The sequence below is a fragment of the Triticum urartu genome, chromosome 7A (assembly GCF_056163025.1).
Source record: "Triticum urartu cultivar PI428250 chromosome 7A, HENAU_Tu73, whole genome shotgun sequence".
NCBI classification, from domain to species: domain Eukaryota; kingdom Viridiplantae; phylum Streptophyta; class Magnoliopsida; order Poales; family Poaceae; genus Triticum; species Triticum urartu.
The window spans coordinates 292,858,129-292,930,217 of record NC_141879.1 but is presented as its reverse complement, the minus strand read 5'-3'; positions in this window follow the sequence as shown (position 1 = coordinate 292,930,217).

The following is a 72,089-nucleotide window of genomic DNA, read 5'->3' as shown; positions in this document are numbered from 1 at the left end:
CCCCAACATTAGGCCCCAGATTGGTTTGAACTTGTTGATGTAAGTCTTCAACACTTAGAAAAATTCCTCCTTTGCATCTTTGCCTTGATCTTGTAAACCGCCGTGACGTCATACTCCAGGATCATGATAAATCGCCGTGATGTCACCTTGTTATTTAAAAATAATATGTCTCATCTTCAGTTAATGAACCTCCGACAATCGAGGCGACCGCTCCTGTTAGGTATCCGATATTCCGGCCCCTCGATTCTCGCGCCTGTTACCTCCCCCTTTACCTTATAAATATGGCCAAGGGTCATTTCCTTTTTTCCCTCCATCTCTTCGCTTCTTCTTCCTCCTCACGACGCCTCTGCACCCGAGCGCCGCCGCCGTTGCCGAGTTCCGCCTCTGCATCTCCGTTGGCCGCTGCATCGACCTGGTTGCACCAGATAGCCGCGGCGTAGCTTCGCTTGCTTCAACAGCCGCTGTAAGATCTTCCCTTTCCTCCTCTATAGATCTACCTAGGGTTTTAGTGTTCATGAACGTTCATCGAAGCTCCGGCAACTGTTCTTCCCTGTTCCTCCTTAGTCCATGGAAAAACCCTCAAGACTGATGTATTCCGTGTAGTAGCTATAGAGTTCCTTATCTTTTGCTATTACAACAAACCCTTATGCGCATAAAATTGATCTGGACCTTTGCGAACTGCTTTGGGACCAACCTTTTTAGGTCTAAATCTTTTTGCTTTTCCTGTCTTACGGTAGATCCAAAAAATTCCATGTAATCTTGTGAACCTGTTTTACCTTACTTAGTCATTCTTGCCTTAGATCTGTACCTTCTATATCACATAGACGGTTTACCCTCGTATAGACTAATCTATTATATACCATTAGTCCCCTTGTAAACTGACAATCCCTTTATCTCCGTTGTCATACTTGTCACATCCCTAGTTCTAGTATGACCTAGACCAGCTAGTCAGTTGTGCATCATGTTTAAATTCCATTTAAATTTGAAATGGGGGTTTGTTAAACCCTCAGAAATCATTTCTGGAAATAATCCAAATAAAAATTTCTCCAAAAAGGTCCAGGAAAATGTTCATGTTACTCTCTAAAAATATTGGTGAGAGGTAAAAATCAAACCAATATTTTCAGGAGCTCATAAATATTTATTTTGGACATTTGGAGTTAATCCAATAATTATTTGCGTTGGATAAATATTTTTATATATAAAATATTGTCCAATAATTCTGAATTTTGGTGAGGGGCTTTGGAGTGGTCCAACTAGTCCCTACTAAAATTTACAGAATAAAATAAAATGATTTAGTATTTTTATTAAATCAAAACAAATGTCAAAAAAATAGAAAATAGAAACAAATAAAGGAAAAACCCTTACCTGGGCCTCCTACCTGGCAGCCCAGCGGCCCAGCAGGCCAGCCCAGCCAGCTGGCCGACGCCAGTCGTCGCCTACCTCCTGCCAGGAGGACGGCGCGCGTGTGCCCGACGCGCGCGAGCACGCGCCGGCCACCTCCTGCTTCCCCGCTCGCTGCTGGAGGCCCCCGACGACGCCACGCATCCCCCTCGGCCCTCTCTCACTCCCTCGAGCTCTCTCCTCTCCCCTGGTGCTCCCTCTCCCGTTTGCCCGAGCGCTGCCGTCGCCGCCGCTCGCCATAGCCGTGCCCACTGTGCTCCCCGCGCATCGGTGCTGTGTCCTAGAGCTCCGCCCTGTCGCCTTCTTCGTCTTCGTCAAGCCGCACAGCTGGGGACGCCCTACCTCGACCTCGTTGCCGCTGTTTTCCACCGCGAGCGCCCGAGATCACCGGCGCCCATACGTCGCCGTCTGGCCTTCCCCGAGCCCGCTTCGACGCCCCCTGCGACCGCTGTGAGCTCCATCGTCGTTTGCCCCTCTTCCCCTTTCCTCTTGATCACCGCAGCCGCCGTTTCGACCAAAGCCCTTGCACCTCGCCGCCGGCCATGGCGCCACCGTGGCCAGGGGCCGAGCCAGCCGCACCCGCGCGTGTCACTGTGCTCCTGGTGACGCCAGGAGGCCGTAGAGCCTCTCCGCTCGCCTCCCCATGCACCGCAGCCCTCGCCCGCACTTGGCTGTGCTCCGGCCGCCTCCTCGAGCTCGTTTCCGGCGAGCTCAGGCACCCCCGCAGCCTCCCGCTTGCTCCAAACGACGCGGACGAGCTCCAGCTCCTCGTCCGTGTTCTCCGCCGTCCTTTTGGTCACCGGAACAGTGATCCCGAGCCCCTCCGCCGCGTTTGGCCTCGCCGGCGGCTAAACGCCGGTGGGGTTGACCGGTCTAACCCCCCAGTTGACATGGGGTTTGACTACCCAGGGACAATGATAGGTGGGGCCCGGCCTGCTAATGTTTCTGTTAGGATTAGTTTAATATCTAATTAACGCTATTAACTAACAATGAGCCAATGACATGTGGGACCCGGTCGTCAGGTTTGACCTGGTCAGCTCCGTTGACCTGCTGACGCAGGCATGACGCAATGCTGACGCAGTTATTCTTTTTCTGGAATTATTTTAAACAGGAAATTCCAGAAAATGTTCAAAACTTCAAAAATTCATAGAAATTCAACCGTAGCTCAGATTGAAATAATTTATATATGAAAAATTATCAGAAAAATTCAATCTATCCATCTGTACCATTTTCATGCATGACAAACCATCTATACATGCTGTATATATGAAAACACACTTATGGCATATTTAAGAACTTAATTTGGAGTTGTATTTGAACCCTTGGTTCAAATGGACTTCAACCAAATAAATGCTAGATGCATTAACTCAAACAACATCACATACTCATGCCATGTTCATGCATCATAATGTTGCATATGCTTGTGTTTGATTTCCGACACCGTTCCTTCTCGATAGGTCCTGCTCCGAAGAGTGTTCGAGAGTACCTGTCTGAGGAGTAGTGCCCCCCTGTTGATCTACCAGGCAAGCAACCCCCCCTTGTTCATTCCGATAAAATCCTACTCTCTCACTCCTGCTCTCATTTATTGCATTAGGACAACAACGATTCAACTGCTACTTTAAGCTACGGTAGTTGAACCCATTCCTCTGCATGACCTGTCATTGCCACAGTAAATAGTTGAAACCCACTAGCATGTGTCGGAGTTGTTTGAGCCATGCTGTGCTTCTACCATGCCATGCCTGCTATTGATTAGAGTTGTGTCAGGTCTGATTCATCGGGAATGAATTGGAGTGTTATGATATGTTTTGGTGCTGAGAGTTAAGCGTGTGAACACGATTTGGTAAAGGTAGCGGTGAGAGGCCATGTAGGAGTACATGGTGGGTTGTCTCATTGGGACCGTCCTTAAGAACTGAGTTCTGTGTAAGTTGTCCAATGACTAGCTACTACCACATATTGGGCTCCGGGCGCTCCAAGCTCTCTCGACTTATTAACCGCCTTGAACTCTGTCCAGGAGTTGCAAATAGTTTCTGGTGTTTGTAGGTAGTGCTATTTTTCTACCGAGTGGCACCCGGCAGGGTGGACTTGGGACAGACTAGGCACACGTGGCCCGGTGTACCGAGTGGCACCCGGATGGTGGGCTCGGGAACCCTGTACACATCGTTTGGGGCCGTGAGCGAAACCTCGGCCGGATCTCCTTGCGGATGGAACCCGAATAGGCGATAAACCTGGACTAGAGTCTTGTGTGGTTAGTCAGGTCGTGGCCGACACCCTCGCCAGGCTTCTGCGTGAAGGTTGCCGAGATACATGACGGGTATATGGTGATAAGTGGTGAGAGCGTGTGTGATGAAGTACACCCCTGCAGGGTTATCATGATCTATTCGAATAGCCGTGTCCTTGGTTATGGTCTTCTTGGATGCTTACATGGTACATAGACAACTTAAAGTGGATACTCTAAAATGCTCAAGACAAGTGTGAGTGCTATGGATGGCCTTCTCGTAGGAGAGACGGGGATGAATCCATAGTAGTGTATTTATGTGGTGATTAGTGGACTCGTGTGCGCTGCCTCACCTCAAAGAAGTTTCTCATTATCGTAGAACAGGATAGCCACTGAGTCAAAGCTGGCTTGCTGCAACTAAACCCCACATTACCTTCTTGATACAAATGCATGTATGATAGGATCTGACGTAAGTCTTGCTGAGTACCTTTGTACTCACATTTGCTTTATTTATGTTTTGCAGATGAGACATCTGTCTCACTAGTAGTACCGCTTGGACTTCGACGAGTAGCTTGTTACCTCAGCTACAATCTTGTACCTTGGAGGGACTTGTAGATAGTCAGGCTTCTCGGCCTTTTTCTTTTGTAGTTGTCTGTACTCAGACATGTAATGCTTCCATTGCTTGTATGCTCTGAATGATGGGTCATGTGACCCCTGTTTGTATTTATGCAATGTGGCTCTTCTGAGCCTTTATCTATATGAGTTGCGTTATGTTGTGATGCCATGTTGTACCTCACATACTTGCATGTTATGCGTACATGTGACATGTATTGCTATGTGTGGGATCCGACAATCTAGTTGTTTGTCCTTGACAGCCTCTCTTATGGGGAAATGTAGTCTAGTGCTTCCTTGAGCCATAGTAGTCCGCTACAGCCCGGTTCACCGGAGTCCTGCTAGCCTAGCACTACTGCTCAGAACACTTGACTGGCCGGCATGTGTTCCACTTCGTTCCTTTGTCTGTCCCTTCGGGGAAATGTCATGCGGTGACTTCCAGAGTCCTGTTAGCCCAGTGCTACAGCCCGGATTCATACGCTGTTGACCGACATGCTCGATGTGATTCATGTATTCCTGTCCCCATAGGTTAGTGCCGCTTTGGGTTCACGACTAGCCATGTCGGCCCGGGTTCTCTGTCATATGGATGCTAGCGACACTATCATATACGTGATCCAAAAGGCGCAAACGGTCCCGGGCCATGGTAAGGCGACACCCGTGGGGATACCGTGCGTGAGGCCGCAAAGTGATATGAGGTGTTACATGCTAGATCGGTGTGACTTAGAATCGGGGTCCCGAAAGCTTTGGTATCATAGCCTGACTGCCTGTAGGATTACCAAGCCAACCTGGTCGAAGTTGAGTCTAGAAAATTCTTTAGTTATGTAAGGGAATTGATTGTGGAAGGGAACGTAAGGCTCTTTTTACTCCTTATACCTCATGCCTTCTGATCTGAGTCATCCTATCTTTCCTACGGGGTTAAGGAGCTAGGCTTCCTCTTCTGTCTATCAGGATCACGTGTTACTACTCCGTAGTCTCTAAGGTTTGGTTGATCTGAGTCATATCCCAGTTTGAGTACCTCCGGTGTAGCCTGATTAGCAATATCCCAGAACCTTAAGTGATGATGTTGAGTATGGTGCTACCCCGTCTTTGGCAGAATGTCTCATTTCGAGCATTTTACTGCCGTTATGCCGCCGGAATTGTCCTAGGAGTTCAAGAGATAGTATTTTTCCTCGTACTATAATCTATGTCCTGATGATGATGCTAAATCCATCCTTTGTTTCCTTGGTTGGTTCTTCAGGATGTCGTCAGTTAACTGAAGTTCTGTTGCTCGTAGCCGGAACCATGGAGATGGTAGGGATGAGGATCCTCCCGACCAGTCTTCATTGGCAGAGTTCATGTTAGAGGTTGAGAGGAACAAGCGTGAGTCTAACCGCTTGCTAGCACGTATCGAGGAGAACACCGCACATCGGTGCAAAGAGTTTGTGTCCATTCATGATTTCATTGGTCTGAAACCACCCACCTTCCATCATTCCATTGAGCCACTCGATGCAGATGACTGGCTTCGTAGTATCACTCACAAGCTGCGTTCTGCGAACGTAGCTGAAGGTGACAAGGTCATCTATGCTGCATATCACCTAGAAGGTCCTGCTAGTATTTGGTGGCAGAACTATGAGGCTATGCTTCCAGCTGGCCAGATAACCACCTGGAGAGATTTCATTGAGGCTTTTCGCGAGCATCACATCCCTCAGGCTCTCATTGACCGCAAGAGAGAAGAGTTTTGTAGTTTCACCCAGAGTAAGATGGCTGTTGATGCTTACAGTAGAGAATTTGAGAACCTTGCCCGCTATGCTACAGAATAAGTGTCCATAGACGCCAAGAAGCAGGCTAGATTCCGGAAGGGTCTCAACCCCAAGTTGCGTCGTGATCTCCACTTGAATCATTGCAATACATTCCAGGCTCTTGTGAACAAGGCCATTAATGCGGAGACAACTCAGCTCACTTACGAGGAGTCTCGTAAGCACACCTATGATTTGGTTTCTTTCTCCGGTTCTAGTTCGCAGAAGCGCCAGATTTGGGTTCCGAACTCCTCTCTTCCACCCGGATATTCGCCGAGGCCATCTTATGTGGCGCCTCACCCAGTTCAGTTACATGCTCCACCCAGGCCTATTGGTAGACCGCTTGTCAATGCGGGTCCACGTCCTACTTCAGGGACTTGTTTCACATGCGGAGAGCCAGGACACTATGCACGTGACTGCTCTCAAACCAACTATGCTCCACCCCAGCCTGAGAAGTCTGTTGGTCGTGGTAAGCCATCACGCAAGATGATTAGTGTCAAGTCAGCTCCCACTAAACGTGGATGTGTGCATCACATCTCAGCTAAAGACACTCATGATGATCCGGATGTCGTTCTTGGTACCCTCCTTGTCAATTGCCATCCAGCTTCAGTTCTGTTCGATATCGGAGCATCTCACTCCTTCATTTCTGAAGGCTGTGCTCATTTGCACGACATGTCATTTTGCGATATGCCAACTCCACTTGAAATCCAAACTCCAGGGTCTAGATGGCAAACTACCAGAATAAGCCATGGTAATGAAATCCTTGTTGACAGACTTGTATTCCTTGCATCACTTATAGCCCTCAATTCTACAGATATTAACATCATCTTGGGTATGGACTGGATGAAAGCTCATTATGCCAAGATTGACTGTTACACCAGGTCTGTTCAGCTCAAACAACCCTCTGGCAAGATAGTCACTGTCTCCACCAAAATTGCAAGGCGTCAACTATATTCTCTAAATGCCAGCCCTCTTCTAGACCTTGAAGAAATCCTGGTAGTCCGTGACTTTCTGGATGTCTTTCCAGAGGAACTGCCAGGTATTCCACCTGACAGAGATGTAGAATTTGTCATAGATCTTATCCCAGGAACCGCTCCAATCTCTAGGAGACCTTACAAGATGGCACCCTTAGAACTAGCTGAGCTTAAGAAACAACTCGATGAATCCTTGCAAAAGGGTTTCATCCGTCCTAGTTCTTCTCCCTGGGCTTGCCCCGTCCTCTTCGTCAAGAAGAAGGATGGTATGGACCGGATGGTTGTAGATTATCGTCCCGTTAATTTGGTCACGATAAAGAACAAGTATCCTCTCCCCAGGATCAACGACCTGTATGATCAGCTCGCTGGATCCTCAGTCTTTTCCAAGATGGATTTGAGGTTAGGCTATCACCAAATCAAGATCAGAAATGGGGATATTCCTAAGACGGCTTTTGTCACTCGTTATGGTCAGTACGAGTACACCGTCATGTCCTTTGGTCTAACCAATGCTCCAGCTACTTTCTCCCGCTTGATGAACTCGATCTTCATGGAGTACTTAGATAAGTTCGTCGTGGTTTACCACGATGATATTCTTATTTACTCGAAGAACAAGGAAGATCATGCCGAACATCTTAGACTTGTGCTAGAAAAACTCAGAGAGCACCGCCTTTATGCCAAGTTCTCCAAGTGCGAATTTTGGTTGCCAGAAGTGACCTATCTCGGCCACGTAATCTCTGGTAAGGGCATTGCTGTCAATCCTGAAAGAGTTCAGGCCGTTCTTGATTGGACTCCGCCTGAAACAGTTAAGCAAGTTAGGAGTTTCCTTGGTCTAGCCAGTTATTGTCGCCGATTCGTTGAGAACTTCTCCAAAGTGGCCAAACCTCTCACGGAACTTCTCAAGAAAGATAAAAAGTTTGAGTGGTCCCCACAGTGTGAGCACAGATTTCAGGAACTGAAAAGACGCTTGACTTCTGCTCCCATACTTGTGCCACCGGATTTCACTAAGGACTTTGTTATCTATTGTTATGCCTCACGACAGGGACTAGGTTGCATCCTTATGCAAGATCGCCATGTGATTGCCTATGCATCTCGACAGTTGCATCCACATGAGGAGAATTATCCTACACATGATCTAGAGCTTGCAGCCGTAGTCTATGCACTTAAGACCTGGCGACATTACCTTCTTGGTAAACGTTGCGAGATTTACACCGATCACCAGAGTCTTCAATATATCTTTACCCAACCAGATTTGAACCTTAGGCAAAGACGTTGGCTGGAGTTGATCTCAGATTATGACTTAGGGATTACCTACACCCCAGGCAAGGGGAATGTCATGGCTGATGCGCTAAGTCGTAAGTCCTATTGCAACAATCTCATGTTGCAGCAGGGCCAACCACTTCTCCATGAGGAATTATGTAAACTTAACCTCCACCTTGCTCCTCACGGATTCCTTTCTACCTTGGTGGCGAAACCTACTCTTGTGGATCAAATCATCTCTGCTCAGAAGCAGGATACGGGAATTTCCCGGATCAAGAGAAACATTAACAAAGGAGTTGGTGGTAGTTTCTCTATAGATGATCGTGGTGTTGTTTTCTTTGAGAGTCGCTTGGTGGTTCCCAAGAATCAACATCTTCGACAATTAATCCTTAAGGAGGCGCATGAATCTCCTCTCACGATTCATCCCGGTAGTACTAAGATGTATCAGGACCTACGCCAGAGGTTTTGGTGGACTAGAATGAATAGAGAAATTGCTCAATTTATTGCTAACTGTGACGTTTGTCGTCGCGTGAAGGAAGAGCATCAAAGACCTGCTGGCACCCTTCAACCTTTAGCTATTCCTGAGTGGAAATGGGATAAAGTTGGTATGGACTTCATCACCGGCTTTCCCAGGACCAAGAGAGGGAATAATGCTATCTTCGTAGTCATTGATCGTCTTTCCAAAGTGGCTCACTTCCTACCTGTTCGAGAGAGTATCACTGCTAGTCAACTCGCTGACTTATATATTTCTCGAATAGTGTCACTTCATGGTGTTCCACTAGAGATCAATTCAGACCGTGGTAGTCTTTTCACTTCTCATTTCTGGGAGAGTTTCCAAACTTCCATGGGCACCCGTCTTTCCTTCAGTACCGCTTTCCACCCTCAATCAAGTGGTCAGGTGGAAAGGGTCAACCAGATTCTTGAAGATATGCTTAGAGCTTGTGTTATCTTATTCGGTATGGATTGGGAGAAGTGTCTTCCCATAACCAAGTTTGCTTATAACAACAGCTACCAATCCAGCCTAAAGAAAGCTCCTTTTGAGGTTTTGTATGGACGAAAATGTCGAACACCTTTGAACTGGTCAGAAACCGGTGAAAGACAATTCTTTGGACCGGATATGATCCAGGAGGCAGAAGAGCAAGTTCGCATCATTCGTGAGAATTTGAAAACAGCCCAATCTCGTCAAAAGAGCCAGTATGACCATAGTCATAAGGAAGTGGCTTATGAAATTGGCGACAAAGCTTACCTTCGGGTTACCCCTATGAAGGGTACCCATCGATTCGGTATCAAGGGCAAGTTGGCTCCTCGTTACATTGGTCCCTTTCTCATTCTCGCTAAACGAGGAGAGGTTGCCTACCAGTTGGAACTACCACCACATCTTTCTCGAGTTCATGATGTCTTCCACGTCTCTCAACTCAGGCGTTGTTTCTCGGATCCCATCCGTGGAGTGGACCATGAAACGCTTGATCTCCAAGATAACCTCACATATCGAGAGTAACCTGTTCGCATCCTTGAACAAGCAGAGCGTGTCACTCGACGTCATAACATCAAGTTTCTCAAGGTTCAGTGGTCTCATCATTTCGAGAGAGAAGCTACTTGGGAGCGTGAAGATCGTCTTCGACTTGAGTACCCCGCTTTCTTCCCACCGACTCCTGAATCTCGGGACGAGATTTCTTCGAGTGGGGGCGAGTTGTCACATCCCTAGTTCTGGTATGACCTAGATCAGCTAGTCAGTTGTGCATCATGTTTAAATTCCATTTAAATTTGAAATGGGGATTTGTGAAACCCTCAGAAATCATTTCTGGAAATAATCCAAATAAAAATTTCTCCAAAAAGGTCCAGGAAAATGTTCATGTTACTCTCTGAAAATATTGGTGAGAGGTAAAAATCAAACCAATATTTTCAGGAGCTCATAAATATTTATTTTGGACATTTGGCGTTAATCCAGTAATTATTTGCGTTGGATAAATATTTATATGTATATAATATTGTCCAATAATTCGGAATTTTGGTGAGGGGCTTTGGAGTGGTCCAACTAGTCCCTACTAAAATTTACAGAATAAAATAAAATGATTTAGTATTTTTATTAAATCAAAACAAATGTCAGAAAATAGAAAATAGAAACAAATAAAGGAAAAACCCTTACCTGGGCCTCCTACCTGGCAGCCCAGCGGCCCAGTAGGCCAGCCCAGCCAGCTGGCCGACGCCAGTCGTTGCCTACCTCCTGCCAGGAGGACGGCGCGCGTGTGCCCGACGCGCGCGAGCATGCGCCGGCCACCTCCTGCTTCCCCGCTCGCTGCTGGAGGCCCCCGACGACGCCACGCAACCCCCTCGGCCCTCTCTCACTCCCTCGAGCTCTCTCCTCTCCCCTGGTGCTCCCTCTCCCATTTGCCCGAGCGCTGCCGTCGCTGCCGCTCGCCATAGCCGTGCCTACTGTGCTCCCCGCGCATTGCTGCTGTGTCCTAGAGCTCCGCCCTGTCGCCTTCTTCGTCTTCGTCAAGCCGCGGAGCTGGGGACGCCCTACCTCGACCTAGTTGCCGTCGTTTTCCACCGCGAGCGCCCGAGATCGCTGGCGCCCGTACATCGCCGTCTGGCCTTCCCCGAGCCCGCTTCGACGCCCCCTGCGACTGCTGTGAGCTCCATCATCGTTTGCCCCTCTTCCCCTTGCCTCTTGATCACCACAGCTGCCGTTTCGACCGAAGCCGTAGCACCTCGCCGCTGGCCATGGCGCCACCGTGGCCAGGGGCCGAGCCAGCCGCACCCGCGCGTGTCACCGTGCTCCTGGTGACGCCAGGAGGCCGTAGAGCCTCTCCGCTCGCCTCCCCATGCACCGCAGCCCTCGCCCGCACTTGGCCGTGCTCTGGCCGCCGCCTCGAGCTCGTTTTCGGCGAGGTCAGGCACCCCCGCAGCCTTCCGCTTGCTCCAAATGACGCGGACGAGCTCCAGCTCCTCGTCCGTGTTCTCCGCCGTCCTTTTGGTCACCGGAACGGTGATCCCGAGCCCCTCCGCCGCGTTTGGCCTCGCCGGCGGCTAAACGCCGGTGGGTTTGACCGGTCTAACCCCTCCAGTTGACCTGGGGTTTGACTACCCAGGGACAATGACAGGTGGGGCCCGGCCTGCTAATGTTTCTGTTAGGATTAGTTTAATATCTAATTAACGCTATTAACTAACAATGAGCCAATGACATGTGGGACCCGGTCATCAGGTTTGACCTGGTCAGCTCCGTTGACCTGCTGACGCAGGCATGACGCAATGCTGACGCAGTTATTCTTTTTCTGGAATTATTTTTAAAAAGGAAATTCCAGAAAATGTTCAAAACTTCAAAAATTCATAGAAATTCAATCGTAGCTCAGATTGAAATAATTTATATATGAAAAATTATCAGAAAAATTCAATCTATCCATCTGTACCATTTTCATGCATGACAAACCATCTATACATGCTGTATATATGAAAACACACTTATGGCATATTTAAGAACTTAATTTGGAGTTGTATTTGAACCCTTGGTTCAAATGGACTTCAACTAAATAAATGCTAGATGCATTAACTCAAACAACATCACATACTCATGCCATGTTCATGCATCATAATGTTGCATATGCTTGTGTTTGATTTCTGACACTGTTCCTTCTCGATAGGTCCTGCTCCGAAGAGTGTTCGAGAGTACCTGTCTGAGGAGTAGTGCCCCCCTGTTGATCTACCAGGCAAGCAACCCCCCCTTGTTCATTCCGATAAAATCCTACTCTCTCGCTCCTGCTCTCATTTATTGCATTAGGACAACAACGATTCAACTGCTACTTTAAGCTACGGTAGGTGAACCCATTCCTCTGCATGACCTGTCATTGCCACAGTAAATAGTTGAAACCCACTAGCATGTGTCGGAGTTGTTTGAGCCATGCTGTGCTTCTACCATGCCATGCCTGCTATTGATTAGAGTTGTGTCAGGTCTGATTCATCGGGAATGAATTGGAGTGTTATGATATGTTTTGGTGCTGAGAGTTAAGCGTGTGAACACGATTTGGTAAAGGTAGCGGTGAGAGGCCATGTAGGAGTACATGGTGGGTTGTCTCATTGGGACCGTCCTTAAGAACTGAGTTCTGTGTAAGTTGTCCAATGACTAGCTACTACCACACATTGGTCTCCGGGCGCTCCAAGCTCTCTCGACTTATTAACCGCCTTGAACTCTGTCCAGGAGTTGCAAATAGTTTCTGGTGTTTGTAGGTAGTGCTATTTTTCTACCGAGTGGCACCCGACAGGGTGGACTTGGGACAGACTAGGCACACGTGGCCCGGTGTACCGAGTGGCACCCGGATGGTGGGCTCGGGAACCCTGTACACATCGTTTGGGGCCGTGAGCGAAACCTCGGCCGGATCTCCTTGCGGATGGAACCCGAATAGGCGATAAACCTGGACTAGAGTCTTGTGTGGTTAGTCAGGTCGTGGCCGACACCCTCGCCAGGCTTCTGCTTGAAGGTTGCCGAGATACATGACGGGTATATGGTGATAAGTGGTGAGAGCGTGTGTGATGAAGTACACCCCTGCAGGGTTATCATGATCTATTCGAATAGCCGTGTCCTCGGTTATGGTCTTCTTGGATGCTTACATGGTACATAGACAACTTAAAGTGGATACTCTAAAATGCTCAAGACAAGTGTGAGTGCTATGGATGGCCTTCTCGTAGGAGAGACGGGGATGAATCCATAGTAGTGTATTTATGTGGTGATTAGTGGACTTGTGTGCGCTGCCTCACCTCAAAGAAGTTTCTCATTGTCGTAGAACAGGATAGCCACTGAGTCAAAGCTGGCTTGCTGCAACTAAACCTCACATTACCTTCTCGATACAAATGCATGTATGATAGGATCTGACCTAAGTCTTGCTGAGTACCTTTGTACTCACGTTTGATTTATTTATGTTTTGCAGATGAGACATCTGTCTCACTAGTAGTACCGCTTGGACTTCGACGAGTAGCTTGTTACCTCAGCTACGATCTTGTACCTTGGAGGGACTTGTAGATAGTCAGGCTTCTCGGCCTTTTTCTTTTGTAGTTGTCTGTACTCATACATGTAATGCTTCCGTTGCTTGTATGCTCTGAATGATGGGTCATGTGACCCCTGTTTGTATTTATGCTATGTGGCTCTTCTGAGCCTTTATCTATATGAGTTGCGTTATGTTGTGATGCCATGTTGTACCCCACATACTTGCATGTTATGCGTACGTGTGTCGTGAATTACTATGTGTGGGATCCGACAATCTAGTTGTTTGTCCTTGGCAGCCTCTCTTATGGGGAAATGTAGTCTAGTGCTTCCTTGAGCCATAGTAGTCCGCTACAGCCCAGTTCACCGGAGTCCTGCTAGCTCAGCACTACTGCTCAGAACACTTGACTGGCCGGCATGTGTTCCACTTCATTCCTTTGTTTGTCCCTTCGGGGAAATGTGACGCGGTGACTTCCAGAGTCCTGTTAGCCCAGTGCTACAGCCCGGATTCATACGCTGTTGACCGACATGCTTGATGTGATTCATGTATGCATGTCCCCATAGGTTAGTGCCGCTTTGGGTTCACGACTAGCCATGTCGGCCCAGGTTCTCTGTCATATGGATGCTAGCGACACTATCATATACGTGAGCCAAAAGGCGCAAACGGTCCCGGGCCATGGTAAGGCGACACCCGTGGGGATACCGTGCGTGAGGCCGCAAAGTGATATGAGGTGTTACATGCTAGATCGGTGTGACTTAGAATCGGGGTCCCGACAATACTCCGGTTTAATAGTATGTGTATACCTCTGTTTCTGCTTATCGCTTTGTCATTTGTAATTATATCATCCTTCGGTTTACCAATTTCACATACTTGGATTCCTTTATTCTGTTGCACCTTATGCATCACTATGAGTGAATTGTAAACCGACATTTCTTTCCAGCATTTCACTTGCAATGGCCAAGCAATTTTATTCCTGCAACTGGGCTCCCTCCCGGGTTACTGAGGAGCAATTGAATGGTATGGTTAAGATCGGCACCTTACCAAAGAAGAATGAGATCCGTTGGCAAGTTCGTGGGCCAGAAAATCCTCCCACCCCTAAGCAGGGTGAGGTAGTGGTGTTTGTTGATCACATAGGCCATGGTCCCGGGTCAAAGTTTTTCTGGGATGTGCTTACCATCTTTCAACTCCACCCTCAAGATATTGGACCCAACTCGGTATCCAATATATGCAACTTTCAAGTTTTCTGTGAAGCGTACCTCCAAGAAGGGCCAACTATGGAGCTGTTCCGGGATTTCTTCCATCTGAACAGGCGCACTGAATTTGTAGACGGACCCAATACTGAACTCGGTGGCATCTCCATTCAAAAAGGAAAGAGGTCGAATTTCCTCATGCCAAGCTGCACAGTAACCCCAAAGAGTGGAATCAAACTTGGTTCTACTGTAAAGACACCTCCCTTGAAGACGAGAATCCTCTGTCGGGTTACCATGCCCACCGGCTAGCCAATACTCATCCACTTCCACAACGCCTAAGTGCCCAGGAACAGGCCTCGTATGCACCTCAACTCGCCAAGCTGAGAGCCTTCTTGGCCAACGGTTTAACAGGCGTAGACTTTGTCCGTTGTTGGATATCTTGGAGCATCTTGTCGTTAAGTCGCCGCTCCGGCTTAATGTGCGAGTATACTGGTGAAGTTGAAGACTCCCAACGTCATATAAATATTCAGCTAACAGATGAAGAGGTCACTGAGGCCGTCAAGAAGATATTGAACGAATCGGAAATTGTCTGTTGCCAAACCGGACTAGACCCTTTTTACACGCAAAACAAACCACCTGCTGTGAGTATTGTTCCTCCGCTTTACACTTGATATCTTTAGACTGTACAATCCTTGAATACCCTTATTTTACTTTTAAACAGGGTGATGATCCGTTTTGGAAGAAGAAACCTCAAGAGAAAGCGGCAAAAATTGCCTGCCCTAAAACCAAAGCCGTCAAGAAAACTACAAAGCGGAAGGCACCTGAACGCATTAGTATGGAACTAGACGACGACCCGGATGAACCAGAAGTTGAGGTAGAACTTGATTCACTTGGTTCCCTTTTCATGCATCTCATTGACAATGATACTTATTAGGAGGACGTGGAGGGCAGCCAAGCTGACGCTGTAGAGGTAATTATCCTTTCCTCTGGTTCAGACTCTATGCCAACACAAAAAATCCGTCAAGCGGTCCGGAAAGTAATCTTTTCTCATCCTCTTGCTCACTTGGATCCAACATTTATTTTGAAGACGCAGTAGCACGAAGCTCACCACACAACCTAGCATAGCGGCCAAAAGGTCACTTCGGCCAGTTTACCAGACACCCCAGTTCGAAAGCGCCGATATGAGGTCTTAACCACTTCTGACACTTCTTATCCCAAGGCAGGCTATTTCCGACAACCTCTTAATCCGTCCGATTCAAATTATCAGGTGACACCTCCTTCATCTTCTGGCGAGTCAACAGTGACCCAACTTCCTCCTCTCAAAACTGTAGCTGGGTAAGTACTTCAACCCCTTCTTTTGATGTTTTCATACTTTATATACTATGCTTAACTTTCACATCTTATTCTGTTTTAGAGCCAAAGCCAGACCCAACAAAAAGGCTCGGGTGAACAATCCGCCCGAAGACCAGGTGGTTATTGAACCGGAGCAAACGGTTGAACCGGAGGGTCCAAATCCTGAAGCTACCTTTGATGAACCACCCCCTCAAGATCACAATACTGATGAACAACCAGAAGTTGACACTGTTGTGCCTAATGATGAACCGGCAGATCCAATCCGGGCTGATGATAGATCTTCTAATCCGGTGAGAGCTACTGACACCCCATCAACTCTAGAAAAGACTGCTAGAGACAAAGAAGGCGAAGTTATCATTACTAGTATTGGCCACACCTCCCCTGGCCATCCTGTAATTTTGGCCAAACATAGTGCCAAGGAAGAACGCGCTGCCATGGAAAAAGGCAAATGGAGCACCGACTTGTCAAGCTATGCCCATCTTAGTGCTCAAGAACTCTATTATGGTTTTCTAAACCGTGTGCACTCAAACCGTGATTATGAAGCCGGTTTGGTGAACCTGATGAAGGAGCACTATGTGGTATTTTCATCACTTCCCCTTTCGTACATCCAATTTTTAAATATCAACTCAAGTAGCCCCCAAGGGCCGGTTTATGATAACAATCATAAATCGGGACTTTGTAATATCTTAATCCTTGCATGCTGATCCTCCATATGTCAAGTGATCTTCGGAAACAAACCAGTACTTTATCATTGTATTCCTGTAGTTTTCATTGATGTAGCCCCCAAGGGTCGGTTTATCTTTCCAAGGTAAACCGGGTCTTGAATCAATGTGTCAACTTTGAACAGATGTACATTAGCCCCAAGTGTTAAGGATAATGCTTGTATTGTACTTGAGACTTGTGAAAAATATGTTGATGATAGAGAAAATAGGCATTAGCCCCCAAGTACAAAGTGCATAACTCATTATACGCTTGGTACTTCATAACCTGTTTTGATGATATACCTCACCTTTGTAGGCTGAGCTGAGCAAAAAGGATGCTCAAACCGCTGACCTTCAGGACAATGTCAAATCTCAGCAAGGAGATGCTTCCAAGGCCAAGGAGGAGTTAACAAATGCCCTAGCAGCCATGGAAAGGCTGAAAAGAGACCTTTAACAAAGAGCGTGCAGACTGGGAGACAGAAAAGGCCAGTTTGACAAAAAAGGCCGAGGACACAGAGGCAACCCTGAAGCCGGTGGTTGAAGAACTGACCGGCTTAAAGCGGCTGATTAACGCCATGACTTCTGCTGTGTTTGGTGATTACTCTCTCATGCAGTTTGTCTAATTCATAATATCTTATCAATGACGTGGTGACTGATGTTTAACCATGACAGGGACCCGGATTGCTCATCTGGGCTCTGACATGCGGATGAAGCTTAAAGCGGCCTATACCTTGATAGAACAGCTGTCCTCTGGATCCCAGCGAGCCATTTGCACGACAACTTATAACAAGCCTCCGCCATCGTTGATAAAAGAATCTATCGAAAAGCTGGCCATGCTGCCTGCCCGGATCAACAAACTGAAGAGATCAGCCACAAGGTCAGGTGCGCTGACCGCGCTAATCCGGGCCAAGGCGTGTATTCCGGATCTTGAATTGGCAGATATCATCAAAGGCTATCCTGGTGTGAAAGAAGACGGCTCAAACGTCAATAACGACGATCTCCGAAGGCTGACAAAGGAGATGCGGCCGATAGCAAGCAAACTGGCGGAGGATACATATCTATCTCATTTTCAACCGGTTTATGATGCTGAGGGAAAAAGACAGCCCGCGCAGATTCATAATGTTGAAGATCTTGTGCCGCCAATCCGTAAGCATACTTACGCTCCTGACATTGACCCCTCCAACCTTATCCATGAAGAAGTCATTTTTCAAGCTTCAACCAGAATCGATTGGTCAATGGTTGATTTCCAGCATCTGGGAGGGATGAAGAGAATGTGACCGCGCAAGATGACCCGCAATCGTCAAGCCTTCCCGATGAGGAATCCTAAACCGGTGGCCGGTTTAACAGCTACAGTCTGCCACTTCTTTGAAAACACTCATTCAATTTAGGGCATTGAAAGCGCCTTGTAATAGGATAGCATGAACGCCTTATCTGCCATGCCATCGAGCATGTTTGTTTTGCTTGATACTGAAAACTTGTCCTGCCTTTGGGATCTATTTATGCATAGTCCATTATGATTTGTGCCCCTGCATATAAGAACTTGAAAGCGTCCTAGTGGTTTATCACTCGACGGGTCATGATGCCCAAAAAATATATACATAACTTGGATGGATAACCAAGATTTGTATTAATCAGATATAAAATGAATGATACCTGTGATATATCTTCGTCGGCTGACCAACTGTTGGTATAGTAGGAGTGAAAATACCGATCTGTAGGGTTGACGACTCCTTTCCCTCTTGCTGGTTCATATAAAAACGATACTGGTTGATGATTACCACCGGATTGTATAATGCTGGTGACCTATAGCCAAAACCAGACTGGAGAAATTTACTGCTGGTTTTGAACTGATCATGTACTGACAACTGAGCGTTAAAAGCCACGCCGGGTTGTAATAAACACCGGTGTATCAGAAATATTCATAAATCCCTTATCAAAAGATATTACAAACAGCAAATCCAAAAAGAAATAGACAAGGCTTTTCATGGGCTGCCAGGCCCTAAATCGAGGATTTTCATGGGCTGCCAGTCCGCTGAGTTAAACCATTTTGCAAAGCCTTTTAAGATGGACCTCAATCTTTAACCAATCACCGTTGTAACTTTGACAAGTTCAGGGTCTATGAGATTGACTTGTCAAACGTTCGAGCGGTCATACCAGGTTTACCTAGACGGAGTGGCTTACTTAAAGAGGCAGGATAACCCGGGGTTTTAGGTGAATACACCTGGCTTCCAAGCCTGGCTTGATAGCCTATTACAAGGGTGCAAGCTCGTTGTTCTTTGAGAAGCAAGGAGCCCCCAAGTAATATTTGAGCAATGCTCAGTGGTGACCTTATGTTTGAGTTGTGCTTTATGCAACAAACTCTCTTTGGTTCCACATAATTTCCTTTTGGCTTTTAAGCCTATCAAAAGGTGTAGCTATGGTATAAATACAACCAAGACCCCTAGTGAATTCCCTTTTTGGTTTTAAACCGATCAAGAGGTGTAGCTATGGTTCGGATACGACCAAGCCCCCTAGTGATTTCCTTCATATCTGTGTGGCATGATAGGCTGGGTTAATAGAACTCCGCTTTGTAAGTAGAAGCCCCCATGGAACCACACATGATGTAAAAACAATATAGACCCCGCTTTAGCTGAGGCTCCGGTTTATTATATAATATATACATTATCATAAGTATGTACATAAGAAGATCCTGTGGCTCAAGTATAGTAAGGTCGAAGAAGAGCTATATTCCACGGCCGCTGGGTCTCCTCCTCCGATTTGCGTGAGTCTTTGTGCTCTCGAACATCGATGAGGTAGTGTGACCCGTTGTGCAGATTTTTGCTGAGCACAAAAGGTCATTCCCAAGGTGGGGATAACTTGTGCATATCAGTCTAATTCTGGATGAGCCAGAGCACCAGATCGCCTTATTGAAAAGTTCTGTTCTTAACCCGGCGGCTGTGATAACGTCGGAGATCTTGTTGATAAATCACCGAACATGCTGCTGCTAAATCACGCTCCTCATCTAACAGGTCCAGTGAGTCCTGACGTGCTTTCTCATTCTCAGCTTCAACATAAGCCGTCACACGGGGTGAGTCATGACGGATGTCACTAGGGAGAACCGCCTCCGCTCCGTAAACCATGAAGAAAGGCGTGTATCCCGTAGATCTGTTTGGTGTGGTGTTGATACTCCATAATACGGAAGGTAATCCTCCACCCAATAAACCGGCGTCCGCTTTAAAGGAACCATAAGCCAGGGTTTGATACCTCTCAAAATTTCTTGATTTGCCCTCTCTGCTTGACCATTAGACTGGGGGTGAGCCACTGATGCTACATCAAGCCGGATGTGCTCACGTTGACAAAATTCTTCCATATCACCTTTGGACAGATTAGTACCATTATCAGTGATAATGCTGTGTGGAAAACCAAACCGGAATATCATCTTTTTGATGAATTGAACCGCCGTGGCTGCATCACACTTACTGACTGGCTCTGCCTCTACCCACTTGGTAAACTTGTCAACCGCCACCAACAGGTGGGTCTTTTTGTCCTTGGATCTCTTAAAGGGTCCAACCATATCGAGCCCCAAGTTGCAAACGGCCAAGTAATTGGAATCATCCTCAACTCCTGAGCCGGAACATGAGTGCGACGTGCAAATTTCTGACAACCGTCAAACATTTTGACTAAATCCTCAGCATCAGCATGAGCCTCAACCAATAGAAGCCGTGACGAAAAGCCTTAGCCACCAAGGACTTTGAACCAGCATGGTGACCACAATCTCCTTCATGAATTTCTCGCAAAATCTCACAACCCTCTTGAGGAGACGCACAACGCTGAATTGCTCCTGTGGCGCTGTAACAATGTAACTCCCCATTGATAATGGTCGTTGACTTGGATCGCCGGATTATCTGTTGGGCCAAGATTTCATCCTCCGGTAACTCGCCCCGGTTCATGTAAGCGAAGTACGGGACCGTCCAATCCGGTATAACATGCAAAGCCGCCACCAACTGGGCCTCCGGGTCAGGAATAGCCAAGTCCTCCTCTGTGGGTATCTTGACTGACGGATTAGGCAGTACATTGAGGAAGACATTAGGTGGCACCGGTTTACGCTGAGAGCCTAGACGACTTAAAGCGTCTGCTGCTTCATTCTTTCGCCGGTCTATATGGTCAACTTGATAGCCCTTGAAATGACCAGCCACTATGTCCACCTCTCGTCGGTATGCAGCCATGAGTGGGTCCTTAGAATCCTAAGTGCCAGATACCTGTTGAGCCACCAGGTCCGAGTCACCAAAGCACTTAACCCGACTTAAGTTCATCTCCTTAGCCATCTGAAGACCGTGGAGTAAGGCCTCATACTCAGCTGCATTGTTAGTGCAAGGGAACATTAAGCGAAGAACATAACAAAACTTGTCACCACGTGGGGAAGTTAATATGACTCCAGCCCCCGATCCTTCCAATTGCCTGGACCCATCAAAGTGAATAGTCCAATACGTCTTTTCCTCTGGCGCCTGCAACTCGGTCCAATCATTGATGAAGTCCACGAGTGCTTGAGATTTGATCGTTGTGCGAGGTGTATATTTGACTCCGTGAGGTCCAAGCTCAATAGCCCACTTAGCAATCCAGCCAGTTGCTTCTCTGTTTTGAATGCTATCTCCTAGAGGGGCTGAACTAACCACCGTAATAGGATGACCCTGAAAATAATGCTTGAGCATCTGGCTTGCCATAAACACCCCATACACCAGGATCTGCTAATGCGGATACCTCTGCGTTGATTTGATAAGCACCTCACTGATATAATAAACCGGCCGTTCAACCAGATACTCCTTTCCAGCCTCCTTGCGCTCCACAACAATAGCCACACTAACAGCCCAGGCATTAGCAGCCACATATAGCAGTAAAGGCTCTTTATCGACCGGAGCCGCAAGGACAGGCGGTTTAGCTAACTGCCTCTTCAAATTCTCAAACGCTTTATCAGCCGCATCGCTCCAGACAAAGTCATCCGTTTTCTTTAGCATCTGATATAAAGGGATAACCTTTTCCCCTAGACGACTGATAAACCGGCTCAAAGCTGCAATCCGGCCCACCATACGCTGAATGTCATTAATGCATGCTGGTTTAGCCAAAGAGGTGATAGCTATGATTTTCTCCGGATTAGCCTCAATGCCCCTGTTAGACACCAGAAAACCCAAAAGCTTGCCTGCCGGAACACCAAAGACACATTTCTCCGGATTAAGCATCATCTTATAAACCCGGAGGTTCTCAAAGGTTTCTCTCAAGTCATCTATCAATGTTTCCTCCTTCCTGGATTTTATCACAATATCATCCACATATGCATGAACATTGCGCCCAATCTGCTTATGAAGACAATTCTGAACACAACGCTGATAAGTCGCCTGGGCACTCTTGAGCCCAAAGGGCATGGAGACATAGCAGAAGGCTCGAAAAGGAGTTATAAAAGTTGTCTTCTCCTGGTCCTTAACTACCATTTTGATCTGATGATAACTAGAGTAAGCATCCAAAAAACATAAACGGTCACAACCCGCCGTAGCGTCAATAATCTGATCAATACGAGGGAGGGCAAAGGGATCTGCTGGGCAAGCCTTGTTCAAATCTGTGTAGTCCACACACATACGCCAAGTGCCGTTTTTCTTAAGGACCAACACCAGATTAGCCAGCCACTCCGGGTGAAAGACCTCCACGATAAACCCTGCGGCCAACAGCCGAGCTACCTCCTCACCAATATCCTTACGCCTTTCTTCATTAAAGCGGCAGAGAAACTGCCTGACCGGTTTAAACTTAGGATCTATATTAAGTGTGTGCTCAGCGAGTTCCCTCGGTACACCTGGCATGTCAGAAGGCATCCATGCAAAGATGTCCCGTTTCTCACGGATGAACTCGATGAGCGCGCTTTCCTATTTGGGATCCAGGTTAGCGTTGATGCTGAACTGCTTGGATGAATTGCCAGGAACAAAATCAACCATCTTAGTGTCTATAGCCGATTTAAACTTCAACACCGGATCATGCTGTGTAGTTGGTTTTTTCAAAGAAGTCATGTCGGCCGGATCAACCTTGTCTTTATAAAACTTCAGCTCCTCTGTGGCACAAACCGACTCAGCATAAGCCGCATCACCCTCTTCACATTCCAAAGCAATCTTCCTGCTCCCATGTACTATGATGGTCCCTTTATGACCCGACATCTTAAGTTGTAGATAAACATAACACGGCCTTGCCATGAACTTGGCATAAGCCGGTCGTCCAAAGAGGGCGTGATACGGACTCTTGATTTTCACCACCTCAAAAGTCAATGTTTCTGACCTTGAGTCATGATCATCTCCAAAAGCCACCTCTAGGGCTATCTTGCCCACTGGATACGCAGACTTACCAGGCACCACACCGTGAAAAACGGTGTTCGACGGTTTAAGATTCTTATCTGTCAATCCCATACGGCGGAAGGTATCATAGTAAAGGATGTTGATACTACTTCCACCATCCATGAGCACCTTGGTGAACTTATACCCCCCAACTTGAGGTGCCACCACTAAGGCCAGATGACCCAGATTATCAACCCGGGGTGGGTGATCCTCTCGACTCCATAAAATTGGTTGCTCAGACCGGTGTAAATACTGAGGCACAGCCGGTTCAACAGAGTTCACGACCCTCTTGTGAAGCTTCTAATCATGCTTGCACAAGCTAGTGGTGAAGACATGATACTGCCCACTATTAAATTGTTTCAGATTGCTCTGATAACCCGACTGCTGCTGCTGCTGATTCCCCTAATGGTTATAACCTCCCTGATTGCCCTGGTTCCCTTGATTACCATGTCCGGTTTGATTGCCTTGAAATCCTGAACCGGAGCTGCTGCCTCCATAACCTTGTCCATGAAAACCACCTCCTGACCCGCCGGGCGGGCCATTGTCGTATTGAAACATATTGGAGTTCTTGAACTCTCGCATGATGAAACAATCCTTCCATAGATGTGAAGCTGGCCTCTCCCTTGATCCATGCTTTGGACAAGGTTGATTTAACCGGCGCTCCAGATTGGGGCCTGACCCTTCGCCCCTCTGGGGTTGTTTGCCCTTATGACGCTGACCGTTATCCTGAGCATTGGTGTTAGGCACAAAGTCCAAACTATTGTCTTCCTTGCGCTTACCGTTGTTCCCATGACCTGCCGGGTTATGCTGCTGTCCCTTGGTGTTGCCGTTCTTCTTCCCTTTCCCCGGTTTGTCCTCCTCTGAGTTAGGGTTTTCGGTATTATCTGAATCAACATATTTAACCAAAGCTACCATAAGTGTTGACATGTCATTGCAGTGACGTTTGAGCCTTCCTAACTTTAGTTTTAACGGTAGAAACCGGCAATTTCCCTCCAACGTCAAAACTGTTGTATCCGCATTGATGCGATCCGATGAATGCAGAATAGCTAATACCCGCTTCACCCAATGGGTTGTAGACTCCCCATCCTCTTGAACCCAAGCGGCCAGTTCCACAATCGACATTGGCTGCTTACAAGTATCTTTAAAATTCTAGATAAACCGGTGTTTAACTCGGCCCATGACCCGACAGAGTTAGCCGGTAAGCTCTTTAACCAAGTACGAGTTGTCCCCTCCAACATCATGGTGAAGTATTTAGCACACACCGCTTCATCCACATCCAACATCTCCATTGCCATCTCATAACTTTCAACCCAGGACTCTGGTTGCAAATCGGCGGTGTAATTGGGCACCTTACGAGGGCCTTTAAAATCATTGGGCAGTCATACATTACGCAACGCGGGGGTAAGACACGGCACCCCTAAAGAGCTGAAGACCACGCCCGGCTCCACTGAAGCGGTAGGACGAACCGGAGTAGGTTGACGAGCTGCGTGCTGAGCTGCTAACTCGGCTTCTCGACGTGCACGACCATGATCCACCACATCCTGTGCATTAGCACCACCACCTGCCGGGTTATGCCCTCGCGGCGAGTTACGGTGACGTGCACTGCTTGACACAGCCGGCTCATCCTCAAGATGCCTGCTGTAGCTCCGACTCGGGTGGGGGGTGGAATGAATCCTCTCGCGACTATGCGAATAAGCCTGCTGCTGGTTTAAAGCTGTTTGAAGGAGCTCTCTGGCCCGTCGTGTCTCAATCGCCCCTGGTGACTCGCCGTCCATTGGGAGGGCTACCAATCGTGAAGCAGTGGCCACAATGTTATCCAACGGGTTGGAGTAATGCCCTGGAGGCGTCGGAACATACTGTGGCACAATGTTGTTCTGACGAGGGGGGGTTCATCGTGCTCGGCTAAACCGGTGCTCCTGTTCTTGGTACCTCAGTCCGGTTTCCGACCGGCTGGTTACTGGTTCCTGCACCTCGCGTGTTGAAGAGATTCCTTGGCTCATAACCCGGCGGGAGGTGCGACCGGTATCTCCTTCTCATGACATCATCTGAGGCACTCTGATCCAGCCTAAGCCGGTAGGCCTGAGCTTCCAACTCGGCCCGTTCTATAGCCATCCTGGCATTCTCTGCTGCCAGGTCCGCTTTAGCCTGAGTTATCTGATCCTTCACCTTCGCAATCTCCGCATTATGCTGATCTTGGGCTGCGACATCCACTTCTGCTGCCATCAATGTTGCCAAAGCGTCGAACAAATTAGACAAAACCTGAGCCAGAGGTGGCACAGAGCCCCCTGCTCCCGCTGGCGTTGCTGTTGCTGAACCGGAGATCATTGCCGCGACGGTAGAAGAGTGCTGCGCTGGTTGTGTACCGGCCATGAAGACAGCGACCCGGTTTGGCAGATCGAGGGGGTCCAGAATACTGTTGCCATCGGAACCTCCACTAATCCGGCCGTCCCGCAGCTGATACAGCGACTCGGTTTCTCTAGTTGAAGACTCGTCATCAGAACAGACAACAGTTTCTCCATCCGATGCCGGTCGATCCTCATATTCCGCTCCTTGGATGACACCTACGAAAACATGCCTTGCTACGGGCTGAACCTGGGCAGGGCTTGCACGCTGAGCCGTCTCGATGATGTCGGTGCAGGTGTCCGACTCAGGGCCCGGTTCGCCGATTTTGCCGATGAAGACGTGAATTCCACCAAAGGGGACCCGGTACCCGTATCCGATTGAACCGGCCTCGGGACCCCACCCTGCGTTGTCGATGTAGAGCTTGCCGCGACAACTCTTCATCATACGGCCCACAGTGTATCCCTTGAGCCCTTCGAAGCTGCCCTTCAAGAACTCGAAACCATCGTGCGATAGCCCCACGGTGGGCGCCAACTGTCGTGGGTTTGTCACGGCAGATGTCCTTATGAAAGGACTTAGTCGTGGATACATCACTACGGGTTAGCTTAAAGGGGTTAAACCGGAAAAGGGACACGAGGGTTTTTATACTAGTTCGGCCCCTTCGATGAAGTTAAAAGCCTACATCTAGTTGTGTTGGTATTGCTAGGGTTTCGATGACCAGGGAGCGAATCCGCTTTGCCTGCCTCTCGAGTTATTGTGTCTTGTCCCTAAACCGCTGCCGGGTCGTCCCTTTATATACATAGGTTGACGCCCGCCGGTTTACAGAGTCCTGAGGCCGGATCATAAACGTGTCCGGCTCGGTCTCTATCCTTCCTATCTTATAATGCAAGTTACATAAAAAGGTCGGTTTACATCTACATGCCTTAACTCACCTTTGGGCCTTGGGCCTTCGTAAAGCGCCATCATTCTTACGTCTTCATGGGCTTCTAATCTTCATAAAGTTAATCCGGCTACTCCTGGCCGGTTTACGTCCAGTAGTAATATCCCCAACAACTCCGGTGAAGATCTCACTCTAGTTGACCTACGAGGTTCAGTAGTAACTTGATCTGAAGTTACATGATCATCATCATTAGCTTCCTCAATAATTGGTGTAGGAGTCACATGAACCGATTTCTGTGATGAACTACTTTCCAATAAGGGAGCAGGTACAGTTACCTCATCAAGTTCTATTTTCCTCCCACTCACTTCTTTCAAGAGAAACTCCTTCTCTAGAAAGGATCTATTCTTAGCAACAAAATATCTTGCCTTTGGATCTGTGATAGAAGGTGTACCCAACAGTTTCTTTTGGGTATCCTATGAAGTCGCACTACTCCGATTTGGGTTTGAGCTTACCAGTTTGAAATTTTTTCACATAAGCATCGCAACCCCAAACTTTAGGAACCGACAGCGCAGGTTTCTTGCTAAACCACAGTTCACACGGTGTCGTCTCAACGGATTTAGATGGTGCCCTTTTTAACATGAATGTAGCTGTCTCTAATGCATAACCCCAAAAATGATAGTGGTAAATCGGTAAGAGACATCATAGATTGCACTATATCTAATAAAGTACGGTTATGATGTTCGGACACACCATTATGCTGTGGTGTTCCAGGTGGCACGGGTTTTGTGGAACTATTCCACATTGTTTTAATTCAAGACCAAACTCGTAACTCAAATATTCGGCTCCGCGATCAGATCGTAGAAACTTTATTCTCTTGTCATGATGATTTTCCACTTCACTCTGAAATTCTTTGAACTTTTCAAATGTTTCAAACTTATGTTTCATCAAGTTGATATACCCATATCTGCTCAAATCATCTATGAAGGTCAGAAAATAACGATACCCACTGCGAGCCTCAACACTTATCGGATTGCATACATCAGTATGTATTAATTCCAATAAGTCAGTTGCTTGCTCCATTGTTCGGGAGAACAGAGTCTTAGTCATCTTTCCTATGAGGCATGGTTCGCAAGCATCGACTGATTCATAATCAAGTGATTCCAAAAGCCCATCAGCATGGATTTTCTTCATGCGCTTTACACCAATATGACCTAAACGGCAGTGCCACAAATAAGTTGCATTATCATTATTAACTTTGCATCTTTTGGCATCAATATTATGAATATGTGTATCACTACGATCGAGATTCAATAAATCATTCACCTTGGGTGTATGACCATTGAAGGTTTTATTCATGTAAATAGAACAACAATTATTCTCTGACTTTAAATGAATAACCATATTGCAATAAACATGATCAAATCATATTCATGCTTAACGCAAACACCAAATAACATTATTTAGGTTCAACACTAATCCTGAAAGTATAGGGAGTGTGCGATGATGATCATATCAATCTTGGAACCACTTCCAACACACATCGTCACTTCACCCTTAACTAGTCTCTGTTCATTTTGCAACTCCTGTTTCGAGTTACTAATCTTTAGCAACTGAACTAGTATCAAATACTAAGGGGTTGCTATAAACACTAGTAAAGTACACATCAATAACATGTATATCAAATATACCTTTGTTCACTTTGCCATCCTTCTTATACGCCAAATACTTGGGGCAGTTCTGCTTCCAGTGACCAGTCCCTTTGCAGTAGAAGCACTTAGTCTCAGTCTTAGGTCTAGACTTGGGCTTCTTCACTTGAGCAACAACTTGCTTGCCGTTCTTCTTGAAGTTTCCCTTCTTCCCTTTGCCCTTTTCTTGAAACTAGTGGTCTTGTCAACCATCAACACTTGATGCTTTTCTTGATTTCTACCTTCGTCGATTTCAGCATCACTGTCGGTGTCAAAACCGGTGGATCTCGGGTAGGGGGTCCCGAACTGTGCGTCTAGGCCGTATGGTAACAGGAGGCAGGGGACACAAAGTTTTACCCAGGTTCGGGCCCTCTCGATGGAGGTAAAACCCTATGTCCTGCTTGATTAATATTGATGGTATGGGTATTACAAGAGTTGATCTACCACGAGATCAGAGAGGCTAAACCCTAGAAGCTAGCCTATGGTATGATTGTTGATGTGTATGTTGTCCTACGGACTAAAACCCTCCGGTTTATATAGACACCGGATAGGGTTAGGGTTACATAGAGTCGGTTACAATGGTAGGAGATCTGAACATCCATATCGCCAAGCTTGCTTTCCACGCCAAGGAAAGTCCCTTCCGGACACGGGACGGAGTCTTCAATCTTGAATCTTCATAGTCCAGGAGTCCGGCTTGAAGGTATAGTTCGGCTATCCGAACACCCCCTAATCCAGGACTCCCTCAGTAGCCCCTGAACCAGGCTTCAATGACGACGAGTCCGGCGTGCAAATTGTCTTCGGCATTACAAGGCGGGTTCCTCCTCCAAATACTTCATAGAAGATCTTGAACACAAAGATAGTGTCCGGCTCTGCAAAATAAGTTTCCACATATTGCCGTAGAGAGGATAATAATATTGACACAAATCTAATCTGCTGACGTATTTTGTGGTGTGACACGCCACGGCCAAGCCTTTATCCATTTAATTATCACACCTCAGCGCATTGTGCGAGGCGGCTTTCTTGGCACGTCTTGTTGAAGCAGAGATCGTGCCCCCCTCATTTCGGGATTCTCATCAATACAGGCGTGGGTAACCCAACCGCGCCTTTGATTACGGTGCTTGGAGATAAGCAAGTTTTATCAGGCTGGTGGGGACACATAATTGCGTACGCCCATATAAGGGGATAAGGATCCACCTTTTCGCCCGCGCCTTCTTCCTCCTCTTCCTATCCATTCTTGCGCACTTGAGCTCCAGCGCCCAAGTCCACACTACCACCTCGACCTTCTCCAGTCATGTCCGGAGCAGGAGGCAAGTGGATGGTCTCCTCCGTCATGGAGGGACACATAAAAAAGCTGAGGAAGGCCGGATATCTGGCCAGCGACATCGCGCACCGACTCACCAAAAAGGGGCAGCTCATCCCCACTCCTAGGCCCCATGAGAGGGTGGTATTTCTCCCCCATTTCCTCCGCAGACTGGGCTTCCCTCTGCATCCATTTGTCCGGGGGCTCATGTTCTACTACGGCCTGGATTTCCATGATCTGGCCCCGAACTTCGTCCTCAACATCTCGGTGTTTATCGTCGTGTGCGAGGCTTTCCTCCGCATCCGCCCCCATTTCGGCTTATGGCTAAAGACCTTCAACGTCAAGCCGAAGGTGGTGCGTGGCAGCCAGGCGGAGTGCGGCGGCACCATGGTTGGCAAGATGGCCAACATACTGTGGCTCGAGGGCTCCTTCGTGGAGACCCTGAAGGGGTGGCAGTCGGGGTGGTTCTACATCACCGAGCCGTGTGACCCCGAATGGGTCGCAGCCCCCGAGTTTTGGTCCAGACCCCCTACGCGGCTCACCTCCTGGAAGGAGACCGGCCTGTCGTGGGGTAAAAAAGGAGAGCTGACCGGACTCCAAACATGCATCCAAACCTTGGTGGACAAGAAGCTCAAGCTTGTCAACGTAGTCCAGGTTATGCTCATCCGCCTGATCCTCCCGTGTCAACGATGGGCCTTCAACCTTTGGGAGTTCGACCCGGCGCAGCATCAAACTCTTAACAGGCTCTTCGACACGACGTACGAAGATGCCTGGAGGATGCTTTTCAAGGGCGCCGAGGCTCCCGCATCCGCTGCCGAGGATCGCGGATTCAGTGCTCAACACCGCGCTCTGGCGGTAAGCTGTTTTCGTCTTTTTACAAGGTATTAGTTTTTCACAGTTTGACTCGATGCGGGATCTAAGCTCCCTTATCTTTGACAGGATTGGGAGGTGACTTCCGGACAGATCAACTGTCCGGCTCCTTTGCCCGAAGGCCCAGCGGACGCTCGCTTGGCGAAGCTGCTGGTTTCGGCGCCCTATGTGGTGCCGGAGAAGAAGGCCACGAAAAGGGCCACAGGGACTCGAAAGAGTGCCCGGCGCCAGGAGGTGTCGGACTCGTCATCCGACGGTCCCGAAGCGCCTTCCTCTCGTGAAGACGAGGAGGAAGAAGAAGAGACCTCTCCCCCTCCAGCGAGAGGAGAGAAGAAAAGGAAGGCCGCCCTCTCTGAGGAGACCGGAGGGTCCAAGAAGGGGAAAACCCTTCCTCCGGACTGCTCCACCGACGTCGACGACGACGAAGAGGAGTGGCAGCCCAGGGCCAAGCCCCTGGTGAAATCGTAAGTATCCGGATACCGGAGCGACTCATAGTATTTGTTTATTGCACAACTTTCCCTTACGTCGAATGTGTTTATGCAGCCCACCTAAAGACCGGCTCGACACATTGTCGAGCGGCTCACTAGATCCGTCGGAGGTAAACTCGCTTCCGACGGCTTCATCCCCCCGCCCTGTGGACGACACCGAAGTGTTGTCCCAACAGGTTCCTAGCAGGGAGGAGGTGGTCCTGGAGGCGCGCAATGCGACCTCCCGGACTCTAGGAGTAAAGGGGATGAAACCCCCCAGGGCTCCAAGTCCGGCTTAAGGCCGAACACAGCTCCGGAATCTTCAAGGGTTCCAGAGTCCGGCGGGTGACCTCCTTCCAAGAGAAGCAAGCCTGCCGTGCCGGTGACCTCCGTCCAACCGGAGGCGACGGACAATATGTTGGAGGCGCTCCAAGGTGCCTCCATCGACGAGGGGCACCGCACTATTATGAGTGCGGTGATCCAGAAGGTTCAGTCCGCCAAAAGCGGACTGACTGACGCTTGTACAAGCCTTTTAATAGGCTTTGAGGTAAGTAAAGAATGTGCAAATAATGTTACCGCATAGACAGTAGCCCTTGATGCTCTGTTGGGCATTCGGGAAGAAAAGCCGAATAGAGGATCAAAGAATTCGCAGGAGTCTAACAAAAGGAGTCAATATGCGTATGCAGGCTTCTCTGCTAGCCTCCGCCGCACTGACTGCGGAAGTTGACGTGCTGAAGCAGAGTCTCGAGAAGTCCGAGCAAGAGCTCGGGCGTGCCAAGAAGCAGCTCGAGGAGAAGGAAGGTAAGAAATACCATGTTTGAATATGTATATTAAAAAGGTGCAATTGCAAAAAATGACAGGATTGACATGGCTATTGTAGGGGCCACGTCTGAGGTGGCAACCCTTAAGCAAGCGCTGCTTGAGGCCGAGAATAGTGCGGCCGTGGAGCGCACCGAGTGGGAGAGGTATGAGGCTGAGGTTGGCAAGGTGCGGCAAGAGCTCCAGGTTCTCATGAAGAAACATGAAAGTTTGGAGCTTGACTAGAAGACGCGAGCGTCCGAGCTCGCGACAGCTATAGAGAATGCCAAGTCTGCGAAGGCCGAGTCCCAGAGGACCCTCCAGGAGTTGGATGAGGTGAAGAAGATTGCGGTGGGTAAGGCATTCTTTATGCAAAGCAAATACATAAATGTGAGTTACCTGTTACTTACCCGAATCCGGAGCACTCCAGGAGCGTTCGCAGATCTTCCCCGGAGTGTATCTGATGCCGCCGCATTCTATCGAGCCGAGGAGGGCAGCTCGACGGAGAAGGTGTTCTGGTCGCAGTACGCTGAGACCGGACACCCCGTGCCCCTGAGCGACCAGCTGAAGCAACTGGTCGAGCTCCACAAGGCGGCCGAACAGGCCATGAAGAGCCTCCTAGTTCGGCTCTGGCCTGGAGAGGCCCTGCCTGGGAGCTATTTCGGGCTGGTGCGGCGGCTGGTGGAGGCCTGTCCGAGGCTTGAAGACATCAAGCGCTTCGTCTGCATCGAAGGTGCCCGTAGGGCCCTTGCCCGTGCTAAGGTGCACTGGGGCAAGATGGATGCGGAGAAGCTTGTGAAGGAGGGGCCACCGCCGGGGAAAGAGCATCACAAGCCCGAGAATTATTATACGAATGTTCTGAAGGGTGCTCGCCTTGTTGCGGATGAATGTACCAAGGATGTATTTTTTGAGTAAAACCCGCTCGTGTTATCCTGTGCGTTGAAAATTTGTTCATATGCGCTAAGCAATGCTGCTTGAATTTAAAATATTACCTTTTGTGCGGCTGTTTATCAATACTGAGAGATGGCGAGTCGTCGGCTTCTGCCCCTTGCCGCTAGTGCTGGGGTGTTCGGGGATAAACCTGGGCGCTCTTTTTCCCATATTTGGGTCCTTCGAGGGAGGCGCTCAGCCCAACGAATGAGGCAATCGGACTATAATGCATGAACACTCTCACTTAGCCATAGAATTCTATAATTTTAAATTTTGGTGAAGCCCCTAGTATTCGGAAGATCGAGTTCGGGGCGCTATCCACGCCTTGGTCGGACAGAGCCGACTCCTTGCCCTAAGCGGCATAAGTCTTTAAGGACTCGAAAAGACCTCTCGAACAGCAACCAGCTCTCGCCTCATCATGACGGTCAGTTTTAGGTTTCTCCACTGAGGTGCTCGGCCCAGCTCAACTGGGGCACAATCGCAGTGGTTCTCCTAGTGCTACCTTAGCCGATATAGCGGAACGTAAGGCACCAAAACATAGGAGCCGGGCAAACCCAACTATTGACCCAAGACATGATTTGGAGCCGATGCATATAATGCTATAAGTTCGGGGTGCCGCACTTGTGAAAGTGTTCGGACTTCTTACACCATGTTGAGGGTACTGAAGCCCCTGGCATATTTTGGCCGTACCAAGGTGTACGGGTGCAACATGTCATTAAGAAAAAAAGGTAATGCAAAAAATTTACAAAAGCTATGCATTGTTCATTAAAATGGCTGCGATCAAAGCAGAATGATACAAGTAATGTGATAAACGAAAAGTTGGACTATTTAACAAGTCTGCTCCAGGGGCAAGCTGCGGAATAGTATGCGAAACAGGTATACTGCTCGTGATAGAGACCACCTGTGATTTCCGTAATGCGGCATGGCTTGTCTGCTTCCTGGTTCTTGCATCGTTTGTGCGGTAGTTGAACTGCCGAACAGGCCTTTCGGAGAGTAGAGTCTTGAAAGTAAGAGAAAAGTAAAAAATCGGCAGCCCCTGGTGCGGTTTAAGCCGTGTTTTCGGGGTGCCGTAATGGTGCCCCTCCCCCTATACCCAGGGTATCTCCAAAGCGTAGTTATGGACGCGAAGTACTGGCGTCACCTTTTTGCGAGGGTTGGGGTCGGGGCCGAATTGCTACGCCTGCTCGGAACGTGCCAGGCGGTCTTGTTGTAGGTTACTCCGGGCGCGCTTGACGGTGTCCAGTCGTTGAATGGCCGGACTGGAGAACTGCCTGGAAAGGCTGCTTTGTCCTTCCGCTGCGAGGGCCGCCGTGTGCTCCTCCGTTCGGAGGGAGCGTTCGGTGTTTCCATTGACTGTAATTACTCCTCGAGGGCCTGGCATCTTGAGCTTAAGGTATGCGTAGTGCAGGACCGCATTGAACTTGGCAAATGCGGTTCGCCCGAGCAGTGCATGATAACCACCGCGGAACGGGACTATGTTGAAGATTAACTCCTCGCTTCGGGAATTATACGGAGATCCGAAGACCACTTCAAGTGTGACTGAGCCTGTGCAGCTGGCCTCTACACCTAGTATTATGCCTTTAAAGGTCGTTTTGGTGGGCTTAATCCTCAAGGGATCTATGCGCATTTTCTGCACTATATCCTGGTAAAGCAGGTTCAGGCTACTGCTGCCGTCCATAAGGACTCTAGTGAGATGAAATCCATCAATAATTGGGTCGAGAACCAATGCGGCGAATCCGCCATGACGGATGCTAGTGGGGTGGTCTCTTCGATCAAAGGTAATCGGGCAGGAGGACCATGGGTTGAACTTTGGGGCGACTGGCTCTACCGCGTATACGTCCCTTAACGCGCGCTTCCGCTCCCTCTTGGGGACGTGGGTGGCGTATATCATGTTCACCGTCCGCACTTGTGGGGGAAAACCCTTCTGTCCATTGTTGTTCGGCGGCCGGGGCTCCTCGTCGTCATCGCTATGCAACCCCTTGTCTTCATTGTCGCTGCTTAATCTGCCTGCCTGCTTGAACACCCAACAGTCCCTATTGGTGTGATTGGCCGGCTTTTCGGGGTGCCATGTATTTGGCACAAGCGGTCGAGTATTCGGTTCAAGCTGGACGGGCCCCTAGGATTCCTTTTGAATGACTTTTTCCATTGACCAGATTTAGAGCCTCTGAATCCGGCATTAACTGCCGTATCCTTAGCATTATCGCCGTTGATGCGGCGCTTTTGCTGGTTGCGACGCGACCTGCCACTAACGTCCCTGGTGTCCGAACGACCAGGGTTCTTGGTCATGTTGTTGCTACGAGCAAGCCAGCTGTCTTCTCCCGCGCAAAAGCGGGTATTGAGTGCTGTGAGTGCTGCCATAGATTTCGGCTTCTCCCGTCCTAGGTGCCGGGCAAGCCACTCGTCGCGGATATTATGCTTGAAGGCTTCTAAGGCCTCTGCATCCGGACAGTCGAGTATTTGATTTTTCTTTGTTAGGAATCGTGTCCAGAATTGCCTTTCCGATTTGTCTGGCTGCTGAATTACGTGGCTTAGGTCGTCAGCGTCTGGGGGTCGCACATAAGTGCCCTGGAAATTGTCGAGGAATGCGGCTTCCAGGTCCTCGCAACAGCTGATTGACCCTGTTGGCAGGCTGTTAAGCCATTGCCGGGCTGGTCCTTTAAGCTTGAGTGGGAGGTATTTGATGGCGTGGAAATCATCGCCGCGGGCCATGTGGATATGAAGGAGATAATCCTCGATCCATACCGCAGGGTCTGTTGAGCCATCGTATGATTCGATGTTTACGGGTTTGAAACCCTCGGGGATTTGATGATCCATTATTTCGTCTGTGAAGCACAATGGGTGTGCGGCGCCTCTGTATTGGGCGATATCATGACGTAGCTCCAATGAGCTTTGTCTACTATGTTCGGCCCTACCGAATTTGTGGCCGGCGTGACAGTTGTTGTCTCGAGCCGTGGGGTGCCTACGCGATCCATAGATCGATCTTGTTTGTCTTGTCTTGTCCTCCAACATGTCTCGTAAGTCCGGCGCGTATTCCCGTGCCTTGGTACGGGGCGCGGCTTGGGTGGAGGGCCATGAGGCCTCTCTGTGGCGGCCACGAGGTGGCCTGTCGGCCGTGTCGAGTGCTTCCTCCTCTAATCGGGGTAGTAACCTGCGCTTCGGGTAGCACTTGGAGGGGCGTTCGGGTTTATGCTCTTCGGCCGCAAGGACTTCAGTCCATCTATCGACTAGCCAATTTTGATCAGCTTTAAGCTATTGCTGTTTTTTCTTGAGGCTTCTTGCCGTGGCCATAAGCCTGCGTTAAAAACGCTCTTGTTCGACGGGATCCTCTGGCACGATGAATTTGTCGTCGTCGAGGCTTGCCTCGTCTTCGGAGGGAGGCATACAATTATCGTCCTCGACCTCTCTGTCGGCCGCTCTTTCATGAGGGCTGGTTTCTCCATCCTCCTGTGCTAAATCTTGCTCGAGGGGATGTTCTTCGGCGCTTTCCGGGGTATTATTATCTCCCGTGCTGGAATCGCCATTTTTGTGTCGGCGGGATTTTGAGCGGCGCCGCTGACGTTGGCGCTTTTGCAGTTTCTTGGAGGGGTCATCCTCCGCTGTTCCATCGCCCTCTCCCTCTTTTGGGGTGTCCACCATGTATATGTCATATGACGAGGTGGCTTTCCAAGGCCTATTAGGTGCTAGTTCTTCATCATCTCCTTCATCGGCGTCCATACCGTCGATGTCTTTGGAGTCAAAGTCGAGCATGTCGGTTAAGTTGTCGAGATTGGCTACAAAGTGGGTGGTGGGTGGGCTTTGAATTTCTTCATCGTCCGAATCCCAACCTTGCTGACCGTAGTCCGGCCAGGGCTCTCCTGATAAAGAGAGAGACTTCAGTGACTTCAGGATATCGCCGAAAGGCGAGTGCTGAAAGACGTCCGCGGCCATGAACTCCATGATCGGCGTCCGATTGGATTCGCTCGACAGGGGCGCGGAGAGTTCGGTGTCCGGAGAAGAATCCGGCTCCATGGAGTCACGAGTCTTGCAGGGTATGGGGCTGGTGTTCGGCTCAACCGCCGTTGGGGACTCAGCCCCCGAGGCGGCGTCCAACTGCCCGTCCTCGATCGGCGCGGCTAGCTCCGAACTAGGGGTCGGAGCCGACGCGGGTGGGGCCTCGAGGGCACTACTCGACGGCAGAGCTAGATCATGCTCGTTGTGACAGTGCAGCGCGCTCGGCAGTGTAGTTTAAACTTCCGAATCTGACCTGACGGCCAGGGGCGTAGCTTTCAATCTGCTCTAGACGGCCAAGTGAATTGGCCCGCAGTGCGAAGCCGCCAAAGACGAAGATCTGTCCGGGGACAAAGGTCTCACCCTGGACTACATCGCCATTGATGATCGTAGGAGCCATCGGGCCTGACCGCGACCACACAGAGGAACTCTCAATGAAAGCACCAATGTCGGTGTCAAAACCGGTGGATCTCGGATAGAGGGTCCCGAACTGTGCGTCTAGGCCGGATGGTAACAGGAGGCAGGGGACACGAAGTTTTACCCATGTTCGGGCCCTCTCGATGGAGGTAAAACCCTACGTCCTGCTTGATTAATATTGATGGTATGGGTATTACAAGAGTTGATCTACCACGAGATCGGAGAGGCTAAACCCTAGAAGCTAGCCTATGGTATGATTGTTGATGTGTATGTTGTCCTACGGACTAAAACCCTCCAGTTTATATAGACACCGGATAGGGTTAGGGTTACATAGAGTCGGTTACAATGGTAGGAGATCTGAACATCCGTATCGCCAAGCTTGCCTTCCACGCCAAGGAAAGTCCCTTCCGGACACAGGACGGAGTCTTCAATCTTGAATCTTCATAGTCCAGGAGTCCGGCTTGAAGTATAGTTCGGCTATCCGAACACCCCCTAATCCAGGACTCCCTCAATCACGAAGATCTTGGGAATCATTTCCGTTATCACTTGCATATTATAGTTCATCACGAAGTTCTAGTAACTTGGTGATAGTGACTAGAGAACTCTGTCAATCACTATCTTATCTGGAAGATTAACTCCCACTTGATTCAAGTGATTGTAGTACTCAGACATTCTGAGCACATGCTCACTAGCTGAGCTATTCTCCTCCATCTTGTAGGCAAAGTGCTTGTCAGAGGTCTCATACCTCTCGACACGGGCATGAGTACGAAATACCAATTTCAAATCTTAGAACATCTTATATGTTCCGTGGCGCTCAAGATGTTTTTGAAGTCCCAGTTCTAAGCCATAAAGCATGGTGCACTAAACTATCAAGTAGTCATCATACCGAGCTTTGCGAAACGTTCATAACGTCTGCATCTGCTCCTGCAATAGGTCCGTCAGCTAGCGGTGCATCAAGGACATAATTCTTCTATGCAGCAACGAGGATAATCCTCAAATCACGGATCCAATCCGCATCATTGCTACTATCATCTTTCAATATAGTTTTCTCTAGGAACATATCATAAATAAATCAGGGAAGCTATACGTGAGAAATTGATCTACAACATAGATATGCAAATACTATCAGGACTAAGTTCAGGATAAATTTAAGTTCAGTTAATCATATTACTTAAGAACTCCCACTTAGATAGATATCCCTCTAATCATCTAAGTGATCACGTGATCCATATCAACTAAGCCATAACCGATCAACACGTGAGATGGAGTAGTTTTCAATGGTGAACATCTCTATGTTGATCATATCTACTATATGATTCACGCTCGACCTTTTGGTCTCAGTGTTCCGAGGTCATATCTGCATATGCTAGGCTCGTCAAGTTTAACCTGAGTATTCTGCATGTGCAAAACTGTCTTACACCCGTTGTAGATGAACATTGAGCTTATCATACCCGATCATCACGTGGTGTCTCGGCATGACGGACTTTGGTAACGGTGCATACTTAGGGAGAACACTTTTACCTTGAAATTTAGTGAGAGATCATCTTATAATGCTACCGTTAAACAAAGCAGAATAAGATGCATAAAGGATAAACATCACATGCAATCAATATATGTGACATGATACGGCCATGATCATCTTGCTCCTTTGATCTCCATCTCCAAAGTACCGTCATGATCTCTATCGTCACCGGCATGACACCATGATCTCCATCATCTTGATCTCTATCAATGTGTCGTCACATGATCGTCTTGCCAACTATTGCTTTTGCAACTACTACTATCGATAGCGATAAAGTAAAGCAATATACATGACACTTGCATCTTATGCAATAAAGAGATAACCATTAAGCTTCTGCCAGTTGCTGATAACTTTAACAAAACATGATCATCTCATACAACAATTTATATCTCATCACGTCTTGACCATATCACATCACAACATGCCCTGCAAAAACAAGTTAGACGTCCTCTACTTTGTTGTTGCAAGTTTTACATGGCTGCTACGGGCTGAGCAAGAACCGTTCTTACCTATGCATCAAAACCACAATGATAGTTCGTCAAATTAGTGCTGTTTTAACCTTCTCAAGGATCGGGCGTAGCCACACTCGGTTAAACTAAAGTTGGAGAAACTGACACCCGCCAGCCACCTGTGTGCAAAGCACGTCGGTAGAACCAGTCTCGCGTGAGCGTACGCGTAATGTCGGTCCGGGCTGCTTCATCCAACAATACCGCCGAACCAAAGTATGACATGCTGGTAAGCAGCATGACTTGTATCGCCCACAACTCACTTGTGTCCTACGCGTGCATATAACATCTACGCAATAACCTGGCTCTGATACCACTGTTGGGGAACGTAGTAATTTCAAAAATTTCTACGCACACCCAAGATCATGGTGATGCACAGCAATGAGAGGGGAGAGTATCGTCTACGTACCCTCGTAGGCCATAAGAGGAAGCGTTATGAGAACGCGGTTGATGTAGTCGAACGTCTTCATGATCCGACCGATCCAAGTACCGAACGCATGACACCTCCGAGTTTAGCACACGTTCAGCTCGATGACGTCCCACGAACTCCGATCCAGCAGAGCTTCACGGGAGAGTTTCGTCAGCACGACGGCATGATGACGGTGATGATGTTGCTACCGACGCAGGGCTTCGCCTAAGCACCGCAATGAAATGATCGAGGTGGATTATGGTGGAGGGGAGCACCGCACACGGTTGGAACAATCAACTTGTGTGTTCTAGGGTGCCCCTGCCCCCGTATATAAAGGAGCAAGGGGGAGCTAGCCGGCCCTGCTAGGGCGCGCCAGGAGGAGGAGTCCTCCTCCTAGTAGGAGTAGGACTCCCCTTTCCTACTCCTACTAGGAGGAGGAAAGGAAGGGGGAATGGGAGAAGGAAAGAGAGGGAGGAAAGGAGGAAAGGGGGGCCGCCCCCTCGTCCAATTCGGTTTGGGCTAGCGGGGCCGCGCGCCCTGCCTCCTCTCTTCCACCACTTGGCCCATGAGGCCCAATACTTCTTCCCCATATTCCCGTAACTCCCCGGTACTCCGAAAAATACCCGAATCACTCGGAACCTTTCCGATGTCCGAATATAGTCGTCCAATACATCGATCTTTATGTCTTGACCATTTCGAGACTCCTCGTCGTGTCCCCGATCTTATCCGGTACTCCTAACTACCTTCGGTACATCAAATCACATAAACTCATAATACCAATCGTCACCGAACGTTAAGTGTGCGGACCCTATGGGTTCGAGAACTATGTAGACATGACTGAGACACGTCTCCGGTCAATAACCAATAGCGGAACCTGGATGTTCATATTGGCTCCTACATATTCTACGAAGATCTTTTATCGGTCAAACCGCATAACAACATACATTGTTCCCTTTGTCATCGGTATGTTACTTGCTTGAGATTCGATCATCGGTATCTCAATACCTAGTTCAATCTCATTACCGGCAAGTCTCTTTACTCGTTTCCATAATGTATCATACCGCAACTAACTCATTAGTTGCATTGCTTGCAAGGCTTATAGTGATGTGCATTACCGAGAGGGCCGAGAGATACCTCTCCGACAATCGGAGTGACAAATCCTAATCTCGATCTATGCCAAATCAACAAGTACCATCAGAGACACCTGTAGAGCACCTTTATAATCACCCAGTTACGTTGTGACGTTTGGTAGCACACAAAGTGTTCCTCCGGTAATCAGGAGTTGCATAATCACATAGTCATAGGCACATGTATAAGTCATGAAGAAAGCAATATCAGTAAACTCAAACGATCAAGTGCTAAGCTAACAGAATGGGTCAAATCAATCACATCATTCTCTAATGATGTGATCCCGTTAATCAAATGACAACTCATGTCTATGGCTAGGAAACTTAACCATCTTTGATTCGACGAACTAGTCAAGTAGAGGCATACTAGTGACACTTTGTTTGTCCATGTATTCACACATGTACTAAGTTTCCGGTTAATACAATTCTCGCATGAATAATAAACATTTATCATGATATAAGGAAATAAATAATAACTTTATTATTGCCTCTAGGTTATATTTCCTTCAGTCATACACTTGTTGACAACTAGACAAGTCCAGCGAGTGCGTGATTGTGGTTGCAATATGTCAAGTCTCCTTCGTCACCCTCATGAAGTCGGTTCACTCAAAAAGAGTGTTACCAACTTTGAATTGCAAGAAGCCTTGACAAGTAGCTCCAGCTTCATCTCTAGGTGACATGCCTTCGCCAAAGCCATGACACTCATGGCCCCATCGGCAAGTAGATAACTTGAGCTCCTTGATCCATTCTGGGAAAGTTGAAAGTTTCTTCATCATTTCACCCAGTTTGCACGCTGGATAGTCCCAACCTCAAATAGATTTGATGGCTCCTGCACCTCCCATGTACAATTATTCGATGATGGTAGACAACACCTTCAGCTTGATGACATGAAGCTCAATGTTGATGGAATTATTTTTATCTATCGAAAGGAAAACAAGTTAAGAAAGCAGAATCCGGATTTCATGTGCAAAACAAGCAAACAGCCAGATTCAAGCTATAATGGCAGAAAAGAGCGAGCTTACCAAAGGTGGCGGCATAGACCCGGCTCACATGGTCCTTTATGCCTTTGAGGAAGTTTGGTCTCTGCGTTTTCTGCTCTTAGAACCAAGGCCTCCTTCTTCTATGCAAATTTTTTCTTCGTGGCTTCAAAGTTCTCCATCACTTGGCCCAAGTTTCAAGTTTCGCAGCTGGTGCAAGACTGCCAAAACTTCTCTAATTTTTACCAGTGCATGATGATGTCATACCATGGCACACCATGCCAGGCATCATGTTTTTCAAGCATTTATTTCAGTTTTTCTATAGTTGAAAACCCAATAAACAAATGTTTGTGGTTGGCTATTGCCACACATTTCATCGAAATATCTGTCCCTCCCTTGTAAAAGGCATGAGAATTTACTAAATGGCATAAACATGGTTTTCCAGGCTGTTCTTGTGCACCCTTTCATGCACCGATTGTTTGAACTTGAATTATGTGCATTAATGCCTATGAAATGCACATAATCCGCTAAATATGGCAAATGAACCCGGAAAAGTGCCAAATTTGAACACGGTGATTTTCAGGTTGTATGTTCATCGTAGAAAAAAACTCATGGACAAAGGACAAAAGAAATTTGGATCCCCCTTCAATCTTGGTGATTTCCCCCTCGAAACCATGAAACTTCCTCGGTGACGGTTCGATTGATTGAAGGCGTGCATCACGACATAAGGAAAACATTCTCCAATTTTTACCAGGGCATGGTGAGTCCATACCATGGCACCATGCCAGGCGTCATGTTTTCCAACCATGTGTTTCATTTTTTGTATAGTTGTTAACCTAGTAAACGACGCGTTTATGGTTGACTATTGCCACACATTTCCTTGAAATATCTGCCCATTCCTTGTAAAAGGCATGAGAATGTACTAAATAACACGAGCATGGTTTTCCAAACCGTTCTTGTGGACCTTTTAATGCACTGATTGTTTGAATTTGAATTATGTCCATTAATGCCTAGAAAATGCACATAATCCCCTAAATATGGTAAATGAGCCCGAAAAAATGTCAAATTAGAACACGTTGCATTTGAGGCAGTATGTTGATTGTTGGAAAAAGACTGAATGACAAACTAGGACGGAAATTTGGATTCCCCTTCAATCTTGGGGATTTCCCTCTCGAAAGCATGGAACTTCCTCGGTGATGGTTCGATTTATGAAGGGCGTGCATGGCGACATAAGCCAAACCTTCTCAAATTTTTACCAGGGCATGGTGAGGTCATGCCATGCGTCATGTTTTTTAAGCATTTATTTCATTTTTCTATAGTTAAAAACCCAACAAACAAACATTTTTGGTTAACTATTGCCACACATTTCATCGAAATATCTGTCCATTCCTTGTAAAAGGCATGAGAATTTACTAAATGGAACGAGCATGGTTTTCCAGGCCATTCCTGTGGACCCTTTCATGCACCGATTATTTGCACTTGAATTATGTGCATTAATGCCTATGAAATGCACATAATCCTGTAAATATGGCAAATGAACCCAAAAAGTGCCAAATTTGAACATGATGATCTGCAGGTTGTATGTTCATCATAGATAAAACTCGTGGACAAAGGACAAAGGATATTTGGATCCCCCTTAAATCTTGGTGATTTCCCCCTTGAAACCATGAAACTTCCTCGGTGATGGTCCGTTTATGAAAGGCGTGCATGATGACATTTTTATCAGGGCACGGTGAGGTCATACCATGGCACCACACCAGGCGTCATGTTTTCCAAGCATGTATTTCATTTTTGTATAGTTGTTAACCCAGTAAATGACGTGTTTATGGTTGACTATTGCCACACATTTTCTTGAAATATCTGCCCATTCCTTGTAAAAGGCATGAGAATGTACTAAATAGCATGAGCATGATTTTCCAGACCGTCCTTGTGCACCTTTTCATGCACCGATTGTTCGAATTTGAATTATATGCATAATTAATGCCTAGAAAATGCACATAATCCCCTAAATATGGTAAATGAGTTCAAAAAAATGAAATATTTGAACACGTTGCATTTGAGGCGGTATGTTGATCGTTGAAAAAAATGAATGACAAACTAGGACGGAAATTTGGATTCCCCTTCAATCTTGGTGATTTCCCTCTCGAAAGCATTGAACTTCCTCGGTGATGGTTTGATTTATGAAGGGCGTGCATGACGACATACATCAAACCTTCTCAGCTTTTAACCAGGGCAGGGTGAGGCCATACCATGGCACCATGCCAAGCGTCATGTTTTTCAAGCACATATTTCATTGTTCTATAATTGATAACCAAGTAAATGACGCGTTTGTGGTTGACTATTGCCACGCATTCTATTGAAATCTCTTCCCATTCCTTGTAAAAGTCTTGAGAAATTACTAAATACCATGAGTATGGTTTTTCCAGACCATTCTTGTGCACCCTTTCATGCACCGATTGTTTGAATTTGAATTATGTGCATCAATGCCTACAGAATGCACATAATCTCCTAAATATTGTAAATGAACCAGGAAAATTGTAAAATTTGAACACGGTGATTAACAGGGTTTATGTTCATCGTAGAAAAAAACTCATGGATGAAGGAAAAAGGAAATTTGGATTCCCATTCAATCTCGGTGATTTACTATCGTACACGATTCATCTCCATCGCCTCTGCGAACCGTGTGTGTTCACTCACACATGCAAAAGGAAAATGAAAACCCTCCCCCACTTCGTCCACTCACTCGCAGCAGACTCCTCCGTAACTATGCACCCTAAGCTCGACGGCTCTTGGCGGCGGGCGTAGGTCATGCTCCAAATGGCACCGGATTTCGCCCCTACCGCTTTCCGCCGCTTATCTGCACCGACATTCTAGACTCTGATCGACTGGGGTTTTCTGCGGGATTGGGCCGGGGATTTTTCTCATGGAGAAGGTAATCAACTTAATTAGCGAAATATTCACTCATCTCTTATTGTAGTCCGTCCGTCATTGTTAATCAACCAGTGGAAATCGCCGTGGAATCATTTTTATTCTAGCTGATTCATGGGTGTCCATACATGTGTCCACAGTGCGAGCACAAATCGGGCAACTGTGGTCGTTGCCAATCGGAAATGAAGTTCTATCTCAGCATTTCGGATGACTTCAGGGAGTGCTCGGTATGTTCAATATCTCAATCTACCACGGTCGGCATGGCCTAAATTTGTGAACATATACCGTCTGTTGCTATATTATCTATATATTTGCATCAAGTCTTTATTACATTATATATTTTTAATTCTATATTTTTGTACTTTGCTTTCATCTATATATATTGATCTGTTCTATCAGTTACTCTCATATCTGCATCTTGCTCTGTTATTTAAATATATCTAATTTACGATCTTAATTTTCATTTCAAGCACTACATCCCTTGCTTTGCAAGAACAGGAGTAGAAGGAAATCTTGGGCTTTACTTTGCTGATGACTCCCAGGATGTCATATTGACAACGCATCATGGATTTACAATGACAGTTAGTGTAAAACTTGATAAAGATGGTCACTCCTATTTTAATGCAGACTTTGGAGAAAAATGTCTAAGTGTTATGAATTGAAAGCTGGCAATAAAATTCTAGTGCGTGCACCACAGCCTGGTCTAATTAACATGGATGTTTGCTTCCCCAACATCATCAGCTGATCAAAGTCTGATCGAGGTTAGTGTCCTTTCAACTTTCTCCATGCTGTCATATTACTATTTAAGCAACCAATTGATCACTATTTAAGCAAGCAATTGTGATATCATATTCTGACTCCGTTCCTAGGCAGTAACAAATTCTATTTACCAATTTATGCGCACTATATATTCTTCTGCCATGTTCTGAATAAATAATACCTTTCCACCTTTTAAGCAGGATATGTTGGATGGATAGTGAACGATCTGTACGTTACTAAGCGTACCAAATTTCACTGGAAGGACTTGAAGCATGTCATAAACTTTGTTGATAATCTGACAGAGATAGCATAGCATATGAATGCTGGATTTCGGATGGGATTAATTAGACCTATGGTGCACACACTGAACAAGACCAATTGTGTGCATAAAATGCTGGTAAAAATTCTTATTTTAATGTTGATGCTCATAAACTATATATATCTTCAACGATATGTTACAATTGTTTTTTATTCTACATGTCAATAGAAATGCCCCCTGTAGCAGTTCCTGGATTGATTTCCTGGCGTGGTCGAATTACACTTGTGCCTCCTAATAACGCCAAAGTGATTGCAAGGTACTGCATTTCCCGCACAAATGGAACCATTCAAATTAACAAGTTCTCGCTTCTCGTGGCAATGCATCCATATTGGAAAATTGGAGACACTGTTCTACTCATGCTCTACCAAGGCACATGAGGGTTCTTCCTTTCCATTGACGAGATGCCGAGTCGCTGTGATCAAGCTGCTTCTAGTGGATAGTTGTGGTTGTTGGCCCTCAACCTCTTAAAATGTGCTAGTTGTTACTATATATGTTAAGTATGTAGATATGGACCATATGGTTGTTGGCCCTTAGCCTCTTAAAATGTGGTAGTTGTTACTATGTTAAGTATGTAGATATGGACCATATGGTTGTCAAAACCGTGTTACGAAGATCTCCTTTTGTCGAATAGTGTAACCACTATATATATGTTACTCAAATGCTGTTACCCAAGTTCATAAATTTTCATGGAAAGTATTAGTATCATACACAGTTCATTGAGTTTAAGTGTGTGCTCGATGTCCAGAAGGCATTTGCATATTAACTGTCCATATTGCAAATTCACACACATGTTAACATAAGGAAACGTATGTGTAACATACTAATCATCGCACATGAGTGCTCGCAGACGCATCGTGTGCGATACTCCTAGCCACCGCAAGCAACTAGTTTGCATTTTGAAAGTTTTTTGTACACACAGAATCGCATACGAAGTAACTATATTGACCGTTTGTGTTGTAATTTCTCATCGCAAACAGTTCATCCGAGCCGGCTGTTTGTCACGTATCACACACATCTTGTTTACACGACTCGTTTGTGTTCTTTTGGCTCATCACAAATAGTTCATCCATGTGAACTGTATGCCGCATATCACACACATCTTGTTAAGTTGAACCGGTTCTGTTGTGTTCCCTAACCGAAAACAGTTCGTCCGAGTTAACCGTATGTCGTATATCGCACACACATTGATATGTCTGCCTGTTTATGTTGTTCTACCTCATCACAAATAGTTTGAATGGATTAACCGTGTGTCCTGCATTGCACACACATTGTTGTGGCTACCCGTTTTTGTTGTTCTGCCTCATCCCGGACAGTTTGAATGTATTAACCGTGTGCTCTGCATCGCACACGCAACTAAAATCTGAACCGTGTTTGATGGCTCCGCCATCGCAAAAAATTTTCACCTTTTTGACGGTTTTTTACACCACCGTTTGCAATTATTGCATCGTACACAGTTTCGGCAAAGGGTCTCTGATCGTAGTGTCGCGTTAGCAGTATCCTGCAGTAGTGGTGCCACTAGTATGTTGCACTACCATTATCAACTTTGCATCTTTTGGCATCAATATTATGAATATGTGTATTACTATGATCGAGATTCAATAAACCGTTCACCTTGGGTGTATGACCACAGAAGGTTTTATTCATGTAAATAGAATAACAATTATTCTTTGACTTAAATGAATAACCGTATTGCAATAAACATGATCCAATCATATTCATGCTCAACGCAAACACCAAATAACATTTATTTTAGGTTCAACATTAATCCCGAAGGTAAAGGGAGTGTGCGATGGTGATCTTATCAACCTTGGAATCACATCCAACACACATCATTACCTCTCCCTCAACTAGTATCTATTCATTTTGCAACTCCTTTTTCGAGTTACAAATCTTTGCAACTGAACCGGTATCAAATACCGAGGGGCTACTATGAACACTAGTAAAGCACACATCAATAACATGTATATCAGATATACCTTTGTTCACTTTGCCATCCTTCTTATCCGCCAAGTATTTGGGGCAGTTCCGCTTCTAGTGACCATTTGCTTTGCATAGAAGCACCCAGTTTCAGGCTTAGGTCTAGCTTTGGGTTTCTTCCCTTGAGTAGCAACTTGCTTGATGTTCTTCTTGAAATTCGCCTTCTTCCCTTTAACCTTTTTGTTGAAACTAGTGATGTTGTTAACCATCAATAGTTGATGCTCCTTCTTGATTTCTACCTTCGCGGCCTTTAGCATCACGAAGAGCTCGGTAATTATTTTTTCCATCCTTTGCATATTATAGTTCATCACGAAGCCTTTATAGCTTGGTGGCAGTGATTAAAGAACTCTGTCAATGACACTATCGTCATGACGATTAACTCCCAGCTGAGTCAAGTGGTTATGGTACCCAGACATTCTGAGTATGTGTTCACTGACAGAACTATTCTCCTCCATTTTGCAGCTGTAGAACTGGTTGGAGACTTCATATCTCTCAACTCGGGCATTTGCTTGAAATATTAACTTCAACTCCTGGAACATCTCATATTCTCCCTGACGTTCAAAATGTCTTTGAAATCCCGATTCTAAGCCATAAAGCATGGCACACTGAACTATCGAGTAGTCATCAACATTGCTTTGCCAGACATTCATAACGTCCAGAGTTCCTCCTGCAGCGGGTCTTGCACCTAGCAGTCCTTTCAGGACGTAATTCTTCTGTGCATCAATGAGGATAATCCTCAAGTTATAGACCCAGTCCATGTAGTTGCTACCATCATCTTTCAACTTAGCTTTATCTAGGAACGCATTAAAATTCAAGGGAACGGTAGCACGGGACATTGATATACAACAACATAGATATGCAAAAAACTATCAGGTACTAAATTCATGATAAATTAAAGCTCAGTTAATCATATTACTTAAGAACTCCCACTTAGATAGACATCCCTCTAGTCATCTAAATGATCACATGATCCATATCAACTAAACCATGTCCGATCATCACGTGAGATGGAGTAGTTTTCAATGGTGAACATCACTATGTTGATCATATCTACTATATAATTCACGTTCGACCTTTCAGTCTCAATATTCCAAGGCCATATCTGCATATGCTAGGCTCATCAAGTTTAACCCGAGTATTCTGCATGTGCAAAAATTGGCTTGCACCCGTTGTATGTGAACATAGAGCTTATCAAACCTGATCATCACGTGGTGTCTGGGCACAATGAACTGTAGCAACAGTGCATAATCAGGGAGAACACCTATACCTTGAAATTTAGTGAGGGATCATCTTATAATGCTACCGCCATACTAAGAAAAATAAGATGTATAAAGGGTAAACATCACATGCAATCAAAATATGTGACATGATATGGCCATCATCATCTTGTGCCTTTGATCTCCATCTCCAAAGAACCGTGATGATCTCCATCATCACCGGCTTGACACCTTGATCTCCATCATAGCATCGTTGTCGTCTCGCCAACTATTGCTTCCACGACTATTGCTACCTGTTAGCGAGCAATTACATGGCGATTGCATTTCATACAATAAAGCGACAACCATAAGGCTCCTGCCAGTTGCCGATAACTTCTACAAAACATGATCACCTCATACAACAATTTATATCTCATCACGTCTTGACCATATCACATCACAACATGCCCTGCAAAAACAAGTTAGACGTCATCTACTTTGTTGTTGCAAGTTTTACGTGGCTGCTACGGGCTTCTAGCAAGAACCGTTCTTACCTACGCATCAAAACCACAACGATTTTTTGTCAAGTGTGCTGTTTTAACCTTCAACAAGGACCAGTCGTAGGCAAATTCGATTCAACTATAGTTGGAGAAACAGACACCCGCCAGCCACCTGTGTGCAAAGCATGTCGGTAGAATCGGTCTCATGGAAGTGGTCATGTAATGTTGGTCCGGGCCGCTTCATCCAACAATGCCGCTGAATCAAAATAAGACATTGGTGGTAAGCAGTATGACTATTATCGCCCACAACTCATTGTGTTCTACTCATGCATATCATCTACGCATAGACCTGGCTCGGATGCCACTGTTGGGGAACGTAGCATGCAATTTCAAAAAAATTATTACGATCATGCAAGATCTATCTAGGAGATGCATAGCAACAAGAGGGAGAGAGTGTGCCAACGTACCTTCCTAGACCCAAAGCGGAAGTGTTAGATTAACACGGTTGATGTAGTCGAAGGTCTTCATGATCCAACCGATCCAAGTACAGAACGTACGACACCTCAGTGATCAGCACATGTTCTGCTCATTGACGTCCCTCGAACTCTTGATCCAGTAGAGGGTTGAGAGAGAGTTCTGTCAGCACGACGGCATGGCGACGATGATGGTGATGTGATCCGCGCAGAGCCTCACCTAAGCACTACGATGCTATGACCGGAGGAGTAAACTGTGGCGGAGGCACCGCACACGACTAAGAGAATTCTTGGTGTGCCTTTGGGGTGCCCCCCGCCCCCGTATATAAAGGAGGGGAGGAGGAGGCGGCCGGCCTAGAGGGGGCGCGCCGAGGGGGGAGTCCTACTAGGACTCCTAGTCCTATTAGGATTCGCCCCCCTTCTTTTCCTTCTCTTGGAGGTGGAAAGGGGGAAGGAAAGGGAGTAGGAGAAGGAAAGGGGGGTGGCGCACCCTTCCCTAAACCAATTCGGCCTCCTCCCATGTGGGGGGCGCACCAGCCCCTTCTGGGCTGGTTAGCCTCCCTCATATGGCCCATATGGCCCATATCTTCCACCGGGGGGTTCCGGTAACCCCTCCGGTACTCCGATATGTACCCGATAGACTCCGGAACCCTTCCGGTGTCCGAATACTACCTTCCGATATATCAATCTTTACCTCTCGACCATTTCAAGACTTATCGTCATGTCCCTGATCTCATCTAGGACTCCGAACAAACTTCGGTCACCAAAATACATAACTCATAATACAAATCGCCATCGAACATTAAGCGTGCGGACCCTACGGGTACGAGAACTATGTAGACATGACCGAGACACATCTCCGGTCAATAACCAATAGCGGAACCTGGATGCTCATATTGGTTCCTACATATTCCACGAAGATCTTTATCGGTCAAACCGCAATAACAACATACGTTATTTCCTTTGTCATCGGTATGTTACTTGCCCGAGATTAGATCGTTGGTATCATCATACCTAGTTCAATCTTGTTACCGGCAAGTCTCTTTACTTGTTCCGTAATGCATCACCCTGCAACTAACTCATTAGTCACATTGCTTGCAAGGCTTATCATGATGTGCATTACCGAGAGGGCCCAGAGATACCTCTCCCATACTCGGACTTACAAATCCTAATCTCGATCTATGCCGACCCAACAAACACCTTCAGATATACCTGTAGAGCATCTTTATAATCACCCAGTTACATTGTGATGTTTGATAGCACACAAGGCATTCCTCCGGTATTTGGGAGTTGCACAATGTCATAGTCAAAGGAATATGTATATGACATGAAGAAAGCTATATCAATAAAACTGAACGATCATTATGCTAGGCTAACGGATGGGTCATGTCCATCACATCATTCTCCTAATGATGTGATCCCGTTCATCAAATGAAAACACATGTCTATGGTTAGGAAACATTAACCATCTTTGATTAACGATCTAGTCTAGTAGAGGCTTACTGGGGACACGGTGTTTTGTTTATGTATCCACACATGTATCAAGTTTCCGGTTAATACAATTCTAGCATGAATAATAAACATTTATCATGCTATAAGGAAGTATAAAATAACAACTTTATTATTGCCTCTAGGGCATATTTCCATCAGAACAAACCTCAATGGTAAATCGCAGTGTCTCCCATTGTTTCCTTGCAACACACATAAGGAAGATCTTGATCAGGTTAACTGAGAGTTGCCATACTATCAATAGAATATGTATTGAGTACAGCCAAATTCGATTGGTGTCACATGCATAACAATACAAAAATGTACCCACAGCAAATGAAAATCAAATTGCAGAGCTGAACCAAACAGTTAAATGGACAACAGACCAAATGAACCAAAATAGTTAACTGAGCACGACATTGCAGAATTGAAACATGTACTAGAAGATAAGATAGTTAACAAAACAAAGAATACTTGAGAACAGTACTACGAAATGTAGCAATCGTTGGACCAAAGTGTTAACTGAACATTACATTTCAGAGGACCAAATTGTTAACTGAACATCAGATTGCATATTAACATTACAGAGGACAAATCACTACAAGGCACTGGCGGTGGCCTCTTGAAAACAGCACGATCTGTATTTTAAAGTAGACAACCACGTGGCGGTGTCGATGGTGGCCTCGAAGACGAGGTGCTCCTCCAAGATCTAGCGGTCAGTAGGCATGGCGGCCATAGCGACCTCGTGCGCGCGTGCGGCCACATGCTACTGAGCTCCATGTTATACTGCGTGCAAAATGGCTGTGGGCGGTGCTTAATTGGAGGAGGGGGATGGTGATTTTAGTGGAAGGTGTCGTATCGTCGGTCGGGGCATGTGGGACGGGAAATGAGGAGGATGGTGTGTGTGTGGGGGGGTGTGGATTACCTGACCATATCGACGAGTCCGCACAGTAATAAGATGGGTCGGCGACTAGGAGGCTGTGCAGCAAGAAGAAGCGTCGCCGGTGAGGAGGCGGTGCTGCAAGAAGAAGGGTCGCCGACGAGGAGGCGGTGCTGCAAGAAGAAGGGTAGCCGGTGAGGAGGTGGCGCTTCAAGAAGAATAGTCGTCGGCGAGGAGGCTAGGCTGCCAGTAAGCAGTAGTGAAGGTTTGAACTTGGAAAGCAAGGAGGAATAGTGGAAATCTAGCTTTTGGTGGGAGGGAGGGGCAGGGAGATAGATATTTCCGTGGTGGCAAAAAAATTCGCTCGGTGCCGCGAGAAACTGGCGCACAAGTGTGGTTCAAGTGGGGGCGGTGGACTGTAGACGATGAAGCTTCCTACGTAAGCCAGACAAGAAGGTGCGCCAAGATATTTTATATGGAATCCCACACGATTCTTTCTAGTAAACTGTTTGTGGTATACCTGATTTTTTTCATTATGTTCCGAAAGACAAAATGGTGTTACGGAGGGAAAGGTGGTGTTTGAATTGCTAAAACATTTACGTACAGTGAACATGCAACTAGTACATGAGTGTCATGTTTAAATTTGGAATTATTCTTGGTTCGTTTGGCATTTTTATGCATTAATTGAGTTTATGGGCATTTAATGTGCTTAATTCAAATTTGAACTACAAGCACATGCTCCAGTGCACCAAGGTTTGTTGAACAATCACATGTGTGTCTTTGGGTGAATTTATAGGTCCCATGCAAGAAATGGGAATGAAATTCAAAACATGTGGGCGTCGTCGCTCGGCCGGAAAGATTGAGGAACTTGGGTTTTTTATTTTCTGTAAATCCAAAATGCGCCTGAAAATCATGAAACTTGGCATGCTGTCATGACATGGCACCAACATGCTGTGGTAATTTTTTTGGCCGAATTGGGACAAGCCTTGGTGTAAGATTCTTGCAAACCGGAGCTTCCCTCAAGAACGCTCGTGGTTCTGAGAGGGAACGTGTCCACTTCATATGCGAAACGACATACGTACACTGCCTTCTCCTGCCTTATTTTTTTACACAGGCAGACTAGACCAAATAGAAGTATCGTGCCAAATTTTGGAATTATTCCGGGTTCGTTTGGCCTTTTTTATACATTAATTGAGTTTCTGCGCATTTAATGTGCATAATTCAATTTTGAACTACAATCACATGCTCTAGTGCACCAAAGTTGGTTGAAAACACACATGTGTGTATTTTGTTAATTTATAGGTCCCATGTAAGAAATGAGAATGAAATTCAAACATCTGGGCGTCGTGGCTCGGCCGAAAAGATTGAGAAACTTGGTTTTTTTAATTCCTATAAATCCAAAACACGCCTGAAAATCATGAAACTTGGCATGGTGTCATGGCATAGCACCAACATGCTGCGGTAATTTTTTTGGCCAAATTGGGACAAGCTTTGGTGTAAGCTTCTTGCAAACCGGAGCTTCCCTCTAGAAGACTCATGGTTCCGAGAGGGCACCTCCTGGTGCGAAACGACATACGTACACTGCCTTCTCCCACCTTAATTTTTTTACACAGGCAGATTAGACCAAATAGAAGTATTGTGCTAAATTTTGGAATTATTTCGGGTTCATTTGGCCTTTTTTATACATTAATTGAGTTTCTGGGCATTTAATGTGCATAATTCAAATTTGAACTACAAGCACATGCTCCATCGCACCAAAGTTGGTTGAAAAATCACATGTGTATCCTTGGGTGAATTTCTAGGTCCCATGCAAGAAATGGTAATGAAATTCAAATATCTGGGCGTCGTGGCTCGACCGAAAAGATAGAGAAACTTGTTTTTTTAATTCATGTAAATCCAAAACACGCCTGAAAATCATGAAACTTGGCATGGTGTCATGACATGGCACCAACATGCTAAGGTAATTTTTCTGTCCGATTTGCGAAGGCGCACATATTAACAATCAACAAAGTCATTTTGGAACAAGTGCTGTCATGTTACAAATTGGAAACACAAGTATTATTGAAACCACGGGCGTTCTACTTACCAATTACGTGCCGCCACGCGTCCCCTTTTCTCATTGGCTAGGAGGTGCCGTGCGGGGTAGCTATTTGAGTACGGGAGGCATGCGATCAGACCCCTGCGCGTGCTCCGCGGGAGGAGAGCCCTTTGACCTCTACCCGCCGTGCACCTCCCTCCCAACGTCTCCATTAATGGCGCCCGAGCCCCTATTCTACGACGTGGCTATATGTCTCATTGGACTAAGATTTAAGAGAGAAAAATGAAAATCTGAAAAGTAAGTTTTGCACGGATCCTGATGTAAGATCCGACGGACCTATATAGCATCGACTGCGACTTATAGAAAGTATGATGAATATAAGGACGATGAAAGTGGATAATAATTGTCTTACATATTTAGGGACATAATTAAAATCCCCACAAAAAAGGAACTTAATTAAAAAAAGGACATGCGGCAACGCCCGAAATACACAAGGGCAAAATAAGAAGGAAGACAACTATCTGGCTCGCTGATCTCTACTTTATTGATGTGTTGCTGCAGGCCGCGGGAGCTAGTTTCCGCGGCGAGTAGCGATGAGCTCTTTCTTGTCCTCAAGATGCTGCTTGAGAGCATCCACAAATTCCTCCACCAGCCTTCTACGCTCGATGCGCAACATGGCATTCTCGTTCATAAGTTTCTCGACGATGACGCCGATCCTCTTCAACAAGGCAGTGGTCTCCTCCTGCTGCTCCGCACTTCTAACAATATTTTCCCTTAGCAGGTCGCGCTCGGCCCGGAGCTTCGCATTGCTCTCATTTAGTTGCCGGATGACGCCGGTAGCCTATTCAAAAGAGGCTTTCATGTCGTCCTGCAACCTCACCCGGCCAGAGATCTGATCCATCTGACTACGTACGATCGCATGCATGCACTTGTAAGAGTCCTCGCCTGCCCGTGAGACATTTTCCCTGGCCGCAGTGGCGCAGGAGGACATCTTTGCTGCACGGCGCGGCGGGACATCTCTTCAGCTTCCGCGGCGCGGCCGGACCAGTCTGCCGCATGGACAGCGCGGCAGGACCTCCGTGCTGCTTCGGCAGTGTGGCGGGACCTCTATGCTGCTATGGCCGCATGGCGGGGACATGCCGGCTACGTTTGCGGCGAGGCAGGACATCTCTCGTGCTTCCGTTTCCATGCTCGCATCTCCTTGGTGGCAATCTCTCGACCTAGAACTCACGTTGGCCATGGCTGACGCAAGGGAACGATGATGAATGACTTGTTTGTTTATGTGGATGAGGAGTTGAGGAGGAATGTCCAGTCATCTTGGGGTAGTAGTATTTATAACCGGGTACCAATACACTCCGAAGTGGGAAACCATTTAGGTTTTGATCGGTGTGAAAAGGTCTGCAATTTGGAATGTGACGGGATGCAGGCTCAAAATTTACTGACGGTTATAAGTGCGGCACTATTCCCGAAGGCGTAACGTGGGAACGTATGCCTTCTCGGCCGCGTACGTGGCGTTTGCACCATAGGGTGCACCACAATAGGCAATGTCAGCACACGTCTTGTTCCAACAACCGTGCGCTCTCGTTATTACCATCGCCCATGCTTCTTTTAATTAGAATGTGTGTGCCCGTCTAGCACACACACATTGATCTATCTAACGGTTTCAGTTTGTTGTGGCTAATCGCAAATAGTTCTTCCATGTGAAGTGCATGCCATCAATCACAGACACTTTGATCTGGCTAACCCGTTTCTGTTCTGTTGCCTAATCACAAACAGTTAATCCTTCTGAAGCGTATGCCCTCAATCGCACACACCTTTACCCAGATGCCTGTTTCTATTGTTCCTCCTCATCACAAATAGTTCATCCGAGTGAATTGTATGCTGTATATCACACACGCCTTCATCTAGCTGACTATTTCTTTTGTTCCGCCTCATCGCAAATAGTTCATTGAACTGAACCATGTGCCCTGCATCGCACACGCAACTAAATCTGAACCATGTTTGATGCATCCTCCATCGCAAATGTTTGCACCTTTTCTGTTGGTTCTTTTATTGCATCGTAGACAGTTTCATCGAAGGGTCTCTGGTCATCGTGTCGCATTAGCAGCATCTGCAGTAGTGGAACATGGTATTGAGAATCAAAGAGAGATAAGAAGCCATCGAGCTGTTAGGGAACGTAGTATTTCAAAAAAAATTCCTACGATCACGCAAGATCTATCTAGGAGATGCATAGCAATGACACGGGAGAGTGTGTCCACGTATCCTCGTAGACCAAAAGCGGAAGCGTTTAGTAATGCGGTTGATGTAGTCGAACGTCTTCACGATCCAACCAATCCAAGTACCGAACGTATGACACCTCCGTGTTTATCACATGTTCAGCACGATGATGTCTCTCGATCTCTTGATCCAGTTGAGGATGAGGGAGAGTTCCATCAGCACGACGGCATGGCAACGATATGATGTTACCGGCACAGGGCTTCGCCTAAGCACTACGACGATATGAACGAGGTGTTGAACTGTGGAGGGGGGCACCGCCCCCGCCTCCGTATATGAAGGGGGGAGAAGGAGGTGGTCGGCCAACGGGGGGCACACCATGGGGGGGGGAGAGTCCTACTAAGCCTATAGTGATGTGCATTACCGAGAGGGCCCAGAGATACCTCTCCGATACATGGAATGACAAATCCTAATCTCGATTTATGCCAACTCAACAAACACCATTGGAGACACATGTAGAGCATCTTTATAATCACCCAATTATATTGTGACATTTGATACCACACAAGGTGTTCCTCTGGTATTCGGGAGTTGCATAATCTCATAGTCAAAGGAACATGTATAAGTCATGAAGAAAGCAATAGCAATAAAACTAAACGATCATTATGCTAAGCTAACGGATGGGTCTTGTCCATCACATCATTCTCTAATGATGTGATCCCGTACATCAAATGACAACACATGTCTATGGTCAGGAAACTAAACCATCTTTGATTAACGAGCTAGTCAAGTAGAGGCATACTAGGGACACTGTGTTTGTCTATGTATTCACACATGTACTAAGTTTCCGGTTAATACAATTCTAGCATGAACAATAAACATTTATCATGATATAAGGAAATGTAAATAAGAACTTTATTATTGCCTCTAGGGCATATTTCCTTCAGTCTCCCACTTGCGCTAGAGTCAATATGCTAGATTACATAGTAATGATTCTAACACCCATGGAGTCTTGGTGCTGATCATGTTTTGCTCGTGAGAGAGGCTTAGTCAATGGGTCTGCAACATTCAGATCCATATGTATCTTTCAAATCCCTATGTCTCCCTCCTTGACTTGATCACGGATGGAATTGAAGCATCTCTTGATGTGTTTGGTTCTCTTCTAAAATCTGGATTCCTTCGCCAAGGCAATTGCTCCAGTGTTGTCACAAAAGATTTTCATTGGACCCGATGCACTAGGTATTACACCTAGATCAGATATGAACTCCTACATCCAGACTCCTTCATTTGCTTCTTCTGAAGCAGCTATGTACTTCGCTTCACACGTAGATCCCGCCATGACGCTCTACTTGGAACTGCACCAACTTACAGCTCCACCATTCAATATAAATACGTGTCTGGTTTGTGACTTAGAGTCATCCGGATCAGTGTCAAAGCTTGCATCGACGTAACCATTTACGACAAGCTCTTTGTCACCTCCATATACGAGAAACATACTCTTAGTCCTTTTTAGGCATTTCAGGATGTTCTTGACCGATGTCCGGTGATCCACCCCTGGATTACTTTGGTACCTCCCTGCTAAACTTATAGCAAGGCACACATCAGGTCTGGTATACAACATTGCATGCATGATAGAACCTATAGCTGAGGCATAGGGAATGACTTTCATTTTCTCTCTATCTTCTGCAGTTGTCGGGCATTGAGTCTGACCTAGAACTCACGCTGGCCATGGCTGACGCAAGGGAACGATGATGAATGACTTGTTTGTTTTTGTGTATGACGAGTTGAGGAGGAATGTTCAGTCATCTTGGAGTAGTAGTATTTATAACCGAGTACCAATACAGTCCTAAGTGGGAAACTGTTTAGGTTTTGATCGGTGTGAAAAGGTTTGCAATTTGGTATGTGACGGGATGCATGCTCAAAATTTACTGATGGTTATAAGTGCGACACTATTCCCGAAAGGTGTAACGTGGGCACGTACGCCTTCTCAGCTGCGTACGTGGCGTTTGCACCATAGGGTGCACCGCAATAGGCAATGTCAGCACACGTCTTGTTCCAACAACCGTGCGCGCTCGTTATTACCATCGCCCATGCTTATTTTAATTAGAATGTGTGTGCCCGTCTAGCGCACACACGTTGATCTATCTAAATGTTTCAGTTTGTTGTGGCTAATCGCAAATAGTTCATCCATGTGAAGTGTATGCCATCAATCACAGACACTTTGATCTAGCTAACCTGTTTCTTTTCTGTTGCCTAATCGCAAACAGTTAATCCTTCTGAAGCGTATGCCCTCAATCACACACACCTTTATCTAGTTGCCCGTTTCTATTGTTCCTCTTCATCACAAATAGTTCATCCGAGTGAACTGTATGTTGTATATCGCACACGCCTTCATCTAGCTGCCCGTTTCTTTTGTTCCGCCTCATCGCAAATAGTTCATTGAACTGAACCATATGTCCTGCATCGCACACGCAACTAAATCTGAACCGTGTTTGATGCATCCTCCATCGCAAATGTTTTGCACCTTTTTTGATGGTTCTTTTATTGCATCGCACACAGTTTCATCGAAGGGTCTCTGGTCGTAGTGTCGCGTTAGCAGCATCCTGCAGTAGTGGAACATGGTATTGAGAATCAAAGAGAGATAAAAAGCCATCTAGCTTTTAGGGAATGTAGTATTTCAAAAAATTCCTACGATCACGCAAGATCTATCTAGGAGATGCATAGCAACAACACAGGAGAGTGTGTCCACGTATCCTTGTAGACCAACATCGGAAGCGTTCAGTAACGTGGTTGATGTAGTCGAGCATCTTCATGATCCAAGTACCGAACGTAGTACACCTCCGTGTTTAGCAAACGTTCAGCACGATGACGTCTCTCGAGCTCTTGATCCAGTTGAGGATGAGGGAGGGTTCCGTCAGCACGACGGCATGGCGACGCTATGAAGTTACCGGCGCAGGGCTTCGCCCTAAGCACTATGACAATATGAACAAGGTGTTGAACTGTGGAGGGGGGCACCGCACACGGCTAAGAGATTGTCTGTTGTATCTTTGGGGTGCCCCTTGCCTCCATATATAAAGGGGGGGGAGAAGGAGGTGGCCGGCCAACGGGGGCGCACCATGGGGGGAGAGTCCTACTAGGCCTATAGTGATGTGCATTACCGAGAGGGCCCAGAGATACCTCTCCGATACACCGAATGACAAATCCTAATCTCGATTTACGCCAACTCAACAAACACCATCGGAGACACATGTAGAGCATCTTTATAATCACCCAATTACATTGTGACATTTGATACCACACAAGGTGTTCCTCTGGTATTCGGGAGTTGCATAATCTCATAGTCAAAGGAACATGTATAAGTCATGAAGAAAGCAATAGCAATAAAACTAAACGATCATTATGCTAAGCTAACGGATGGGTCTTGTCCATCACATCATTCTCTAATAATGTGATCCCGTTCATCAAATGACAACACGTGTCTATGTTCAGGAAACTAAACCATCTTTGATTAACGAGCTAGTCAAGTAGAGGCACACTAGGGACACTGTGTTTGTCTATGTATTCACACATGTACTAAGTTTCCGGTTAATAAAATTCTAGCATGAATAATAAACTTTTATCATGATATAAGGAAATGTAAATAAGAACTTTATTGTTGCCTCTAGGGCATATTTCCTTCAGTCTCCCACTTGCACTAGAGTCAATAAGCTAGATTACATAGTAATGATTCTAACACCCATGGAGTCATGGTGCTGATCATGTTTTTCTCGTGAGAGAGGCTTAGTCAATGGGTCTGCAACATTCAGATCCGTATGTATCTTGAAAATCACTATGTCTCCCTCCTTGACTTGATCGCGGATGGAATTGAAGTGTCTCTTGATGTGTTTGGTTCTCTTCTAAAATCTGGATTCCTTCGCCAAGGCAATTGCTCCCGTGTTGTCACAAAAGATTTTCATTGGACCCGATGCACTAGCTATTACACCTAGATCGGATATGAACTCCTACATCCAGACTCCTTCATTTGCTGCTTCTAAAGCAGCTATGTACTCCGCTTCACACATAGATCCCGCCATGACGCTCTGCTTGGAACTGCACCAACTTACAGCTCCACCATTCAATATAAATACGTATCCGGTTTGTGACTTAGAGTCATCCGGATCAGTGTCAAAGCTTGCATCGACATAACCATTTACGACAAGCTCTTTATCACCTCCATATACGAGAAACATATCCTTAGTCCTTTTTATGCATTTCAGGATGTTCTTGACGGATGTCCAGTGATCCACCCCTGGATTACTTTGGTACCTCCTTGCTAAACTTATAGCAAGGCACACATTAGGTCTAGTATACAACATTGCATACATGATAGAACCTATAATCGAGGCATAGGGAATGACTTTCATTTTCTCTCTATCTTCTGCAGTGGTCAGGCATTGAGTCTGACTCAACTTCACACCTTGTAACATAGGCAAGAACCCTTTCTTTGACTGATCCATTTTGAACTTCTTCAAAACTTTATCAAGGTATGTGCTTTGTGAAAGTCCAATTAAGCGTCTTGATCTATCTCTATAGATCTTGATGCCCAATATATAAGCAGCTTCACCGAGGTCTTTCATTGAAAAATTCTTATTCAAGTATCCTTTTATGCTATCTAGAAATTCTGTATTATTTCCAACAAAACAATATGTCATCCACATATAATATTTGAAATGCTACAGAGCTCCCACTCACTTTCTAGTAAATACATGCTTCTCCGGAAGTATGTACAAAACCAAATGCTTTGATTACACTACCAAAGCATATATTCCACCTCCGAGAGGTTTGCACCAGTCCATAAATGGATCGCTGGAGCTTGCACAATTTGTTAGCACCTTTTGGATCGACAAAACCTTCTGGTTGCATCATATACAACTCTTCTTTAAGATATCCATTAAGGAATGCATTTTTGACATCCATTTGCCAAATTTCATAATCATAAAATGCGGCAATTCCTAACATGATCCATACAAACTTAAGCATCGCTACAGGTGAGAAGGTCTGTGTAACATCCCAATTTTCAATTTGGACGTTAATCATTAGGTCATCATATGCATCCATGATTTGTGCATTTTGGATCTTGTTTTATTTGTAGTTTTGATCCTAGAAACCTTAAGCAACTCAAGGACCATTCGAGAGAGTTGGAGGTTTTCACAAAAATCCATTTTTGATTTTTTTCTTTCAAAATTGGTAATTGGATCATGGTGATTTTTTTGAAATTATTTTTCCGATTATTTCAAATTAAATAAAATAATGAGAGAAGATAATATCACTTCTTCAAAAACAACCGAGAAATAATTGAAATTTATTTTTGAATAAAATATATTTTATTTGATTTTTATTTGATTAAATTAGGGAAAATGTGCATTTTTAAAAATTGCATTTAGCCCAGAAAAATGTTCAATTTGTCCTAAATATTAGGAGAGGACGGAAAAAATTATTTATGCAATTTTAGGATTTTTATTTTATTTTTATCTGAATTTTTCTTCGCGGCAAAATTAAAAATAAAGTTTTCAGACCGAACTGGGCCGAAGGCCCAGCGGGCCCGAGCCGCCGCCGCCTTCCCCGACCGTGCGAGAGCCGGACTCGCCGGAGTCCGGGACTGAGCCGCTGCCGGCTTTGCCCCTCTGCCAAGCCGCTGCATCCCCCGACCCGCCTTTATAAGGCCGAGGGCCCGCCCCTCTCCTCCCATCGAGTCACGCCGCCCACCGCCTTAGCCACCGCCGACGCTGAGCCCCAGCCGCCGTTCGCCGCTGCCCGTGCCGCCGCCGCTAGCCTACACCACCGCTGCCGCCAAAGCCTCGCTGGAGCCGCCGGAGCCACCGCTGATCTGATTCGCCGTCGGTTTTCTCTCGAACCGGTATAACCACCGAAAACCTGCCCCGGTTTTTTTAGTTTTGGTTTTTCTTTTAGATTGGTTTATTTTATTAGGTTAGTTTAATTAGCGAACGTTCGTTTGTTTAGCTCTGTTAGTGACCGCTTTCGTTCGTTAGTTTCTGCTAGCGAACGTTCGTTCGTTAGATTTTTCTTTTCAGTTTTATTTTCGGCCAGGGACCTATCCGCGATTAGTTTGCTTGTAGATTAGTCCCTGATCTTTAAACGCTCACTACTTTTAGCTCGTTTATCCAAATCCAATGAAACCAACGCCAAATTCTTCGTCTTGACCCCCTCTGTCCAGATAAAGAACTTGAACATGTTTTTGAAAATTTAAAATTTGGTTTTAAGAAGATTTGAATTTGAACTTCGTTTGATCGTAGTTTGAGTTTCGTAGCTCCGATTCGATTGATTCTTTTTGCAAATCGAAGCTCTTCACTTGATCTTTCTGTTTAGATCTTTTTATTTGGTTTTACCCTTGCATATTATGCTTGAGTTCTTATGTATGCTATTGTTTGTTTACGATGGAGTACCCGGAGTGCGAAGCTTGCTACTACGAATCTCTAGGGTTTTCCGATCATCAGCAAGGCAAGTAACACTTTGATCAGATCCCTTTATTACCCAGTTTTTCTGCATTAGTCTCAACCCTCAAGAATTGCATGAGTAGGATTGGTAACATGTGGATGTGTTTAAGTAGTTGATGAGGTAGGAACCTATTGTCCTTTAGTAGCCTTGGGAATATACGTTATGCTCATACTATTTTGCTATGCTCGTAGACAGGGATTGGTATGTGAGATTCTTGCAAGTCATGAGAGATAATAACTAAGGGAAACTTAAGGTGGCTACTTTAATACACATCTGGGTGGATTGGTTGTGGGAACCTGAGGAATCTAGTGTTGTCCTAGGAGATCCCGGGGTACCCGTGTGATCATCCTATGGAATGCCACCCAGGCTCAAAGGGATCATAAGATTATTCATGCTCAGAAACTTCCATGTGCAGCCACATGCCATTATGGGCTCTGGCATAGTTGAGTAAGTTGTGGGAATCCTTTCCACGATGGGCTAGCAGATGTAGGGGATTGTAGGTGTACCGGCCTATCTATCGGTTAAGGGGACCTCTTCGGAAAGACTGTGTCTCGATCATCCAATTTCTCAAACATCATACAGTGCGAGAAATTCAACGAAGGAGATCGAGTCTTGTGGGGAAAAGTGCACAAACCTCTGCAGAGTGTACAAACTAATCATGATTAGCCGTGTCCCCGGTTATGGACATCTTGAGTTTCTGGTATTTGAATTATTTGGTTGATCTCAACATTTACTTAATAAGTTTGTTGGGTTAATAATATTCTTTTGGGATTGAGTTGGGGGTACCTTCTCATTAGTGACATAAACTTGGTAGTTAAATAAAATCTATTCCTTTGTTGTAGGAAAAAATTAGCTTTATGCAAATGATAAACCTAGAGCCTCCACTAGCCAAATATGTATGTAGTGATAGCTGTTATTTGTTCATTGCTCTATAGTGTTATCTTGCCAGCATATTCCATCTGTTGACCTACACGGCTGCAATGTATCATGTTGCGGAATTTTCAGACGAAGAGTAAGGTGCGATAGGTCGTTGTCATGCACTCAATTTTGCCTTGGAGTTGGATGGACTCATTTATCTTTGAAGCTTCCGCAGTTATCTTATTTACATGGCACCATATTACCGTAATAAGTTCTCCTTATGAGACACTCGATGTAATAAGTGTGTGATTGAACTCTGCTATAAATCCTCGAGTACTATGTGTGTCAGCAATACTGATCCAGGGATGACACTTAAGCACATATACTTCGATCCATTCGGGTCGGGTCGCTACAAGATGGTATCACAGCACACGCTGGCTGTAGGACGCGAACACTAGGAAAAGCCACATGATACTCTCCTCTACAGATTTCTAACTCTTCTCCATTTCTACTCTATAGATGGCAGACCAAAGGAACAAGTTCACTCTACCGGATGACGACACCCCTTTCGGACGACACTTGAAGGAAATCACTAGGTACCTGAATATTTGCATACCAAGCTTCACCGGAACCTTCACTGCCACTTTACTAGAAGAGGGGCGCTGGACGATTCAAGTTCGTGTTCCAGGAAGGACATTTGCACCAATTACCGAGCCCATCGAGTTTTCCTTTGATGCATCAACCTGGAGTCTAGGAAAGATCATGGCCACCCACATCGCCATTGGACGCATAGGAGAGTTTTACAACAAGGATCTTAAAGACACCACCTACCAGATATGTGGACGCCGAGATGAGCAATGGGAGATGATTCGCACGAGGAAGGATAGATCTATTGCAGCTTACATACATGATTTGAACCAGCACATTCGTCGTTATGAGAACCAGATGTGCGCTAACATGATAGACACGAAGAAGGTGATGGCACGGAACATGGAGCTAGAAGAGGAACTCAAGGCTATATGTGATGGATATGAAGAGGAAATTGTTGTACTACTGGAGCAGAATGAAGACCTAAAGAGGAATCTAGGAATATTCATGGGGGAGCCTGAACCTGGAGTGTACATTCATTCAGAAGATTACATCATACTAGACGACACAGACTACGACCCCGACAGCGATGGTGATTATGAAGACGAAGCTAGAGCAGATATTATGGAGTCTTCCACCGATCAAAATTTCTAGTCGATCACCATATTACCAGTAGAGTTCTTCCATGTATATAGTAATCGTTCACGAGATTTTGTAACGGTAGCTTAGATCGATTGTATGAATCTTGGTTGATACTGAGTGGTGTGGAATGAATATGTTTGTGACATGTGCATAAGGGTAGTGAACTATCTCTTTAGACCTCACTCTATTCTATTCTCACCCCTCTAAACCTATCAGATGCCTCCGAGACATGACCCCGCATTCGCCTTCCCACCGGAGCTCACCCAGTTGATCCAACAACAGAATGCCTTGATGTAGTTGCTCATACAGAACCAAGGCAACAACAACAACAACCCACCGCCACCACCCCCAGTTGACAACCTAGCCCGTTTTCTAAGGTTGAATCCGCCGATGTTCTCTAGCAGCACCAAGCTGATTGTTGCTGATGACTGGCTCCGCAAGATTGGAAGGGAGCCGACCAACGCAGTTTGCACTGATGCTGAGAAGGTGCACTTTGCCGCACATTAACTGGATGGACCCGCAGCCTCATGGTGGGAGAACTACACTTCCACTTTCCCTGTGGCCAATGTGACTTGGGATCAATTTCAGTAGCCTTTCCGCACTGCACATGTCTCAACTGGAGCTATGAGTATGAAGTAGCATGAGTTCCGCAACTTACGCTAGGGAAATCATACTGTAGCGCAGTACGTGAATGAATTCAGCAAGTTAGCATGTTATGCCCAGATGATGTGGCCACAGATGCCGTGAAGCAGGAGAAGTTTCTTGAGGGGATGAATGATGAGCTGAGTATGCAGTTGATGGTGGCAAGATTCACCAACTATCAGGAGCTGTAGACAGGGCCCTCATGATTGAAGGCAAGCAACAGCAGATAGAGAGCCACAAACGGAAGTATGGACAGGGGAAGTAGAACTCTGGAGCTCAGTAGAAGCCACGTTTTACCCCGTACTCGGGAGGACACACCCATTATAACAATGTAGGCCATTCTCACAATGGAGGAAGTTCACACAACCATAGTGGCCCTAAGAATGGAAATGGGAATGGAAGTAACAACAGTCAGAGCCGTTCCAACCCCGCGACACCGGTGAAGAAGGATCTGGGTCATGTTACTTGTTTCAAGTGCGGGAAGACTGGACACTACGCCAATGATTGTTCTAAGAAAAAGAATGGTAATGGCAATGGAAGCTCTGGAAAGAAACCAAATCCTTTCACCAGAGGTCAGGTGAATCACGTCAATGTGGAGGAAGTTGAAGAGCAGCATGATGCAATTATTGGTAAGTTTTTGATTAAGTCATTTACAGCTATTGTCCTTTTTGACACTGGTGCATCGCATTCATACATATCAAAGGGATTTGTGGATTAGATTAAGTTGTCCACTGTAGCCCTAAAGACACCTATGTTAGTAAGCTCACCAGGAGCGGAGTATATGGCTAGCCGAGGATGTTTTCAGTTGCCATTGACCATAGGTAGGCATGTTTTCCCCTCCGACCTTATTATTCTAGAATCACAAGGATTGGATGTGGTACTAGGCAAGGATTGGCTATCGATGTATGGAAGAAATATCGATTGTGCTAGTAAGTCAATTCTTCTCACCACCCAGAAGGGAAAAGGATCAAGTATGTGTCTAGGCATGCGCCAAGGAGGACTCAAGTAAATTAACTCTCGGGAGTTGTACAGGAGGAAGTGCCCATTGTGAAGGATTCTCCAGATGTATTCCCGGAGGAATTACCAGGCATGCCACTAGATCGAGACATAGATTTTTTGATCGAGTTGTTGCCAGGCACCGGAACAATATCAAAGAGACCATATCGGATGCCCGCAAATGATCTGGAGGGAAATAAGAAGCAGATTAAGGAGTTATTGGAGAAAGGTTATATTCGACCAAGTTCATCACCGTGGGGAGCCCCAGTGCTCTTAGTTGAGAAGAAAGATGGATCTTTGAGAATGGTTGTTGATTATCATGCACTGAATCAGGTGACGACCAAGAACAAATACCCTCTGTCGATGATCAATGATTTGTTTGACCAGCTGTAGGGAGCTAAAGTATTCTCCAAGATCGATCTATGATCAGGATATCAGCTATTGAAGATCCAAGAACAAGATATACCTAAGACAACTTTTCCACAAGATATGGGCTATATGAGTATACGGTCATGTCTTTTGGTTTGACTAACGCCCCTGCCTACTTTATGAGTATGATGAATAAGGTGTTCATGGAGTTCTTGGATAAGTTTGTTGTGGTGTTCATTGATGATATATTGGTGTACTCGAAGAATGAAGAAGAGCACAAGGAACATTTGTGCTTGGTTCTCAAGAAGCTCAGGGAACATCAGTTATATGCCAAGTTCAGCAAATGTGAGTTTTGGTTGAAGGAAGTTGGATTTCTCGGACATGTTATATCAGGAGAAGGTATAGCAGCAGACCCTTCCAAGGTTAAATCTGTCACCGAGTGGTTGGCACCCACCTTAGTTGGAGAGATACACATTTTCCTTGGACTCACAGGACAATATCGGAGACTCATTGTGAATTTTTCCAAGATCGTGAAGCCCATGACGGAGTTATTGAAGAAGGACACCAAGTTTAAATGGACCGATGAATGTGAGGCTAGTTTTCAGGAGTTGAAGAAACATTTAGTTACAACCCCAATGCTAAATCTTCTGGATATACGCAAGGATTTCCAAGTATATTGCGACGCTTCTCGCCAGGGACTTGGAGGCGTACTAATGCAAGATGGAAGAGTTGTTTCATATGCCGCACGTCAGCTTTGGCCTCCTGAGTTGAATTATGCCACACATGATTTGGAGTTAGCAGCCGTAGTGCATGCGCTCAAGACCAGGAGACATTTTCTCATTGGAAACCGTTGTGACGTATACATGGATCATAAGAGTTTGAAGTACATATTCACCCAGAAGGAGTTGAATCTCATACAGAGGAGATGGCTAGAGCTCATAAAGGATTATGACATGAAACTACATTATCATCGAGGCAAGGCCAATGTAGTAGCAGGCGCTTTGAGCCGCATGAGTTATGTCAATACTCTCGTAACCGGAGGATTACGTCAGGAGTTAGCCGATGATCTCAGAGAACTTTGCTTGGGGATAGTTCTGAGAGGTTTTATTGCAACATTGGAAGTTCAGTCCATGTTGTTGGAAAGATTCGAGAAGCCCAGAAGACTCATAAAGAGATTGCGGAGATAAAGGAGAAGATGAATAAAGGAAAGGCCAAAGGTTTTCGTGAGGATGAACATGAAACTTTATGGTTTGAGGATCATATTTATGTGCCCAATGATCCAGAGATCAGGAAGTTAATTCTTCAGGAAGCTCATGACTCACCATACTCAATTCACCTAGGCAACACCAAGATGTATTTGGATTTGAACGAACGTTTCTGGTGGACAGGTATGAAGAAGGATATTGCCAAGTATGTAGCTATATGCGATGTATGTCAGAGAGTCAAGGCAGAGCACCAGAAACCAGCCGGATTACTTCAGCCTTTGCCGATACCCGAATGTGTAGTGACCCGACCTTAGACGGTCAAGTCTCTGTGCTTAAGTGTCATCCCTAGATCGGTATTGCTGACACACATAGAACTCGAGGATTTATAACAGAGTTCAATTACACACTTATTACATCAAATGTCTCAAAAGAGAACTTATTACAATAATATGGCTGAAGGCCATCTAAATACGATAACAATGGAAACTTCAAAGGTAGAAGAGTCCATCCAACTCATCGGCAAAACTGAGTGCATGACAACGACCTAGCACACCTTATCTTCGTCTAAAAATTCTGCAATATAATACATTGCAGCCTATGTAGGTCAGCACATGGAATATGCTGGCAAGATAACACTATAGATCAATGAACAAATAACAACTATCACTACATGCATATATGGCTAGTGGAGGCTCTACGGTTATCATTTGCATAAAGCTATTTTTTCCTACAACAAAGGAATATATTTTATTCAACTACCAAGTTGGTTGAAAATTATTGAGAAGGTTCCTCCAACTCAATCCCAAAATAATAATTATAACCCAAGAAATTAATTAAGTAAAGTGATGAGATCAAACCAATAATTCAAGTACCAGATACTCAAAATGTCCATAACCGGGGGCACGACTAACCATAATTAGTTTATACACTCTGCAGAGGTTTGCGCACTTTTCCCCACAAGACTCGATCTCCTCCATTGGATTTCTTGCACTACGTGATGTTTGAGAAACGGATGACCAAGACACACTCTTTCAGAAGCATTTACTCTTTAGTCTGGGTAGACAGTACAACCTACATCCCCTACATCTGCTAGTCTACCACGGAAAGAGGTCACACAACTTAGTCAACTATGCCAGAGCCCATAATTGCTTGTGGGTGCACACGGAATTTTCTAGCATGAAAAATCTTATGATCCCTTTGAGCCTGGGTCACTACTGCAGGATGCTGCTAACACGACACTACGATCAGAGACCCTTCGAGAAACTGTGTGCGATGCAATAATCGCAAACGGTGCTGTATGAAAACCGTCAGAAATGTGTAAAATGTTTGCGATGATGGATGCATCAAACATGGTTCATGTTTTAGTTGCGTGTGCGATGAAGGGCATACGGTTCAGTTCAATTAACTGTTTGCGATAAGGAGGAACAAAAGAAACAGGCAGCCAGATGAAGGCGTGTGCGATACACAGCATACGGTTCACTCGTATTAACTGTCTGTGATTAGGCAACACAAAAGAAACGGGCAGCCAGATGAAGGTGTGTGCGATATACGGCATGCGGTTTACTCTGATGAACTGTTTGCATTGAGACATGAGAACAGAAACGGTTCAACTTAACAAGATGTGTGTGATACACGACAAACAGGTCTGTAATCCGAAATGTGTGTGAAGACCGATAATAACACAGATGGTTGCTGCTAATAAGATGTAGCGACCAGACCTCAAACAGTCTGATCTCTGTGCTCCGGTGTCATCCCTGGATCAGTAATGCTGACACCACACAGTACTTGGAGGATTTATAGCAGAGTTGCAATCACACACTTATTACATCGAGTGTCTCCATAGAGAACTTACTACAATAAATATGGCTTAAGGCCATCTAATAACGATAACAGCGGAAGGCTTGGAAGATAAGTGAGTCCATCAACTCCAATGGCATCACTGAGTATAGAACCACGACCTAAAAACTCCTTAATCGTCGTCTGAAAAGTCTGCAACATTAACGTTGGAGCCCGAAACGGGTCAGCACATGGAATATGCTAGCAATGTAACACATAGAGAGTAATGGAATGAAACAGCTATACTATATGCATATTTGGCTGGTGGAAAGCTCTATGGTTATAGTTTTGCGTAAAGCCAATTTTTCCCTACTTCAAAAGAATAAATTTTATTTAACTATCATGGTAGTTGTTAAATATTGAGAATGGTTGACAGCATTCTCAATCCCAATTAAGCATCATCATTAAACATAACCCAACAAAATTAATTTAGAGTAACATGTTGAGATTCACATGATAATCCAAGTACTAGATACTCAAAATGTCCATAACCAGGGACACGGCTAATCATGATTAGTTTATTACACTCTGCAGAGGTTTGTGCACTTTTCCCCACAAGAGTCGATCGCCTCCGTTTGGTTTCTCGCACTACATGGTGCTTGAGAAGACGGATGACCGAGACATAGTCTTTCAGAAGCGCTAGCACCTTACGATCGGGTAGACCATACCACCTACATCCCCTACATCTGCTAGTCTACCACTGTAAGAGTTCGCACGACTTAGTCAACTACGCTAGAGCCCATAATAGCTTGTGGCTGCACACGAAAGTTTCTAGTATGAATAGTCTCATGATCCCTTTGAGCCTGGGTGGCGGTCCAAAAGAAAAACAGGCAAGTCCTGGAATACCCAGGTGCCTCAATCCACCCAGATGTGTGTTTAAGTTGCCACCTTAGATAAACCATTAATTAACAATCTCACATCTATCATGGATATCACTCACCCAATCCACGTCTACTAGCATAGCATGGCATAATAAGCAAACGTAGAAGTAACTCCCAAAGGTTTGATAATAAACAGGTAATAGGTACTACCTCAACTACTTCCCATCCCACAATTTAATTAGATCCCAATCATGCAATGTGTGAGGATTGATCTAATGCAAGAAAACTGGGTAGTAGAAAAGGTATGATCAAAGTGTTACTTGCCTTGCTGATGATCCGGGAAACCTAACGATTCGAAGTAACAGGCGGCGCACTCCGGGTATTCTATCGCAGACAAACAAACAAGCATACAATAAGTACTCATCTAATGCACAGGTAAAACTCAAATAAGAGATCTAACCAGAAGGTTCAACTTAAGAACTCCGGTTGGCAAAAAGAATCAAATCAAACGAAGCAACGAAAGGTAAACGGCGTAAGAAAACACTTCGTTCTAGTAATCTAGATCTAGGGCAAATTTTACGGTAGCACAATCTTGTTTAAGTTGGTTAAATGGATAGAGGGTTTCGAGACGAAACTCTAGGCGCTTGAATCGCCTGATTCCGATAAACGAGCGAAAGTAATACTAAAACGAAAATCGGATCAGGAATCGCGATCAGAAAAATCGCGGATTTAATCCGAGAAAAGGAAAAACGACGAACGCTCGCTAGAACGAACGAACGGAGGAACGCTCCCTATTTAAATAAACCGGAAAAACCGATCTATTCAAAAAAACGAATCTAAAAAAACCGACGAAAACCGATCTAATTTTTTTAAAAAAACCGATGGCACGGAAGTCGAGGCGCGGCGAACCTCGGCGGCGGCGGCGGCAGCGGCGGCGGCGGCAGCGGCGGCGGTACTGGGCGGGAGCGGGTGGCGGCGGCGGCTTTGGGGCTGGGCGGCTAGGGTTTCTCCCGGGGCTGGGCCGGCTTTTAAAGGCCACCTCGGGCCGGAGTCCTATCCGGACACAGCCCGTAGGTCGGTTTGTTTTTTTTAATTATTTCGCTTGGAAGAAAAAAATAAAGAGAAATACTAAATGGACTCCAAAAATTCCGAAATAAATTTTCACGGGCTTCTAAAATCAAGCCGCACAAGGTGAACATTTATTTGGGACCTAAATGCAACTTTGAAAAACGCACATTTTTCCTAAATTCAAATAAAACACCGAAAAACTCCGAAATAAAATCTTATTTGATTTTATTATTAAATCCTCAATATTTCTTTACTTTGGGAAAGTCATTTTATTCCCTCTCTCATATTTTTGTAATAGAAATAATTGATGATATAATAAATAAAATCAAATGATCCTATTCTCAAAATTTGAGAAAACTCAAATATGAAAATAACGGAATCCCCAACTCTCTCCGTGGGTCATTGAGTTGCGTAGAATTTCTAGGATCAACCAAAATGCAAAATAAAATATGATATGCATTGATGATGTAATGTATAACATTCCAAATTAAAAATTTGGGATGTTACAAACCTACCCCCCTTAAGATGAATCTCGCCCTCGAGATTCGGGTTGGCTAGAAAATAGGTGAGGGTGGTCCTTGAGAAAATCTTCCTCTCACTCCCAGGTGGCTTCATCCTCTGTGTGGTCGCTCCACTGAACTTTGCAAAACTTGATAACCTTGCTGCGGTAACTCGGCTGGCAAACTCGAGGATCTTAATTGGCTTCTCCTCGTAGGTCAAATCGTTATCCAACTACATAGTTTCTAAGGGCACTGTGTCTCTCAACGGTATGTCAGCCATC